At 45.8% G+C, this 72089-nt stretch overlaps 1 protein-coding gene across 1 annotated transcript; it reads right to left on the bottom strand.

The window, feature by feature from the left end:
* Nucleotides 1-13397: 13397 nt before the first annotated feature.
* Nucleotides 13398-71861, bottom strand: DCPS (decapping enzyme, scavenger). The gene is made up of 6 exons (XM_054005836.1): nucleotides 71670-71861; nucleotides 60338-60506; nucleotides 34025-34170; nucleotides 24620-24733; nucleotides 18656-18766; nucleotides 13398-13830 (listed from the first exon to the last, which is right to left on the bottom strand). Exons 1-6 carry the CDS (start codon nucleotides 71859-71861, stop codon nucleotides 13564-13566), a joined length of 999 nt encoding a protein of 332 aa, XP_053861811.1. The 3' UTR covers nucleotides 13398-13563.
* Between the last annotated feature and the right edge of the window lie 228 nt (nucleotides 71862-72089).

Here is a 72089-nt window from a genome sequence, read left to right as displayed (position 1 = left end):
GGGCGCTTAGGCCTTGCAAACCTCATCACATGCCATTTGCATCCCGCACGTGTGCAAAACCAAATCGCCTTCAATAAATGAGGGTTAATTTTATAAAATTTGATTCTATTCTATTCAATACAGTTTCGTACACTGCATGTGCCACCATAATATCTGATCACCTTCCATTTATGCTTTCAGCAATGTGACTACACATCTGTCGTGTGTCCTTTCCCCTCTCCCGGGAGCAGTTTGTGCAGGGGAGGGTTTTGTTTTGATTCACACACTGTCGCAGTTCTCGGCTGCTGCCAGGCGCCTCCAACTGGGCTGGCACTGCAAAGTCCTAAGGGCACCCCCGTCTGCCAGAGTGATACCAAATTTGCTGAACAGTCCTTTTGTGTTGATAGGTATGGGGCGCTTGGCTCCCACTCCCCGAGTCCCTTGTGTATGTTCTCAGATTCCCTAGCCCTGAAAGGCTGGAGGTCAGGAGCACAGGATGCAACAAGACGGATGCAATAGGGTCACAGGAGCAACAAGAGGGAAAACAGTGGGGGAATCTGCTCAACATCGTAGTTGTCTATACACAAATGCAAAGAGTATGGGGGATGAACAGGAAGACTGGAAGTCTTAGTCCATAAAACTAAATTATGACTTAATTGCTATCACAGAGACTTGGTGGGGTAGATCTCATGACTGGAGTATTGGTACAGAGGGTTATAGCCTGTTCAGGAAGGACAGGCAGGGGAAAAAACGGGAGGAGGTGTTGCTTTATACATCAAGAATACATACACTTGTTCTGAGGTCCAGAAGGAAGTGAGAGGCAGACCAGCTGAAATTCTCTGGGTAAAGATAAAAAGGGGGGGAAACAGGTGGGACATGAAGTAACCAGCTTAATCTGCAGCAGGGGTGATTTAGGTTAGATACTGGGAAAATCATTCTAACTCTAGCAGTAATTAAGTACTGGAAAAGGATACGGATAGTTAAGTACTGGAATAGTTTACCAAGAGAGGTTCTGGAATGTCCATCAATGGAGGTTTTTAAGAGGTTAGACAAATACATGTCAGGGATGGTCTAGGTTAACTTGGTCCTGCCTCAGCACAGGGCGGGTGGACTTGATGACCTCTTGAGGTTCCCTCCAGACCCTCATTTCTATGATTCTATGACTCATGCCCAGCTATATCACATTGCTGAAGAGGAGACGAAGGCATGAATAACTGAGATCAGGTCATTGCCAGTATGGGATGGAGTGTCTTAGCTGGCCAGAGATGGTAGAAAGCATTGCACATGGATGGTGCTATGTGAGAGCTTAGCTTCATCAAGAAATCCAGGAGCATGCCTGAACTATGGACTGAATTAACCAGTGGTGCGTGTGTACCTTCAACCAACACACCATGGCTGAAAACTCTTTAAACTGCTGTCCTTTGCCCACCAGCATCATCTCTGTCTTGCTTGGGTTCAGCATCAACCAGCTGTTTGTCGTCCATGAACTGATCTCATCCAAGCACTGGACCATCTTGGTGGTAGTGCTGTGGTTGCATGTGGTGAAGGATAGGTAGAGCCATGTGTCACCTTCATATTGTTGATACCTGAGTCTGTGTCATCTGGTAGATGTTGAATAGGACCAGAGACAGAATTGCTTCTTGTGGCACTCCACAAGAGAGGGAGCTAGTGGTGGAGGTGAAGAACTAGGGGCCAGCAAATGAAATTAATAGGCAGCAGGTTTAAAACAAATAAAAGGACATTCTTCTTCACACAGCACACAGTCAACCTGTGGAACTCCTTGCCTGAGGAGGTTGTGATTACTAGGACTATAACAGGGTTTAAAAGAGAACTAGATAAATTCATGGAGGTTAAGTCCATTAATGGCTTTTCGCCAGGATGGGTAAGGAATGGTGTCCCTAGCCTCTGTTTTTCAGAAGGTGGAGATGGATGGCAGGAGAGAGAGCACTTGATCATTACCTGTTAGGTTCACTCCCTCTGGGCCACCTGGCATTGGCCACTGTCGGTAGACAGGATACTGGGCTGGATAGATCTTTGGTCTGACCAAGTATGGCCGTTCTTATGTTCTTAGGTGCAGTTTTCCATCACTACTAAGTGGGTGCATTCCTCCAGGAAGGACTCAAACCATTTTAGCATGCTAGCCTGAAACCCGGCCACCTCTCTCAGATGAGACAGCAAATTCTTATGGTTGACAGTGCTGCAGAGAGTCCAGTAGGTTCTGTTGTGAAAGGCAGATGGTTCTTTTTTCTACCCCTTCAAAAACAGATGAGTGGATTTTGCTTAGTCACCTTCAAAATATTTTCCTTGGAGGTGAGTCTGGGCACAGGAATTCTCAGCAGAAAAGGAGAATTTCTGTAAAAACAGGGAGTTATAAAGTCTGCCTGAAAGCAACCTTAACTAAGCAGTCATGTTTGATAGCAGAAGCAATTATAATTACCTATAGTAATTCTAATAGATGGTGCATTTTAAAAATTCATTGTCATGACAGACTGTGATCCATTATTTAGAAAACCTGTATAAAGATTACCTTTACATTGAAAATACATATTTTTAAACATATTTCCTGTGCTAGTTGAATGCCAGTAGCATTCTTGATAAAGTCAGTAATTTCTAACTAATCCACACTGCTCTAATATTTAATTTACAAAGCACACAAAGGGAAGATTTGCCAGTTAGATTAATTCAGCACGATCACAGAGAAGTAATTTAAAGAGGGAGAAAACATCTGAAAAATGAATTCATAAGCAGCACCATCTCACTGCCTTTAAAGCTATTTGTCCCAGCCGTACAAGAGGAGTTCACCATAATAAAACTGCTTAAAAATTAAATTGTTCAATCTGACTCCGATGAATACAGTGCTATTTTTTCCCCCCCTCCACAACTGATTTTTAATTCCTTCTGAATGGCCGCCCTGATGGAGGGTAGCTAGGGCCAACCGATGGAAATTGCATTTTGTTTCAATTGTGTGTGAACTTTGAAATATAGAAAACATGCAGTCAGGCTGATGTACACGCTGCAGGAATGAATGGTCTTGGGTTTTAGTGGGGTTTTACCATCTCTGCCACATAAAGCACCGTGGGTAAAAAAGCAAAACAAAGAGCCAGTGTTCCTAACTTAATTCTGTCCCCTTCAGCAGTGCAGCTTCCCCTCAGTTCCAATTGGATGCAGGACTCTTCACTTCCTATCCCAAACTTTTATTCAGTGCTGCTGTGCACTGTTAAACAGAGGCTGTGCATGACATGACTGCAAAGGCCTTTGGAAACCTTCAGCATGCTACATAAATTTAAGGGGTTATTAGGTGAAAATCAGAGACGTGGAATGAGTAGCTCTTACTTTCTCCGGTTTCCATTGGTGTTTCCACGGTGTAGTTGTCCCACAGTGCAGTAAAACAGATTAGCAGCCTAGGGCATTCCTTTCTTTCCAGCTGGCCCCCAGGAAACCCCTTGGGGCTATCAGCAGGTAAAATGGATGCTGCGTCAAATTGAAATTTCAGGAGGCATTTCAGAAAGGCAGAATGAAATTTCCTAACTAGGAACTTGGCCAGAACACCGCTAGCGCCCTGACTCTTGTGAAAAATGCCAAGGACCTTTAATGATCACAATCAGTCAGACACCTCCATCTGCACTGCACCTCTTACCCCCATGCCAAAATAGTATTATTATTGATTTGTATTGGGGTGGCACCTAGAGGCACTAGACCCATTGTGCTCGGTGCTGTACAAACATAGCATTAGGCTGCAACGTGCTAATGGCTGCCAGCAGGTGAGTCCTGGATCCAAGACAATCACAGTCCTCATTAAAGCCAGGGGGTGCCAAACGCTCTCTTTTAGGCTGAGTGGAAGGAGCAGTTAAGCCCTGTTATGTTGTGAAAAGAGCTGGAGGCTCTGGGGATACAGCCCAAGGAGCTAGGCCCCATGGCAAGTCAGAACTAAGCCACGTGGACCGAGGGGTTTCTCTGGTTGCCAAGGCAGAGACAAGGCTGTACGTGTTGGAGGCAGGAAGCCACGAGATGGAGTTGTAAGTGTGATCCCGAGAGGAAACAGAGAGACAAAGCTTCTTGGGCACAGAGCTTCTTGGAGGAGCAGATTTGCAGATTTCTGAGCAAGGAAACTGCTTGCTGCTCTTTGTTTCTACTGTGTTCACAGGACTTTGTGCCTATTCTTTGTAAATAAATAATGTTACACCAGATTGAGGCCTCACTTGGATCTTCGACTTTTCTTCCTATCAGAAACAACCCTTCAAGGCCCCGAATTCTAGCCACCTGCTCAGGCCGAAGGGGCAACGCTATAACAAAAACCTCTTATGAGGTCTAACAGGACTCCAGGCTGGGGTGACTCGGCTGAAGGAAAAAGAAGTGCGGGGATCGGGAGCAAAGAAATAACGGTGTGGATATTTGTTAAAGGGCGTGAGAGCCATCTGCTGTATCTTGGAGTCTCTCAGAATGCTGCCATCTCCGGAGATGCTGTGTCTGCTAAAGTTCTGCATCCATCTGCGCATTGGGAGGTGCCGCTGGAGAAAAATAAGTTTGTGGCTATTTCAGCATCATATAGATGCTATATTTCTTATACAGAGACACACTATACAGTCTATCAATGGGGCATACCAAAGACCTGCTACGGTATTTAATAAACATAGTTTGTTCCTGCCAATAGCTGCCTGTTTTGCATGGCCGACACCCACCGAGCGTGGCTTGATCTCGCTCTTTCTCGGCAATGCGAGTCCGTTGGTAACACAGGCAACAATTGCAGGGTTTCACAGACTGCAAGGCCAGAAGGAATCACAGGGATCATCTAGTCAGACCTGAGAACTTCCCCAAAAAGGGAAACCAGAGAATTCCCGGAAAGACAATTTTAACAAGCTCGATTTTTTACACACAATACATTTTGAACTTTGACAAATGAAGGCATCAAATACATTTGAAAATGCAATTGAAATGACTGCTGAGAGATCATCTCCGGGTTGGTCTTTTTTTCACAGTATGTTTTATAAAAATGCTTATAGATGAATAGGCTTGTCAGAATTTTTATTTTTTAAAAAATTTTGATGGATAATATCAACATTTATTTTCAATTTTTATCTATTTAAATTTTCACAGTTGTGGGAAATGATGGGAGGCTCAGACAAAAATTATTTAATGACAGGAGACTTGAGAGTCAAAAAGTTAAAGCTTTATAAGCATTAAGACACAAATTGTCAACATCACATGTCAAAATAGACAAATATCCTAAATCAAACTCTAATAGGCAAAATAAGAAAAATGCTGCTTGAGAACTTATCTGTACATTTCAATGATCATTGATGGAAATAGTTTTTTGTTGGTTTGTGCATGTGAGATAAAAATCAACATTTATCGACATTTACTGATAAAAATCTAATCCTGCCAAGCCTATAGATGGAGCTTGTTCCACATATTTTGTGGGGTTTCTTATCAAACTGCTCTACAAAATCTCTTTACTATAGAGTTGAGACTCATTCAAAAGCTGGACTTGAGGGAAATGACTTTTGGGAACAATAAAAGCCAAGCTATAAAATTCCTAAATTGTTGCACAAGCAAAGAGTAGTAAGATATCCACAAAGTGAAAGCACCACATACCCCTTAATTATACACGTGTTTGAGCTCTTCTAAAACAAGTAGAAGAGGTACCATTAACTGCACTTGAATTGCCAGCAGCGGTAATATCAGCAGACCCAAACAATATTATACAAAGTCATCAGAGTTCTCCCTTACAACTTTATGATGAGAAGATCTGCTCTATTTCTTTAAAAGGGGTTGGTTGAGTTAAAATGTGTCCAAAGTTTTGGATACCCTCCTAAAGCTATCAAGCATGTGATGTCCAAAAAGCTGTCACAACCCTATTGCAGGAAATACACATTAATTAAGGCTCATTGCTATCAGATTTTCCCCGGGAGCTGATGCTATTAGTTTTGTTGGAATACTTGTCCACAGGCCACTTTGGTCACGTTCAGATTACATGGCTGGGAGGCTAGAGTATCAACTACTTCTCCCCTGGGTGATATCACTCCACTCACCAGCCAATGGCAGTTCCTCTCTGGTACAAGGGCTATCACTGATCAGTCCCTATTCCCTTAAGGCATCTAGATTAGCCAGCTTGCTCCAGATCACCATCCCTAAGAAGCCATGTCAGAAGGAAGCAGGCTGTTCCCTGCTTTGTGCTCCAAGAAGAGTCAGAAGTGTTATACCTCCACGGCCTGGCCTATATATTTAAGCTAGTTTGATTGCTTAGAGAAGCACACCTACATAAGAACGGCCATACTGGGTCATACCAAAGGTCCATCTAGCCCAATATCCTGTCTTCTAACCGTGACCAATGCCAGGTGCCCCAGAGGGAATGAATAGAACAGGTAATCATCAACTGATCCATTCCTTGTTGCCTATTCCCAGCTTCTGGCAAACAGGCTAGGGACACCATCCCTACCCATCCTGACTAATAGCTCATAAAACCGACTCCATCCCATTTCCCCATCAGCTGCAAGCTGGAGTGAGATCCAGGCTCCGCCTAAAATACCCCGTCTCCATTAGCTTCTGTGCAGACAATGGCCCTGCTGGTAGGGGTCGGTCATTGCAGGAGAGAAGGCTATGCCAGGTTGTTTTTCTTGTTGTTGCAAGAAAGGTGCCTTTTTAGCCTTAAACACAGGAACATCTTTCCATAGCAGCAAGATACCTTTTGAACAGTGTAGTCGAGGCTGCTGAAAGCTCCTTCTAAGTCAAACAATTCCTTGATCCTGACTAGGGACCGAATGGCTAGGCAGCAGTTCTGCAGAAAAGGACCTAGGGGTTACAATGGATGAGAAGCTGGATATGAATCAAAAGTGTGCCCTTGTTGCCAAGAAGGCTGATGGCATTTTGGGCTGTATAAGTAGGGGCATTGCCCGCAGATCGAGGGATGTGATCATTCCACTCTATTCGACATTGGTGAGGCCTCATCTGGAGTACTGTGTCCAGTTTTGGGCCCCACACTACAAGAAGGATGTGGAAAAATTGGAGAGAGTCCAGCGGAGGACAACAAAAATGATTAGGGGTCTGGATCACATGACTTATGAGGAGAGGCTGAGGGAACTGGGATTGTTTAGTCTGCAGAAGAGAAGAATGAGGGGGGATTTGATAGTTGCTTTCAACTACATTAAAGGGGGTTCCAAAGAGGATGGATCTAGACTGTTCTCAGTGGTACCAGATGACAGAACAAGGAGTTATGTCTCAAGTTGCAGTGGGGGAGGTTTAGGTTGTATTTTACAAAAAACTTTTTCACTAGGAGGGTGGTGGAGCACTGGAATGGGTTACCTAGGGAGGTGGTGGAATCTCCTTCCTTAGAGGTTTTTAAGGTCAGGCTTGACAAAGCCCTGGCTGGGATGATTTAGTTGGGGATTGGTCCTGCTTTGAGCAGGGGGTTGGACTAGATGACCTCCTGAGGTCCCTTCCAACCCTGATATTCTATGATTTGGAAAGGGGTACACAGCCTAAAAAGTTTGAAAACCCTGCTTTAGAGTGAAGACACTTTACTGCTAGAGACCAAAGTCCCCGTTGTTGGTATTGTGACGGCGCACCCACAAGGCTACTCCGCCAATGTCAAGAGACTTTCAAACCAGCCCAAAAACCTCCATATTTTTTACTTTGATCAAAGCTCAACTTCTGTTTGAATTATTTAACAAACCTCATTGTCAGGGCTCCCATCGGAGTCAATTCTTGAGGCAGAGTTGCTCTCTGGGAACTAGGCACTGGTGTTGGGCTAAGATTCCTGAAGAAGGGATTGCCCTTTGACCATGCTGTTTGACCACCTCTGTTTCCAGACTAGTGTACGGAAGTAAAAAGAGACAATTAGAACATAGCCAGATTCTGCATCATTGATTTTTCCTCCACTGGGAAGCTGACCTGCAAGGCCACAGACTGCTGCTACCTCTTCACAAAGGAGAGACACTGGTGTCAGAACAGGCCAGCGGTGTTGGGAATAGGGGCAAAAGTATTTACTTCCCCTTATGAAGCAACTTGTGGTCTATGGATGAAAAGTGCTACACTAGAGCAAAGCATTGAGACCATTTCCAAGACCAACTGCTACAATAGTTTTCTGTCTCTTAATCCTTTGATCTGTATGTATTCTGCTCAGGCTGGAGATCAGGGGTTCTCAAACTGGGGACCCCTCAGGGGGTCGTGAGGTTATTACATGGGGGGTCGTGAGCTGTCAGCCCCCACCCCAAACCCGACTTTGCCTCCAGCATTCATAATGGTGTTAAATATGTAAAGAAGTGTTTGTAATTTAAAAGGGGGTCGCACCCAGAGGCTTGCTATGTAAAAGGGGTCACCAGTACAAAAGTTTGAGAACCACTGCTGTAGATGACTGATGAATCTGAAAACACCCATAGCAGATCATGCAACATTCTATTTATTTAGATGCATCACGTGCACTGCATTTCTGTTGTGAAATAAGTGGATCTTATGAGAAGGTCATATTTAGTCTCTCTGTCTATTTCATTCGAATGTGGCGAGAAGGTACTGTAGTCTGAATAATCATAAATCAGATGACAGAGTGGAATAAAGTCCTGGGGCAGCCGTGACTATTCTGTCCCTGTGACAGTGTGTTGTTGTACTGTTCTTGTGCCACTCCCTTTGCAGAACTGTTGTTACAGCTTAGAGGAATTGTCAGAAAAATGAATTCCATGTATTTATTACAGTAGAAGGAAACAGTGATGGAATCAAACAGAAAAGGCCACTTGGCTCCATCTATGGTTTTTCCAAGGAGACTCATTCTCCGATCAGTTGCACAAAATAAATAACCAGCCTTTCTGGAAAGAAAGCTGAATGACTCTGTCAGTTACATCAAAGGTCACCAACAGACAAGCCAAAGACCCTTTTAGCATCTTCAGCTCACGAGCTTTCAAGTTGTTTGCAGCACATCCAGGTCAGTTCAGCCAGAAAAACAAAGGAAAGACAGGCAGGTAAGCCTTTGACCCTAAAGGATCTCAAGGCCTTTACACATACACAGAAATCATTTTGCCCAACAATAAAATGCAGCCACTGCTGGGTGGGAACACTGCAGCTATTTCACAGCACACAGCAAGGACAGGAAGAGAATTAAAATACTGCATCCAACAGGAACCGCAGGAGGGAATTTTCAGGATGCAGGAAGCAATGAACAGAATTGGAATGGTCAGAACCAAGTTTGGAGTCACAGGTGGAAGAAAAGTTTAACAAGATTGTGTGAATGGCTTTGCACTCTCTGGTTTATACCCGTTCAAAATCTGAATAGATCAGACCTGTAACTACTTTTAGTGAAAAGTTGTTCTGCAGTTATACTGGCACAAAGATACCTTATACTGGTATAGCTTGTTTTCCTTCCTGTATGGAAATAAATTATAGCAGAATAAGCACCTTTAGACTGGTATCTCTGCATCCAAACAGGTGGCAAGGGTTGTGCCAGTAAACTATTCCAGTACAGTTAAGCTGCACAATGTGGCCTTAATAAATCAGGAAGTGAGACACTGTCATTCAAAGCACTGCTGGTTCAGGGAGCTAGAGGGTGAGTAGACATTGGGGGTTGAATGGCAGGGGATCCATAACAAGCTAGAAAGCGTTTCACTTCTGGATCACCAGTTCTGGTCCATACAGGTTTTTTATCTCACCCTCTTCACTCTAGTATCTGGGCATCTGCCAGAAGTGCATCGAGCCATGTGGCCAACATCTGACACATGGAGTTCATTCTCTCTCAGTTCAGGACTAGCTCAGTTCCTTTCAGCTGCGGGGTGACTCATTGCTCTCAGTCCAGCAGAGGAGCAAAGGTTTCAATGGACCATGGGAAGCCAATTCCTCTCCCCTTTAGAGGGAGTCCCTTTGGGTCAGAGTTAAGTTATAATGGTGGGGAGTGGCAGTGAAAGAGGATGAGACAGAGCTACTTGAGTTGTACTTGTTCTGGAAAGAGAGGGAGGATTTCAGTGATGAGTGCTGTCAAGACACTGCTTTTCAAAGCACTAAAATCACACACAGCATATAAGGAGAGTCACAGTTCAGGGCACCCACTCGAAGCTCCAGGCTCCTCAGCCTCTGTTGGGTAGAGACCTACATCTCTCTCCCTCCTGTCTGGGGTATTTCCAGGCTGCCCAGTTCCCTGCCTACACTGTGAATTCCCTAGTAAGGGTATGGCTACACTTGCAGTTGTACAGCGCTGTGAGTTAAACCCGCCTTCGTACAGCGCAGTAGGGAAAGCTCTGCAGTCTGTCCACACTGACAGCTGCCAGTGCACTGGCGTGGCCACATTTGCAGCGGCATTGGGAGCGGTGCACTATGGGTAGCTACCCAGCATTCAAGTGGCTGCAACATGCTTTTCAAATGGGGGTGGGGTGGAGTGTGACAGGGAGCGTGGGGGGAGAGAGAGTGGGTTTTTGGGGTGCTGAGAGTGTGTCAGCATGCTGTCTTGTAAATTCAGACCCCCCTCCCTCCCACTCACTGAAAGCAAACAGCAGCTGTTTCTTTTTTTCTCATAGACCAGATAAGCAGCCACTCGCCGAAACGGACCCCAATCCCCCTCCCTTCCCCCTGTCACCTGTCTCTTAAAGCAAACATTAGCTGTCGGCACTCCAAACGGAGCCCCCGCCTGCCTCTCACTCATTCAAAGCAAACAGTAGCTGTGTTTGTGTTTTTGATAAGCAGCCCCCGAAACGGAGCTTTGAAAGGGCACTTTCTCCTCTGGAGTTAACAACAAAACAAGAGAGGACCCTTCAGTAAAAAGAATTATGGGCAGTTTCCGGAGGTCAATCCATGCGTAATAACGTTACTCCCTGTTTACACTGGAGCAGCAGCGTCTCAGCCAATGCGCAACAGCTGTTATTCCTCTCAGGGAGGTGGAGTACCAGCAGCGCTGTAGCCGCGGAGACACAGCGCTGTACGTGCCTTGCCAGTGTGGACGGGGAGTGAGGTACAGCGCTCTGGGAGGCTTTATTGCACTGTAATTGGCAAGTGTAGCCAAGGAGCCATTGGCCATCATCTTTGAAAACTCATGGCGACCGGGGGAGGTCCCGAATGACTGGAAAAAGGCTAATGTAGTGCCCATCTTTAAAAAAGGGAAGGAGGAGGATCCAGGGAACTACAGGCCAGTCAGCCTCACCTCAGTCCCTGGAAAAATCATGGGGCAGGTCCTCAAGGAATCAATTATGAAACACTTAGAGGAGAAGAAAATGATCAGGAACAGTCAGCATGGATTCACCAAGGGGAAGTTGTGCCTGACTAACCTAATTGCCTTCTATGATGAGATAACTGGCTCTGTGGATGAGGGGAAAGCAGTGGATGTGTTATTCCTTGACTTTTGCAAAGCTTTTGATACGGTCTCCCACAGTATTCTTGCTGCCAAGTTAAAGAAGTATGGGCTGGATGAATGGACTGTAAGGTGGATAGAAAGCTGGCTAGATCGTCGGGCTCAACGGGTAGTGATCAATGGCTCCATGTCTAGGTGGCAGCTGGTTTCAAGCGGAGTGTCCCAAGGGTTGGTCCTGGGGCTGGTTTTGTTTAATATCTTTATTAATGATCTGGAGGATGGTGTGGACTGCACTCTCAGTAAGTTTGCAGATGACACTAAAGTGGGAGGCGTGGTAGATACGCTGGAGGGTAGGGATAGGATACAGAGGGACCTAGACAAATTAGAGGATTGGGCCAAAAGAAACCTGATGAGGTTCAACAAGGACAAGTGCAGAGTCCTGCACTTAGGACGGAAGAAGAAGCATCCCCACAGCTCTGTCATTCCTTTCAACAGGTGGGGCCTTGGGGAACAGGTGATCAGCAGACCATGGGTTGCTCCTCAGGGCGTAGCTTCAAAAGGCTGGGTCCGGAGGTGAGAAGCTGCCTTCTCCTCCTCACAAGTATTTCCTAGGAAACCTACTGAACCAGAAGGGCACTCTTACCTGGCACATTGTTTAAAAGAGTTTGCTGAAGCTCATAACACTTCGCAGGGTTGACATGAGCCATGTCTCCCTCCTAGAGACGTTACATACAATCCCACTACAATACGTGAACATTTGCATTTTTAATACAAGAACTCCTGGGATCCTTATTTCAATAAGGTTTGTCCTGGATATTGCAGGAAATTACCATAGCAGTCATAAGGGGATTTGAGTTGGCAATTCCACCCTCCCATAGTTCTGTTGCTTGATAGAAGTTGCCCTGTCCTCCCCACAGACTATTGGGTTTGCTACCTTCAGATTTTCACTCTGGACATTGCAGAAGACTTACAAGCAAGTACTCTGCCATTCACCAGCTGCAAAAATTTGCGGGCGATTTCATTAAAAAAGGGTTGTGAAGAAAACCTTCCGTACATGAACCGCCCTATTTCTCTGTTAGCTACAACTCTGAAACCGACCGTTGACAATTTAAATGGCAGCACTGTTAACTACTGCATTGCTGTTTATTTTAGCAGAAATTAGCAATTCACGTGTTTGTTCCATGATCCCAAACTGCTCCCCGTGTGCCAAGCCCTCCTCCTCCCCACGCAACTTCCAATATGTAATTGTGTGTTATGAGTACATTGTGTGTTATTCAGTGCACTGAAAATGCAGGGACAGTGAAAATATCTCAACACTACAGATTATCCATTTTCAGATTTAATTCAGTAAAAATCCTCGTTTTTTTCATTTATTTAAAGCTGATGAGGAATTGCTGCAAAATGCAGGGGTGTTTATATCACAGAATGGGATAAACCTTTACGGGAGGTGGGTTTAGCCCCACCTGTGACTTATCCTCCTAAGTCATAGGCGCTGACTCCTTGGGTGCTCCAGGGCTGAAGCACCCACGGAAAAAATTAGTGGATGCTTAGCACCCACTGGCAGCCAGCTCCCCCACTCTCCCCAGCGTCTCCTCTGCCGGCAGCCCCGTCAATCAACTCCTCTCCCGCCTCCCAGCGCCTTCCGCCCACCGTGATCAGCTGCTCCACGGCATGCAGGAGGTTCTGGGAGGAGGGGGAGGAGCAGGGATGGAACAAGTTTGGGAGAGGGGGCAGAACTGGATGGAGGCTTGGGGGAAGGAGTGGAGTGGGGGCGGGGCGTGGGGCGGAGCGGGGATTGGGCACCCCCAGGGCAAGGAGGAAGCTGGTGACCATGTCCTAAGTGATAGGTCTGAGACCAGGGATCAGGTGATAGCCTACAGGTTACATGGTCCTTAGATTAAAGATCAACAAAGCACCTCTGTTGGAGAGAGCCCTGCAGGTCAGGGGAAAGGACCTGGAAAGGGGCCAGGAAAACAGGATCTGGTTTACAGAAATAAACCATCTCCGAAGAAAGGGACTGAAATTCTGCTGCGTTGGGAGCTTTATTTGATCCACTGCCCTGTGAGTCAGCCCACCAGCTTCTAGTTTGTCATAGAAGTTAGGTGCACCTTTCCACAGAGCACAGAGGATGTGATTCCATGGGACACTTGGATGAACAGTCTCTGCTCAAACAACATTTTATTGATAGAAATGCAGGAAACGGTTACTACGGTGAGGGGAACGCAATCCCAATTCTTACAAAATTGAGTTAAAAAAAAGTCAAAGACAATAAAAATAATCCATACATAAAAAGGTAGAAAACCAGCCCACTTTCAGTCCCTGAGATCTCAAGCTTTGCCTGCTTCCTGGAATTTCTTCAGCAAGGCTTCGTCTGCCCGGAGGGCAAAGGTCAGCGTATGCTTCTGGTAGTACTGGGGGTCGAGCTCCAGATTGTCAATAACGTCCGACAGGAGGTGAGCTCTCTCCACTGAGCAGCCTGGTGCATCGTAGCTCAGAGCAGTGAAATGCACATGCAGGTGAAAGTAGGATGGCTGGTAATGCAGGTAAATCCGCAGCTGAGAGCCAGCCACTCCAAAGCGCTTTAATATGGCTTCCTGGGGAAGAAAGGGTAGAGAATTTAATCTCCCAAATAATACACTGAAAAGTTTTAGCATCATATCCAAGGGCAGGGGATTGGATAGAAGCACACTGGTACATCCGATGACCTAGCCCAGTCTCTTGTGACGGTGAATTAACATCAAGGGACATCAATACTACTTCTCTCATCCAAAGATCTCAAAACATTCAGGAGAAACTTTCCAAATTGTACAAAGGAATTGCTGAAATACAGCAACCTATGAGGTGGAATATAAAAGCTGAGTTCATAGCGATGCTGTGGATTGTTTAGAACAGAAAGCGCAGAATACCAGCTGAAACGGCAAGGGGATGGGGATAAGATTTAGGTAGCAGAATGCAATTACTCGACTGGAATTTAGCCAGGACAACAGGATTAATACTCCTGCTTTACAGAAAGTGCCATGGGACCTGTAATGACCATGAGGGATCAAGCCCTCAGTTCTAGGTCTTGTCCGAGAGTGACAGAAGACGAGGTTTTGGTTACACACTAAGGAACTTGTTCTCCGACGTTTTTACATATTTTCCCCTTCTCAGATTCCTGCAGAAGGAAATTGACGGACAGGGTCATGCAATACTAGATACTTGGCCGACAGTCCGTCCAGCTGTAAACCCACCGCTCAGAGTCTCTGTGAGAATTCTAACCCAGTGGAGACAGAGGCCAGCTGCACACTAAAGCTTTATTAGAGAGGAGGGACAGGGTGGGAACAGACTCCCAAAGCATTGCTTAGCCAAGCCCTACCCAAAAGCCTGTTACCAGCCGAGCTCACTGGCCATCAGGTACATGCCTGCAGAAGAATTTAAATGGGTGGAGAAGTACTTTCGGTTCAGACATACCATGCAGTGAAAACATTCAGGAAAGAGCTGTAAAAACAGACCGAGATGAGAGCTTACTGCATGTGCTTTACCAGAAAGGATTTATGAGAGCAGATGCCAAGGTTGTAACGATGTCTGAGCATCTGAGCTGTTATCTAACGTTTAAAGCACAAGCTGGGAGGCAGAAGGCGAGCAAGTGGGAGGGGGGAGAGGGGGAGGTGGAAAGGGTGGAGATGGTGTCCGCTGTGGGGGAAAGCATCCCAGTACCACATATAGAGGAGCAGGGGGAAAGGGAGGGTAGGTCACAGTTTCCCCAACTAATCCGAAGGTCACTGTGGGAGCAGAGGTGGGAGTAGTTTTAGCCACCACCCCACACACATAGTTGAGCCTAGTGGCACATGTCCCCTCATACATGTTATTCTCCAAGGCAGATGCCTGCTCCAGCAGTGATCCCAAATCACCAGGCCCGTATGCGCGGGACACAGCCTCACGGATAGGAAAGCAAAGTGCGCCAGCTCAGCACCTACCCAGCACAGGGAGAGGGGTAACTGTAGGCCAGATTCTGATCTCAACTCTGCCAATATAAAGCCACTCTACTGAAGTCCCTTGAGTCTGTCCCCACCAGGTCACCAGTGAGACAGACCCAGAGCTAGCCCCGTACAAGCCCATTTGATGAAATGGGGGTTTGCGGAGCAGAAGGCTGCCTCCTTCCCATTAACTACCTCCATAATGAGGCCTGTTGGTTGTGGGGGCTGGATAACACACCCAGCATGTTTCCCCTTAAGAGTGCATTCTCTCAGCTGTTATTGTTCCCCATTCCAGCCTCATCGCTCCAGTTTGCTGGGTGAGTTACAGGATCCTGTTACCAGTCGGTGTAATTAAAGCTATAAACAGCGACAGTGAACTTGTCAGGGACCTTCCAGCATGCTGCGCTCGTGTGCTGGTTGGGAACACTAAGATGCCTCACCCAATCTTTTAATTAATCTCTGCTTTCCCCAGTGCAATTACTTCCTGAATTTCCAGTGCAATGAAGGGGAAAAAACTCAAGTCCCTTTTACTGAACATGCTGTATCATGGGCCTAGAAAGATCACCAGGAGCAGAAAAATGGGCATGAGTTTAGAAGCAATTTATTAATGCAGGGGACAAACCTCCTGCTCGACTCAGGAGAGCAACTGCCCCCCAACTCCAATGGGCAGTTTCTGAAGGGGTCACGGTAATAATGCTTAGCACCTCTACAAGCCAAGCCCTGCCCAAAAGCCTGTTACCAGCCGAGCTCACTGGCCATCAGGTACATGCCTGCAGAAGAATTTAAATGGGTGGAGAACTACTTTCGGTTCAGACATACCATGCAGTGAAAACATTCAGGAAAGAGCTGTAAAAACAGACCGAGATACAGCACTTTGTATTCAGAGATTCCAAGCCCAGAAGGGACCCGTGGGATCATCTAGTCTGATCTCCTGTATGACACAAACTTGATTAAAAAAAAAACACCCCGTGATAGAAGAATCTACCACAACCCTTGGTGAGTAGTTCCAGTGGTTAGTTACCCTCACTTAAGACTCTGTGTTTTAATTCTAGTCTGAATCTGTCTGGCTTCAACTTCCACTGGATCTTGTTAGACCTTTGTCTGATAGATTGAAGAGCCCATCATCAAATTTCTGTCCCCCATGTAGGTACTTACAGACTGTGATCATGTCACTCCTTAACTTTTCCGTTGGTAAGCTAAATAGACTCGAAGGCATGTTTCCCAATTCTACTAAGCACTTCACATATTACCTAGCACATTTGTCAGACCCTGGCAAAGTAGGTATTATCCCCCTGTTGCAGATGGGGAAACTGAGGCACGGAGAGGGAAAGCCCATGATCACACAAGTGGCAAAAAGAAATAGAACCGCATTGTCCTGACTCCCAGTCCCCGGCTCTAACCACTACCACCCTATCTTCCTCTCTAGAGCCAGGAGTTTCCTATCTTGCAGCTATCCTGATTTCAGCACCCTGCAGAGCAGCCGTGCACTTTCTCCGATGGGCCCAGAGCTCCCTTCTAAGTGCTAGTGGCTCAAGCCAGGGCAGTTGTAGTTACAGCGTTGGAAAGGAATGGAAGAGGAGCCTCACACAGCACATGCTAAAAACAGTCTCAGTAAAGGATTGACTTGGATCTGGCTAAAAAATCCCAATTCCAAGTCAGACTGTGTGTTCAGACTTTAGCGCTCCAAGCCCAGGTGCCAAGAGGAAAAGGGTGTTTTCTTTTAAAAGAAGCGTCAGATTCTGCTCCAAAGAATGGGTAATGTAACAGCCAGGGTTACATCCACCGTCTCTCCATGGCTGTTCCACAGAGTCAGCTAATGCAGTGACTTGGAAGCCAAGAGACAATAATCAGGTGGGAGGCTGAATTCAGTAAAGATGGACGCTGCTGCTCTAGGCCTTGAGACAGACTCTACCAAGAGCTTGAGCCCAGTCCAGCTTAGGATGAGCTGCTGTCATCAAAACTCAACATCCCAGCATAAGAAATGCACTAGTCTGCCATGGAGAATCCTTGTCCTGGCTGCAATACTGAAGCTGGAGGAACCTTTCGCGCTTCTTGGGTCATGTTCACAGAACTGGGAGCTGCAGATTGGGTTTGTCCCACGAGGAGGACACTGGCAAAGCTACGGAAGAGCACATTAGCCTTTGGAGCTCTGTGTTCTGACCTCAGGAGAGAAAGCAGGCTGGCAAGACAATTGCGACTCCCTGCTTATGTCCAATGGGAGCAGGGAGAGTGAAGGGAGAAAACCAGAAAATGCTTCCCATGGCCCGAAAGAGACATGTTGGTTTCTTACGCACAGAGCTCTTATTACTGCCTGAAGCAGTTCAAGCAGGTCCGCTGTAATGCCTATCGCCTCTAGTGAATAAATCTTGCATCACACTTAGGCCACGTCTACACTACCCGCCAGATCGGCGGGTAGTAATCGACCTATCGGGGATCGATTTATCGTGTCTCATTTAGACACGATAAAATCAATCCCCGAATCGACGCCCGTACTCCACCTCGGCAGGAGGAGTAAGCAGAGTTGACGGGGGAGCCGCGGCGGTCGACTTGCCGCCATGAGGACGGCCAGGTAAGTCAAACTAAGATACTTCAACTTCAGCTACGTAAATAGCGTAGCTGAAGTTGCGTATCTTAGATCGAGCCCCGCCCCCCAGTGTAGACCAGCCCTTAGATTTTATCTTTTTCCTTTGCTAGTTTCTCCCTCTAGCACAGAAGCACCACCAGGCGCGTCATATACAGCGACACAACAGGCCTTAAGGGTGGTGTCCGGCAGGGCAGCCACATTTATGCATAAATTAGTATTTACCTAACAATTTTCATCCCCAAGAGCTTCACAAATGGCACTCAGTATCACTGGAATTGCAGCCACTTCTGGGGTGGGAAGGAACATGCCAGGTATGCAATAAAGGCAGAGCTCTTTCAAACTGGATCCTTACACTTCTAAGCCATTTCCTCCACTTTGTGTTTCCATTTGGGTAGCAGCTGCTGTGGGGACCCCGCTTCCAACATCTGGTCTAACAGAAAGAGTCACTTTTCATTTTGTCAGTGACATCTGACAGCAGAAAATTAATCATAGCAACTTACTGTCCCCAGCAGAATGGGTGCGGCTGGAGTACGAAACTGTAAATGCAGGCCCGGGGTGTGTAAGCTGGTGGGTATGAAACACTCCGGACAAAACCCCATGCGGACAAATTGTGTACTCCACTTGCAGCATATCCAGACACTTTCTAGTCTGCTCCCTGAGCAAACAGCTGTCATGACAGCCCAGGTCGACCCCCTAAAACCTCACTAGTGGGAAGCCAGCATCAGCAGGGTGAAATTGGTTGCTATTCCCTGCTGATGGAAAACCGAGGCAGTTCCGAAACTGATCTTCCACGAGTAAAACAGAGACCCTGATGGGTGCTTATATGCTAAGGTGACGGGGGTCATAAGAAGCTGGATAGATAAGTGACATAACACCCACCTTCCCTTCTTGCAAGATGTTCCTCAGCAAAGGCAGGTGCTCAGCGGTGAGGTCTCGCAGTGACTTTATCCCCCGACGGTGGCAGATGGCTATCAAGTACAGGTCATCTAGCTGCAGAGACAGGACATTGTTACCACCAAAATATAACATAAAAAGCAGCAGGAGATTCTAGGTCTTAAAGCGTCACAGAAAGTATAACTACACTAGTGCAGGTATGAGAGGAGTCTTGCCCCATATCGATATGGACTGTTGTCATCTATCACACTGCCACCTAGATTTGGCTGAATAGTATTTGTGAAATAGGCTACTAGATATCTTCCCCCTATATACTCGGATATGCTTCAAACCAAATGCACTGCTTCAGGTAGAATAAACAAATTTATTAACTATGAAAGACAGATCTGAAAGAGAGCAACGTGTCCCCGTGAACAAATGATATGAAGGAGATTTTTCTAAGAATTCAAAAGGGCAAAAGCGTAACTTTAGATTTCAAAAAGGAAACGTCTCATGTGTTTCTGTTTGAATATTACAAACTGGGCCAGTTTCCAATCACTCTGATTCTTTAAATAACTCATCTCTCAAGAATTAATGAGTCAATTCACAATACCAGTATAGTGAGGCTACATCTCATCTACAAGATGATCAGCCAGGCTTTCAGCATTGCCCAAGGTACTTGGTGAAACAAACATTTGATCACCTTTATGGACATAAGTCATTATAAATGGAAAGAAACAAAAATCTTTTTGGCTAGGTATTACATACAGGGTAACGCACATACACAGATGTTCTCTCAAGATTCTTACTGAGTTTCAAGGGCTGTACTGGCCATGAAATCAGTTGTAAAGTTCTGATTTGTCAGAACATATATGCATACTATTTATTAATGATTATTTGTATTCCAGTAGCATCAAGAGACCGCAGCTGAAATTGGGGGCCCATATAGAGCCACACCTAAAACCCCACCTATATTATGCATGTTTTCTGGGATGGGATGACAACGCTTTACAGAACACAGCTTTTGTAGCACATGCCATCAGCTTCCCCATGCTTCCAAAGTGTCATCCTTCATGTACGTAAACATTCCCTTTCTGTAGGGTCCTACAGTTTGTGCTCCTTGAACTGAGTTAGCTACTCTTTAAGGTACCTTCAACATGTGTGTATAGAACAAATAATTTAGATGTCTAAGATCCTCTCTGCTTTTTTGCTGTTAAAATAATTCCACCTGGCTATTCTGAAAGAGCAGTTTATTTGAGAATATGGCTCTCAAGATGCCTGCGCAGACACCCAAAGCACGACACTTCCAATTACATCTTTTCGTTTCCAAGGCACGAAGTGATTTTCATTACTCGACACTTATTTATCATTCTCAGGCTGACCTAGTTAGCTCAGTGGGTTCACTTTATAGCTCCTAGACAAGACAGCATATTATTGAGGCTTATTAAAATCACCCTGGGCTCTCTATTGGACCTGGACTACAGAAGCAAAGCAAATCTCTCTCTTCTCCTTAGAACAACATCTGTATGTTGCTGCTTGAAATAAATAAGCCTGTTGCTAAAAAGCCTCTGGATGATGTAATGTACAACATTTCAGGCAACGCCTCAGGGCTCCTGTGGGTTTGAGAAGAAGTGAATGGTTAGAGAGATCTAAAACGGGCTTTTAGCAGCATGTTTAACTAAAACGCATTCCAAAACAACAGCTACTGTATTTCCTAGGTATCAATTTGCTCCCATTATTTATGGCCTGGTGAGCCTGGAGAAGATCCTTCTAATCCAAACCTCAGCAGCTGAAATGGATGATTAGAGGCACTCCCTGCACTAGTTCAAACACTTGGAAAACTCAGCTTGTCCACGTGGGAATTCCCATTTCCCTGACATCACTGGGCTGGAACAGAACTTCACCCACAATTGCAATTTGAACGTTACAATTACACAGGGAGGTCTGTAGCTCTGTCCACTTGCCGCCGTTGGGGAGTGGTCAGAGCAAAGAGAATCATGTAGACGTGTAATAAATCAGTGGCCACATGGAGTTTGTAACCATCCTTTACAGAGCATGCTGTGGTCCAGATTCCCAGCTAACATCAACCCGTGTGGTCTCACTGAAGTCAATGCAGCGGCACCATTAAGAATCTGGCCCTATGACCGCTTAGGCTTTATAGATGTCAGCTGAACTCTGAACCCGTGTAAAGCCCAAACACCGTAACCGTGGAACCTGCCCATTATCTGTAATTATACTAAGGCTTATAAACTCTGTGGGTCCCCAGCCGCTAGAGAAAGACACGATTACACACAACTGGGCAGGTCAAATTCTCCCCAGCAGAGCAATAGACAGCAATATGTACACTGCACAAACTGTACATATTGTTTGTGCGGTGTACAAACAGCTCCAGTCTTCTCTTTACACACAGAGAATGCAATGTTTGGAAGACTCTAGCCTTGCAGATGCTGATGCTGAAATCACAGTTCTAGATATCCAGCAAGAGCATCACCTCCATTGCCTTATTTAGGTGGGGTGGGGGGGTGGGGGTGGGGATAAAAAATAAAAAAAAGAGTGTGCAGATTTCACATTTTGACAGCGAGGAACGTTAGCAGCTTCTATTGAGGTCACCGACATTCAGAACAATTTCAAAGAGGAAACAAACAAACAAACAAAGAAGAATTCCTGCTGCAACCCACCAGCCTGAAATAATTAAAAGGTCCATCCGTGCATCAGCCTCAATTAAAGTGCTACGTTAGCGGAACAGAACCCTACTGAGCCGGCTTCTAAGTCCTAGCTCGAGAGATGCTTTGACAGCCCTACTGGGAGCCATGTGGAGCTGACGTAATTTAATTTAGTGGCTTCAGGCTCTGGGATGGAGCCTGCCACGTGTGCCGATTGGATGAATCAAAATCAGACAGGTCAGAACAGATGAGTGCTTTGAAGAATCACTGCTGAAATGGTTGTTATGCCAGATAGCAAGTTTAATGTGATATACTCCTTGTAGGACTCGAGATGCATGGACTCCAACTCGTTTGGTGTTTTTCAGACTGTAATTTATTTACACCGGGGGTCTGTCTTCTCCTAGATATTCTCTCCTGACTGCACATCCCTGAACGTCCCACAAGTCAGCTGATCTGAAGTACATCATTCTGCTCTTTCTGGGGGCAAGAATATGAACTGCGTATGCAACCTGCTGACTGCACGAGAGCATGCAGTGCACTGAAGTTTGTAACAAAGGCTCTATGACGAGTGTTCTGACTCTATTCTTTTCCTCCCACTTCTTAGGGGATGTCCCTATTGAAGCCGCATTTTCTCAAAATAAAATAATTTATTATTTGTCTAATGCCAACCGTGTCCTAAGAATTTGAGGGCAATTTGCAATTCTAGAGCAACTTCCATCCAAGGATACCCAGGTGTCTTGCAGGCGTTAATGAAACTAAACTTCACAATACCCCATGCAAGGCAGGCAACTGTTATCCCCATTTTAAATGACAGAGAGGGGCCAGAAACCCAAGCACTTTAGGAGTTCATCCCCAAAATGTGCATTAGGAGGAGGCTGTCCAACAGGGCAGAAAGCAAGTGAGAACACAAGTGCTCTAGTCAGGGGAAAGCAGGTGGAAGATGGTCCTGGGGAAACCCAGGGAGCGGACAATAGAGGAGTCCACTTTGAAGGCCCAGGGAGGTAGTGCAGAAGGAAGGAGGACAGGACAAAAACAGCTTGCCTAAGGCACCAATACCCATGGGATGAACCTGCCTTCAAATGGCCCAGTGCTTGTTCAAAGCCATTCACAGCCAGGGACCAATCCCTGGTTCGTACGGGGCCAAAGACAAAGTGTTCATCACACTTCCTGTACAGGCTCTCCGCTGGGGGGAGTGGCTATGAATCCCGGGGGATCTAGATACTGGAGATGGAATCTAAACAGCTTCCTTGATCTTTTTATTGTTTCAGTGAATCATTAATGAGGCAGCTCTTACATATATTCTACGGGTTTTTAAATCTCAGCAGCTGCTCTGTTACCGACAATTTCCACACGTGCAGATCACTGAGCAGAAAGGGTCCGACGTACTGCACTAGCCTCAAGCTTTCTAGCACCCGAAAAGAACAGAGGCCAGAAGACAGAATTTGCGTTTAAGAAACCAGACAGATTATCCCATAGTTTTAAAGACAGTGAAGACCCGTGGGAAAGAACGGTATTTTAACATGCCAGTATTTGGGGATGAAATGGAAGGGCTCACGTTGCTTGGCCTTCTGCTTGGTTTTTTTTAAATGAAGGAGTAGGAAACAAGGAAAAACAATACAATCTAGGTATCACCTGGCCTAAATATCTGAACTGGTTCCAATGATGCTGACAAACTAATCTCTTTAGAGCCGAGGTTCTCAACCTTTTTCTTTCTGAAGCTCCCCCGACATGCTATAAAAACTCCACGGCCCACCTGTGCCTCAATAACTGGTTTTCTGCATATAAAAGCCAGAGTTGGCGTTAGGGGGTAGCAAGCGGGGCAACTGCCCGGGGCCCCATGCAACAGGGCCCCCGCACAAAGCTACATTGCTCAGGCTTCAGCTTCAGTCCCGGGTGGCGGGGCTCAGGGCCTGGGCTTCAGCCCCATGCGGTGGGGCTTCGGCTTTCTGCCCTGGGCCCCAGCGAGTCTAATGCCAGCCCTGCTTGGAGGCCCTCTATGGGGCCCTGGACCCCTGGTTGAGAACCACTGCTCTAGAGGAGTTGGTATCGGCACTTCTAATCCTGGCTGGAGTCACATGTTTCAGTTCTAGAGAACTAGAATTCACGCTTTTCGGAATTCCTACATGAAAATATTTTCACCAGGGGCAGGGGGGATGGTTAATTTTAAGCAGCACTTTTCATCCTGAGATCTCAAAGCACTTGTCAAAGATGGATAAGTATAACTATTCCCATTTTACAGATGGGGAAGACCAAGACACAGAGATTAAGTGTTTTGCCCAATGTTGCACAGCAAGTCAGGGAAGAAGCCAGAAATAGGATCTCCTGACTCCCAGTCTGGTGCACTATTTGCTGGACCACACTTGAATATAAGAGTATAACGTTATTTTGCAGCATTAACTCAGAGTGCTCATGAGTTATTTTCAGTCCTGGCCCATATATTTTATAAAGTGGAACAACAGAAAGCCTTTCCCAGCTTAGCCTAGATAAATGTTCTGAGGATCAGAAACCCAAGGCAAAATCCTGGTTCCACTGAAATGAATGGGAGTTTTGCCAATGATTTCAATGGAGCCAGGACTGCAACCTTGGAGTCTTGTTATTTTGAGCTTTAGGGTTTAAACTCCATTTATTTGGTCCCAGGCCTTGCAGTTTCTAGATCACAAAAGTACCGCATTGAACATATTTGGTATAAGAACCAATACATTTAGGATTATAGGCTGGACTGAGGTCTGTGAACTTCGAGATGTGCAGAAGGAGGAGTATTCATTCCATAAGGGGTTAAGTAGTTGCTTATGAGGTGACTGTGTGATACAAGCTATGATAGTAACCTTGATGCAAGTGCAAATAGTTAACACTCTAGAAAGAAGGAAAGTTAATTGCATCAATTAAAAGGGACACTGTCAGGTTGATTTATGTCTAATATTTAGGTTTACAAAAATGAGGTTTTACAAAATCTAAAAGTCAACAGAAATTTGTGAGGATAAACAAATAACTTTGGCTTTAAACATGGCCCGGCAATGTCTGCGTAGGTGCACAAGAACCAGAAAGTGAAGTTGACTAGTAAGTCACTAAACAAAAGTGAAACTGACAAGTCTGTTCTCATTGTCAAGCAGAGTGAAGTGTTACATTAATGATACATAATGAACTAACAAACACCACCATTAATCATAACAGTACATTTAATTTTTAAAACCTGCAGTTTTAATAATCTCAAGTGTGGTTAAAAATACAGCTAAGGAGACTTCTTGTGTGTTACTTTGAAACAGGCATTGTCCCTTTAAAGAGCTAGAGGATCAAATGAGAAGCTAACCTGTTTCTGATTCCATTTAAAATCTGGAATGAGAACGAAACCATTGGAAGAATCAGGGTTTTCGTGGATTATTCGATCAGCCTCAGCCGTCTTCTCCAGGATATTATACACCCACTGGAAGAAAGAAATACACAGTTTATAAAGACAGCAAACAAACAAATGCTGCACCCTTCACCTCAAGATCTTAGATTAATTCCGATTCACTGCAAATGGAAGCTGCACTTGGATTTTAAAAAGGACCAAATAATTTTATGGCCAATAACATTTGTAGTTAATTATCCATGAAATAATCAAATATGCTCCATGGCATCAGCTGATCACTAGAGAAGTCAGGAGGGAATTTTTCACATATGTACAGCATTGCACAATTGACTTGATGAGTTATGGGGGATTTTTGCTTTCCTCTGAAGCATTGAGGGAGATTTAGCTTAGATATTAGGAAAAACAAACATTCTAACTGTAAGGTTAGTTAGAACAGGTTACCTAGGGAGGTCATGGAATTGCCCAACTGGAGGTTTTTAAGGACAGATTAGACAAAAACCTGCCAGGAATGGTCTAGGTTACTTGGTCCTGCCTCAGCACAAGGGAATGGATTAGATGACCTGTTGAAGTCACTTCCAGCCCTACGTTTCTATGATTCTACACCTCTACCCCGATATAACGCTGTCGTCGGGAGCCAAAAAATCTTACCGCATTATAGGTGAAACTGCGTTATATCAAACTTGCTTTGATCCGCTGGAGTGCGCAGCCCCGCCCACCTGGAGCACTGCTTTACCGCGTTATATCCGAATTCGTATTATATCAGGTCGCGTTATATCGGGGTAGAGGTGTATTAAGTATTGGCCACTGCTGGAGATGTGATACTAGACTGAGATGGTTTAATCCAGTTTAGCAAATGCTACATTCCTGCATAAGAGAGAACTATCCCTGACAGGATCATTGATGCTATGAAACAGACATTGCTGAAGCACAGCTGTTTAACCTGGTTGGGAAGAGTTTATCTACGGTATTAAATGAGACTAAGGGTATGTCTACACAGCAACTAGATACCCGTGGCTGGCCATTCTAGCCAACTTGGGCTCGAGGGGCTTGGCCTGTAGGGCTGTTTCATTGCAATGTAGACTTCTGGGCTCGGGCAAGAGCCCAGGCTCTAGGAACCTGCAGCAATGAAACAGCCCCTCAGGCCTGAGTCAGCCGTCCCAGGCCAGCTGTGGATTTGGCTTTGTTGTGCAGACGTACTCTAAGGTATTTGGAACAGGCACTCTTCTCTTACTATGAGTTTGTACAGCATGTAACACAATGGGGCTCTGATCCTGATTGGAGGCTACCACAATAATAATTCAAAAGACTGCCAGTCGCCACAGAATAGGTGGTGTGTTCTATTATGGTTTGCTCCTGCCTGTATGGCAGGACGAACCTATTTTATAACCGGGTTAAAAAAAAAAAAAAGTGCATTCGCCCTGGCTTTAAACAAATTTTGATCCATCGACCCAGGCTATACCAAATGGTTGTAACACAGCGGGTCTTCCCACCATGCTTTAACACGGTTAGTTTTGCAGGGTAGACAGGTTCTGTTAGTGCTAATATCCACGGTCAACGTTTGATGTCATGGTCATTCCCATTAATTTCTCTTTAAGGAGGTTTGCAATATGGTACGTGTACGCACGCGTGCTCTGTTTTGCTTAATGACTCCGTGGTGGTTTTGCTTGTACATGACACCTTCAGTAAATAATCTGTAATAAGAACAGTGCTTTAAAAAGGGAGCTGGGATCTCATCACAGCAAGACTCAGCTCAGAGGCAGAGCTAGTGAAGCAGGGATCTTGACTTTATTAAGGCTTTTGATACTGTCTCGCATGACCTCATAAACAAACTAGGGAAATACAGACTAGATGGAGCTACTAGAAGGTGGGTGCACAACTGGTTGGAAAATCATTCCCAAAGAGCAATTATCAATGGTTCACAGTCCAGCTGGGAGGGTGTATTGAATGGGGTCCCGCAGGGATCGGTCCTTGGTCCGGTTCTGGTCAATATCTTCATCAGTGATTTGGATAATGGCGTAGAGAGTACACTTATAAAGTTTGCAGATGATACCAAGCTGGGAGGGGTTGAAAGTGCTTTGGAGGATAGGATTAAAATTCAAAACAATCTGGACATACTGTAGAAATGTTCTGAAGTAAATAAGATGAAATCAACAAGGACAAAGAGGTTTTTAAGGCCCAGCTTGACAAAGCCCTGCCTGGGATGATTTAGTTGGGGTTGGTCCTGCTTTGAGCAGGGGGTTGGACTAGATGACCTCCTGAGGTCTCTTCCAACCCTAATCTTCTATGATTCTATGAATCGCAAAGTACTCACTAAGGAAGGAACAATCATTTGCACACACACAAAATGGGAAATGACTGCCTAGGAAGATTCCAGTCTCTGCACCCGATGAAGTGGGCTGTAGCCCACGAAAGCTTATGCTCAAATAAATTTGTTAGTCTCTAAGGTGCCACAAGTACTCCTGTTCTTTTTGCCTAGGAAGGAGTACTGCGGAAAGGGATCTGGGGGTTATAATGGATCACAAGCTAAATATGAGTCAACAGTGTAACACTTGCAAAAAAAGCAAACATCATTCTGGCATGTATTAGCAGGAGCGTTGTAAGCAAGACATGAGAAGTAATTCTTTCATTCTTCTCCGCACTGATAAGGTCTCAACTGGAGTACTGTGCACAGTTCTGGGTGCCAGATTTCAGGAAAGATGTGGACAAATTGGAAAAAGTCCAGAGGACAGCAACAAAAATGATTAAAGATCTAGAAAACATGAGCAACAAAAATGATTAAAGATCTAGAAAACATGACCTATGAGGAAATATTGAAAAAACTGGGTTTGTTTAGTCTGGAGCAGAGAAGACTGAGAGGGGACATGATAACAATTTTCAAGTACATAAAAGGTTGTTACAAGGAGGAGGGCAAAAACCTGTTCTTGTTAACCTCTGAGGACAGGACAAGAAGCAATGGGCTTAAATTGCAGCAAGGGAGGTTTAGGTTGGACATTAGGAAAAACTTCCTAACTGTCAGGGTAGCTAAGCACTGGAACAAATGACCTAGGAAGGTTGTGGAATCTCCATCATTGGAGTTTTTTAAGAACAGGTTAGACAAACACCTGTCAGGGATGGTCTAATTATTACATAGTCCTGCCTTGAGTGCAGGGGATTGGACTAGATGACCTTTTGAGGTCCCTTCCAGTCCTATGATTCTATGATCCACCAAGGGCTGAGGTTCCCTGCAGTCCCAGGAAATTGATAATGGGACACATGGTGGTATTTGCTGAGCCCCATCCTTCCTCCCATTTCCCAGTCAACACGCCATGGGGCTAATTCCACGGTTAATAAAATGTGAACTGCATTCAAAAACATTACCTCCTCCCAACTACAGCTGAGCAGCCACCTTACTGAGAAGAGGGAGCTAAAAAAAAATCTTAGATCCTAGCAGAGAAGATACCACCATGCCCTTCTATTGCGTTTTATATAAGGACCATAGATCTCATCACCAGCATCTCAACCTCTACCAGTGAGGCATTATCCCCATTTTATAGAGGAGGAAACGGAGGCACACAGAAGTGATGGGACCTCCCAAGACTGAAAGCAAGTCAGAGCTGAGAATAGCACTGTTGTAATAATTGGGGCCTGACAGGCCTACCCCAATTGTGAGTCCAGCTGTGGAAAAATGGCTACAAGTTTATAAAATCACCGTTCCAGTCACCGATAACAATTGGTGCTGGGGAAAAGTACAAAAGAGAAACTCCGTTAGTCCAAACAAAAAGGTTTGCTGACATAACTCAACGACTGCATGAAGATCACCCTGGTACACAGAAGGAGTGTGGGACCAGAAATCAATGGACCAAAATTTGTTGTGTATGGAAATTAGGCCTAAGTGGTGGACAAAATAATGAGGGGATGGGCTATTCCGCCCACCATTCCTTTTTCAGGGCCTTAAAAAATCCTAGAGGCTGCCCAGAAACGGGTGAACCAAACGAAGTGAGTTTTAGCATCATGGCTGCCGCCCCCAATAACTCCTGGGGCCCCAGGATCCACCGTGACACTTCTGGACCTTCATCATCCTGATCTTGAAAAGTGTCTTACCCGACTGGGCCACAGACAGCGACACAAGGATCATCGCCACCTCCAATGGCTCCAGCTAAATCCCAAACACGACCTGGCATGAGAGACTTGGGATTCTGCTGTCGCCCGCTCTTTCATGTGTCATTTTCCTTCTCCGTTTTATTTCTTCTCTTTCCAATCGCTCTCCTTTTTTGCCTCCTGTTTAATAAGAGTCTGGCTTAGCCAGCCAATACTGCATATTTTGCAACACACTGACCCTGTGACGGAAAGGCAAGTAAAAACAATGCCTACACAGCCTGAGGCTGCTACAAGTTTGCCAGATCTTGGAGTGGTTGAGAAGACCCATGTGCTGTACCTGTGTTTCTCCAGCAGTGAGACTGCAAGTGAGAGCATCAAGAGACAGAAGCTGCATTTTCTCCCCCTTAGTGTGCGTGTCTGTCTTGTTTCATCTTAATTTTTTTACACCCTTCTTATATTGTCTGCTCTGCTGGTTTCAACAAGAGGAAGAAGAGGATGAGAGACTGCAGTATCGAAAGTGGACGGCTAGGGTATATCATAAAACTACATTGGGAGACCTCTCCCAGTTTCCCTGAGATAGACCATCAGAGGTGCCTTGGTTACGCTGCTTTCCCAGGAGGATGGCACAATTCACGAGCGCAGACTGGAATATATACAGTTCAGACAGTCACAACAGAGAGGGTCCATTCTAGTCTAGTGCCAACAGCAGACAAGTCCGGACGCTTACAGTTGTCAGAGCAAAAACATGGAGAAAAATGTTTGCTTTAGAAAGTTACAATATTCTACACAAACATCCTCTTGTTTTCTCCCATCTAATAAAGGCCTATTGCATACGATTGGTGCTGCAGTTTGATGATGCTGGCATGAGAGCTGAAAACTGTAGCAAACAAAAGGATATGAGACAGGAGAGTAATTGAGAGCACATTGCAGCCTGCAAAGGGGCCTCTCTCACTAGATGCAAAGAAGCCCAACCATGTTCAGCTGTAAATGATTAGAAAACAAACATCACAACAGCTACCCTGTTCTTAACCGCTTCGGTGCTGCGTAGGGTAGTAGAGAAATGTGGACAACACCCCTGGCTGCCCTGGGTACCAGGTACAACACTGATAGAGCCCCAACATCCCAATGAGAGATCAGCACTTTAGAGCAGTGGGTCCTAAACTTTAACAACCTGTGAACCCCGTTCACTAAAATGTCAAGTCTCGTGAACCCCCTTCTAAAAATGAATATTTCCAGAGATTTTCTCCTTTATCTGAGTATAATTTATAAAAGCAGTGATCTTGGAAATATAACATTTGTTTTTAGGTCATGCTTATTACACACTATTTATTAATAATTAATAAATATTATTACAGTATTTTTATTACATTATGAAAACAGCAACACTCTTCCAAGATCTCACTTTCGTAGCTTGTATCACTCTGAATAAGCCTGTTATAAGACAAGGCTCCTATGTTTCACCAAGGAGTATCCGATGTGAAACAGCACAGAAGGTATTTAAAAAGCCAACTCAAAGAGTTCCTCCTACACAAGCATTCAGGTCTTGAGCAGTCCAGGGAAACAACGCACGTTACAACAAAGCTTAAACTTGTTCTTCATAATAATTTTAGAAACAAAACAAGCTGCCTATTTAATTTAAAAAAAAAAAAGGAAAAAATATCTACCTCCCTTTCCATTTCTTATAAGGAGTCCTGAAGTTTAAATCTTCTCAGTGTGATCGATATGCTTGCTTTGATCTGCTTAGCTCTTGGAAGTCCAGGGGCCCCGGGCAGCTGGCCCTTTGCTGCACAGGGCCCCCAAGGACAGCTCTGCCCACCATAAGGGAATTTTTTCCCCGAGAACCCCCTGTAACATTTTGCAAACCCCCAGGGGTTCACGAACCCGTTTGGGAACCACGGCTTTAGAAATAACCTCTCTCTAACGTATTGCCTCAGTGGACCCTCACCTGTGGTCCTACAGCAAGGCATGCAACTCCCTCTTCGAGAATCAGCCCAGGCAACTTCACAAAGGAAAACACAAGCAGGCTGCAGCAAAGAGGGTTAGGTACCGTTTCGATTGGGGGCTGGTTTTGATTTTATACCAGCTGCTGTTCAGATTAGACAGAAGTTAATTACTATCATCACTTTTAATGCACTTTTCAAAGCCCTACGCAAATATTACCTAATTAGAGTCAACGTTGCATTTCCGGAATAATTACTCCTACTTCTGTGCAATCAGCATAAGTTGGTCCCAGCAGACTAGTCGAACTGTTTTCCTCGACCCTGTGAAGCTCAGAAGTGTGATGGCAAGTGGAGTTGTTCAGTCAGAAGGCAAGTAAGAAAGGAGAACAAACCCCTTGCTCCAAAGTGACACACACACACAAAAAAAAGAAATCTAAAGAGACAGAAACCATCCAAAGTGGTGGGTTTGTGGATACTCAAGAGAGTATTTCTCTGCCTCTGGTGACCATCATCCTAGCACAGAACTGAATTTTTCCACACAAAATATTCTAATAGTAAGTTAGAAACTCGGAGGTTAAGAGCTTGTTTCGAAATAGTAACATAAAGGATTAACAATGTGTTGTGATGAAGTAAATCAAGGAGAAGGATTACAATGCCTCACATTTCTGAAACTCTTTTCTTTCCGAAAGATCCCCCAAAACTTTAACTGAACCGCGAAAAGGCAGCCACCTCTCGAACAGAGGGCGGCAACAACCCACCAGGCAGCAAACTACCTCACTGGAGGGATGATGAGAGATTTTGGACAGGCCATCACAGCAAACCCTGTCTCCTGAAAAGGGTCAGGGGGATTTCACTGTCCAGCCACAGCACAGATGTTTAGGGACTCATCTGAAAGAGCCGGACACAGTAAACTTCAAGCACTCAATGATTATTCTTATTGCACTGGGAGCACAGATCAGGACCCGACAGTGCTAGGCGCTGTACAAACACAGAACAAGAAGATAGGCTGTAAGCTCTTTAGGTCAGGGACAAGGGACAACAGCTGGATACAGACACATAGAAGGGAGTACAAGGAAACAGTGAGGCAATATCAGTCAGTATGATGGGAAGTGGTTTCAGAACACCAGCAGCCTAACCGTTGTCAAGTTTTTTGTAGGCATCACAGGCAAGGAGAGTTTTAAGGAAAGGGCCTTAGAGAGAAGACAAGTCGTTTGTGTTTGGTATGCTGGCGAAAGAGGAAGCCGTGGAGATTTGCAAAGAGAGGGGCGATGTTTACACCAGTATTATCCAGGCAGAATGGGCAAGATTTACACATAGCCCTCTCTAGAGCCTCACATCCAGGTTAAGATGAAGATGAGGCCTAGGTTCTGGTCTTGAGCGACAGGGAGCAAGATGGTGGTGTCCGTGGTGACTATGAAAGGAGGTGGGGAGAGGGCTTAGAGGGAAAGATTAAGAGCTCAGGGCTTATCAACACTTACAGTGCTGTAGCGCTTAGTGAAGATGCTACTTACACTGATGGTAGAGTTTCTCCCATTGGTGCAGGGACCCCACCTCCCCAAGAGGTGGTAGCTGTGTCAACGGGAGAAGCCCTCCTGTCAACATAGTGCTGTCTACGCAGGGAGTTAGGTCAGTAATAACTGCGCTCAGGGGTGTGGATTTTCCACATTCCTGAGCAACACAGTTATACCGACATAAGTTTGTAGCGTAGATCCGGGCTTGGATTTAGCTACGTTGAGCTTAAGCTGACGGCTGAACATCCATAAGAACGTGTCAGAGATACAGGGCATGGTTTGAGTTTAGACACAGGGAGAGAAACCCAGCACAGAGAAGCAGATGTGAGAGTCATCGACAGAGACAACAGTTGAATTGAAGTTTGCGGATGAGATTACCCAGAGATCAGGTGCAGAGGCAGAAGAGAAGAGACCAAGGACAGAGCCCTGGGAAACCTCCCCCGAACCTGAAAGCTGGAGGGGGATGAGGAGGATCCTGTAAAGGACACACTGAAGGGGGGAGTAGAGAAGGAGGAGAACTAGGAGAGGACAGAGTCAAGAAAGCCAAAGGAGAACAAAATATCAAGAAGAAAAGCATGTCAATGGTATCATAAACAGCTGGTAAGTCAAGGAGGAGGAGGACAGAATATTGGCTCTGAGCTTTGGCCCAGAAGATGGCATTAGCAAGTTTGATTAGAGGGGTGAAGAGGGAAAGAGCTGGATTGCAGAGGGCCTAGATTGGAATTGGAGGAGAGGAACTCCAGACAGGGAATTACAGACAGCGTGTTCAATGAGCTTGGAGATGAACAGTAGAAGGGAGATGGAAATAGCTGAAGAGGCAAGAGAGGCTAGGGGTGTGGTTCGGTTTTTTGAAAGATGGGAGAAAAATGTGTATATTTGCACTGTGAAGGGAAAGAACCAGAGGGGAGTGGGAGGTTAAAGTGGAGGTTGGGGGTGAGAGTGGAGTTTAGGGAGATCAGGAGATGGGATGGGATCAATGAGGCGGGTGGAGAAGTTGGAGGAGAACAGATGAGAAACTTTTGTATCAATGATGGGAGGTGAAGGAGGAGGGAGTAGTAAGAGGGAAAATGGGGAAGGTGGCCAGAAGGGAGGAGAGATCACAATTTATCTACCCTTGAGCTGAGCCTGCCAGGATCTGATCCTGCGAGTAGAGGAGCTCATGATCTGATATTTTCAGGAGCTTGCCCGTGCATATCAGCGCAAGCTGACAAAGGCAGCAGATTGCCAGAGTGCTGCTTCTGCTCCTAAGACTCCCACAAACTCAAGTTTTCATGTAGATATTTGGCTCAAAGACAACTTTTTATTTCTGGTTTGTTTATCTGAAGAGCACGATGGGACATCTGCTGTAACATCATTAAGTTTGTCTCACACTTTGCAATTTTAAACATCATCAACGATATGTGCTCCCATATGCACAGCTAGCAAGATGGTGAGAAAGAGACATCAGAAGTTATTAAGAGAGAGAATACAGAAATTTCAAATTCAAGGTAACTACCAAGCGAGGGAAAAATTCTCTGGATTAGAAGCCAAGGGCAACCAAATCTGGGCTGAACATATGATGTCTGACAAACTGACAAGCAGCCAACCAGTACTGCAAGGTCTTGGGTGTATCAACCTTTTCCCCCTCCTTAATTTCGGAGTTACTCCAAATCTACACCAATCCCATCCAGACTGGAATCTGGTCTTATTTATTCAAACTCAGCAGCCAGTGCCACACAAACTAGAAATTAGGGGATTATGCCATTGCCCAAAAGGCTCACCCTCACAGACAGTCTTAGAAAAACAGCTGGATGCCCCAGATAATACTGGGCCACAGAGGCAAGAACCTACCGTACCTGGATGCTGAAGCTCTGGGATTGTATAAAGGGCAGCGTAATGTTCTTGTAATCCTCCCCAGTCTCGCGGATGAGATACACCTCTTGGCGCAGATATTTCTGAAGGTGTTTCTCAGTGGCTGGGTACACCACTGTGGTTTTTATCTCTGGAAATAAACATGTTTACAATGTTACAATCCGGAGAGACTAAAACTAAATTACGTCCTGTCACTGACGAATTGTTTCTTATTTTTAATCAACATCATGGTAATAGATGTAAGAAATTACTTCCAAGGTAGTGGGAGATTTGCATAAACAACACTGGAGCACTATGCCCTCGAGCTCATTCTGCTCATTTGCATCAAGAAAGGTTCACAGAACCCGGATGCTGAAGATAATCAGTTGATAAAACAGAGAGTCCATATTTCCAGTGAAGGCTGGAAGGGAACACACAGGTGAAAGTATTTTTACACACAACTGCAAAAGAAGCAGCAGCCTGGATTTAGGCAACCACTTCCAAGGGAGCAGCTCTCAAATGGTCACCAATCAGATGAATAAAATTAAAACAACAGCGCTGCACAGAAAATAGTCGTGTATCCGGAAGTGGCGGTCAGTCCAGAATCCCTCATTTTTCCTTTTGGACAAATTGAGCTCAGGTTTTTGCTGGTGGAAATCCACCTAGGGAGCTCTGGAGGTGCAAAGGCCACCTGGGAGGGAAGTGTGCAGCAACAGAGAGTAGTCACCATCTCCACTCCATTAGGGCACAACGAAAGGAGGCGTGACCTGAACAGCTGCAGCATGGCCCCATTCTGCACATCACCGTACCAGCTTCAAACAGCAGGGCACCTATAAAATCTTACACACCACTGATCCCCTAAAGCTGCCCACCCTCAACCACATGGGAAGGGATGTGGAATAAATGCCTGGAACTCCCTCTCCTCCCAGAGGGAAGGCAGATGTAAATTACCCTTCCCTTTTGTGAACCTGGCCCTTCCAGAGCCAGCACCTGCAGGCTACACTTGAATGGAATTGGAGGGGAACTCGTGATCTGTTTCGACACTGGGCTACAGCACTACAGAGTCAGAAATATTGATGCTACACCAGTGGATCCCAAACTTTTTAGCCTAAGACACTGGCTGTAGGAGCAGTGTCTCTGGCTCCCTCTCTAGCTTAATGAGGGGTCTCTTTGCCCTATGCTGCCCGCTTGCCAATCAGTAGTCCTTGCTCAAACTTGGCAATGCCTTCACATTCTCCCCAAAGCTGAGGGTTTGCAACTGGCTGGAAAAGGTAGTGAAACTATACGTCACTGAACAGATTTTAAATCAGAGAAAAGAAACCCAGGCTGTGGTCTCCTGAGCTCGGATTTATTTATCACTACTTCTGTAACTCAAAAACTATTCCATATTTACACAATAAAAAGTACAAATGCCCTGAGCGCCTTCGCAAACTGATCACGGACGACTGGGGAAGTGAGCTGGGGAAAGCCAGAGCAATTCTGAATGAGCTTCCTCCACCTTCAGGTGCACGAACAGTTCAAGCCCAAACGCCAGTTGAATTTTAGTAAGGGTTGGCTTGAGTGCATACTCAGAGCTACGCTGGCCTGGCTCTGCTCAGGCGTGCCCATCACAGGGTACAGAATCCAAGGGGGAACTTCAACGGATTGTAGAGCTGCTCTTCAGCTAGAATCGGGCCCAGATCAGCAGTCATCTGAAATTGTCTCTCCCCTCATGTCTGTCCAGTGGCCTATGAGCAATGAGCTTGGCGGGTGGGTGGGGGGTCTTAGTGTCCACATCCCAAAGTCACCACATCTGGCCTCTCCAATGGCAGCCTCCTCAGAGAGCCAAAGGCCTGGGTGGGCCATAGAGACCAAACTACTTGCCAAACCTACAGGTGGGCCCACCCCACCAGGGACGAGACACATTAGCAGCATGAAAGGCAGCCTGGGCCAGATTTTTAAAGGTATTTAGGTGCCTCAAGACACAGATAGGCACCTAGTGGGATTTTCAAAAGCATCTAGGAGCCTAACTCCCACAACAAAGGCTGAAAAAAATCGCACTGAGCGCCTAGCTCCCCATTGTGGTGCTTTTGAAAATCCCACCAGATGCCTATATATCTTTAAAAACCTTGCCTTGACTTCCTGTGCTGCCTCCTGTCCCACAGAAAGAAGGTTCAGTCTCCAGAGCTGGCATTCGGACACCTTACACCAAGATTACAATGGCTACTTTAAATAACGTTACCAAGCTGTGTCATTACCACCAAGCAACCACCACTAGCACGTAAGAAAACAGGGATAGAACCCAACAGCACTAGATACGCCTGACTTGCATTTGCACCTGGATATCTACCCCACACCGAGCAGATCTTTGTCTGATGTCTGAAGCAGTCTGGGTCCCTGGAGTCAGAATCTTTCTATAACTTTTCATGTCTTTTGTTCTCTGGCTTGTGGATGTTTTGTTTTATTTAATAAACCACATGAATGGGTCTATCTGCTCTTATCAGTCCATAACTCCCATTTGAATTGTTGGTCCCAAGGCCAAAACAATTCTGGAAATTCAGCAGTCCACTCCCCATCTCATCCAGGCTGAGCAGGGAGCAGAGCAACTAGAGTCTAGACACTAAAGAGTTAACCACCCCCCTTCCTAAGAGGGTGTCTGAAGAGCAAGTCAGAGTGGTGGTGCCTCTACCTCTTACACCAGCTAGACAGAGCCGGGGGCTGGACAAAAGAAACCTTCAGATTTAACAGTCACCTGCTAGCCAAGTTTCCAGGGATAACATCTTGGCAGGAGAGAGGAGAGCAGAGAACACTGGGCTTCCAATTCAGTCACTGCCTCTGGGCCCCAGGGGGCTTCCTCTCCCCCGCCCCTATCTTTGGTGTCTGTCTCTGGCTAGTTACTATCTGGCCCCGGAAACGCTGTCTTGCTAAGGTGCACTGGAAGCATTCCTGAAGCAAAGCGAATTCCCCTGGCTGAATCTTTAAGGTTGAGGCTGTTTTAAATCTGAAAGCTGTGTCTGTAATCCCCACTGGAAACAGAGCTAGACAACAGGGTGAGGTTCTATGCAACTGATCTCAGGAGAGGCAGAAGGGGATACCTTTCTAAAGCACACGGATTTCTCTCCAATACCCTTATCCTTGCCTATTTTCATTGCAGCCCAGGTGCTCATTGTTATTTGTTCTGTGGAGCTTTATCTCATTGTTTTTTTAATTAATTTGATTTTCTCATACCCCCTACAAAGCCTGGAACAATCTCCCTGATCCCCCGAACTATGCAGCTCACTCTCCTTCAGATCCCTCCCTTGTGACTCACAGCTTTTGGCCAGACTCCCAGGGCCAACCCCCATCCTTGGCCATGGCTCCCAACATTGGCTCCAAACTTTCCTATATTCGATACAGATGAAAGAGCTGACGAGATGCATGTACGACAATCTGATTATCTCCTGACCGCTCGCCATCAGAACTCCCACTTTGTACCACCCTGTTACATCCGAGTTAGACTGACAGCCTGTCATTTGAGTTGTTTAAAGCACCACATGAACTTACACTATACAAATAATCATACTTGGCTCTTCTGAAGCCACTCCCATCCTAGGGCCTCAGTCTTAAGTCAGAGATGGCTTTGAGTTCGGTGTGGATCTCTACACACAGCACCTGGACCATCCCCTCCTCCGTAGCAGTCGGCTTCCTGTTGACCAACCAGCTCCACACTCCCAGGAAGATGCAAGGGCAGAGCCTAAGTTAGTGCTGCTACTACCAGCATTAGCTTTGGTACAGATACGCACTTGGATACTCCGTACCAGAGACAGGGGATGCGTCATGGAGTACGGCTCCCTTGCTCATTCTCTCCCTGCAGAGCTCTGGCAGAGGGTCTCCTGCCAGATCCCCAGGCGAATGAATGCAAGATGCAAAGCCAGTGCCTCACCGTTTACATGCTCCCGACCAGAGATGCATCCAATCTGGTTTCCTCCCAAGCACGGAAGCATAGAGGGCAATCAGGCCCAGAGGATGAGACCTCCTGTATGATCGTGAAGAGACAACTTGTCATGGAGAGGGATGGTGTGCAAAGAAAACCAGAAAAGCTCTCAATACAACTGAAGGGAAGGCTCAGAGAAAGGAAGCTTCAGTGATTCAATTACTTGTTCCTAGATCCAGCTGACATGTGGACAGTGTTTAGAAAGAGTTTATAGCTAACAATGGAAAAACAATTTGTTTAATTTTGAGATTAAAGTTCTTGGCATGTACTTTCCACGGCAGGATAGGGGATATAGCCTTCTACCCCTGCAGCCTGACAGCTCTGACCTCAGCAATGAATCCAACCACAGCATTACAACAACAAAGAAATTTTAAAAGCCCTGCTTTTAAGCTCTTTAGTTGGGGATTCAGCGTGCAGCACAGAACCTACTGTAACTTTAAGTGTGTGATCAATCCTCTTGCTGTGAAACTTGCATTGTTATGGAAAGCAGCTCTAAAGTTTAATGTGGGAGATGGAAAAACAAAACCTTGAACAACCATCTGGTTTAAAACCATCCATTTTAAATGAAAGAGGTGTGTGTGTGGGGGGGGGCCTAGCAAGCAATCAAGGACATTTCAAATGAAAATCTTTTATCCAGCCTAAAGGGTCCTCTCTCCCACATTTACTTTTTCAGCATGGATCACCTCCACAAATACTGCACAGTACCTGTCAATTCAGATTTAGGCTAGTTGTCACGGAGTATTGGGGGACTCAGGGCCCTGCATCCCCGGCTTCCTGCGATTCACTATGACTCTCAGCCAGCCAGTAAAGCAGAAGGTTTATTTGGATGACAGGAATACAGTCCAAGACAGGTCTTGCAGGCACAGACAACAGGGCCCCCCTCAGTTAGGTCCATCTGGGGGTCCCAGGCATCCCAGCCCCCCTTGGGAGGTCAGAGCCATCTCTGCCTCCCAGCTATCTCACCACCCAGCTTCCAAAACTCTGCCTTCAGCGACCCCTCCCACAACCTTTGTTCAGTTTCCCGGGCCAAGGTGTCACCTGGCCTCCAACCCCTTCCTGGGTTCTCATGTTACACGCTCAGGTATTCGCCTTCGGGCAGACTCCCATCCCGCAATGCAGACTATCCCAGCCACACTCCCCTGTCAGCACTCACAGACCACAGTAAGAACAGTCCCAGTTCGTCACAGGCTTCAAGATGTACGCTGAGCATTTTATACATCTGGAAGGCAATATGGTTTAGTGACACGGGTACAGAACGGGGATTAGGGAGACCCTGAGTTTTAATTACGGCTCTAACATTGCTTTGCTAACCACTGACTGCATAATGGTGGGTAAGGCTTCGGGACACAAAATGATTCTGTTTCCCCATATGTAAAATGGGGTTAAATACCATAGCTGCCATGCTCATGGAGTCTAAGAGATTTATCCATCGTGAAGCATTTGGAGAGCCTCAGTTAGAAAGCTCAATGTATACATGGTGACTGTGCTTTGTGTAAATATATATATATGTCTAAGGCCTGGATAACATAAATATCTATTTGTCCTTAAAGCCAGGATTTAACATTTTTTAGGTCAGAGCTGCACAAGCTGGGAGACAGGGTCTTTGCACTTCTCTGGATGAGGTAAGAGCAAAAGACAAGACCATGACTTTGCCTAATCCCCCTCAAAACGAGGCAGGTTAAAATAAAACACACACATTAGCAGCACCACAGCAATGCAGACAAAAACATTCTGAAAAATTCAGAGTTGCCAGGAGAGACTTCTGCATCTCAATTTCTTGCCTTCAAAAAAAGGGTACAGATTCAAGCCGTGGCAGACTTGGTTCCTGGAGACTACTATTTCTCATGTAGTCTGGAAAGTAAGTGCTCCAGCATTTTTTGCCGAGTTCCTCCTTAAGCCTGGGCTTTCCAGTGCTGAGGGCTGCACACCATTTGTGGCTCATTCCCCAACATTTAATCAAAAACTCGCCAACAAGAAATAGGCACCGTTAAATCTACAGTTTCTGAGTTGTTGCTTTCAGTGGAGATTGCAGCTTAATGTACTTTATACATTTCTAGAACCCGGCGCAGAGGAAAGGAAAAATAAACCCTTAAGGTACAACAGTGGTCGAGAATTAAAGATTACACTGGTCTACAATTTTTGAGAAGTCGTCTGCTTCAGAGATAAAATGTGCTATTTATTATGTATTCTGATGTGCTGAATTCAAATATGACAATTAAAACAACTGATTGGCTACTGTTTCTAAGATATTTAAGTTTTTACATTTTATGTCTATGTATATTGTGTAGATAGTAGAGTTTTAATCATAAATTGTAAACCTAGGTCTTTTCATGTGTTTAGCGTTGCTTTACATGATAATATTTCACCTGCCCTGTTTATGTAACACTTTAAAAATCAGCAAAAAGGTTATATAAATAAAATTTATTATGAAACAAAAGGCAAAAAACTATTCTGTACATAGTTTAGTCCTATTCAGTGTCTACTCGGTGCTTCTTGGCTTGTCTCTTGTATTCATTAAATGGAGCATCTCTTGTCACTGTCCAGCACTAGTCTGCAAGCATTGATGGGCTCCATTTGCCCTGATAGCGTTTCTCCATTGTTGCAATGTCCTGCTAAAATCGCTCGCCGTGTTTGTCGCTCACTGCTCCGCAGTTCGGTGGAAAAAAATCTAGATGAGAGTGCAAAAAATGTATCTTTAGTGACATGTTGCAACCAAGGCTTTTGTATGCCTTGAGGAGGTTTTCCACCAACAACCTGTAGTTGTCTGCCTTGTTGTTTCTGAGAAAAATTTATTGCCACTAACTGGAAGGCTTTCCATGCCGTCTTTTCCTTGCCACACAGTGCATGGTCAAATGCATCATCTCGAAGTAAAACAGCTTTAAGACTCGTCTTCGATGAATCAGTGAACAGTCTCCACTCATCTGGATCGTGAATGATGTTGAGGGCTGCCATCACACCATCGATGTTGTTGCAGGCTACAAGATCACCTTCCATGAAGAAGAATGGGACAAGATCCTTTTGACGGTCACGGAACATGGAAACCCTAACATCACCTGCCAGGAGATTCCACTGCTGTAGTCTGGAGCCCAACAGCTCTGCCTTACTCTTGGGTAGTTCCAAATCCCTGACAAGGTCATTCAGTTCACCTTGTGTTATGAGGTGTGGTTCAGAGGAGGAGGATGGAAGAAAATGTGGGTCCTGTGACATTGATGGTTCAGGACCAGAAGTTTCATCTTCTTCCTCGTCTGACTCAAGTGCGAATGATTCTGGTGCATCAGGAACCGGCAGTCCTTCTCCGTGGGGTACTGGGCGTATAGCTGATGGAATGTTTGGATAACGCACAGTCCACTTTTTCTTCTTTGACACACCTTTCCCAACTGGAGGCACCATGCAGAAGTAACAATTGCTGGTATGATATGTTGGCTCTCTCCAAATCATTGGCACTGCAAAAGGCATAGATTTCCTTTTCCTGTTCAACCACTGGCGAAGATTTGTTGCACAAGTGTTGCAGCATATGTGTGGGGCCCACCTCTTGTCCTGATCTCCAGTTTTGCAGCCAAAATAAAGGTGATAGGCTTTCTTAACCATAATGGTTATACTGCCACTTTTGTGATGCAAAAGTCACTTCACCACAAACATAGCAGAAGTTATCTGCACTGTTCACACAAGTACGAGGCATCTCTGCTCACTTTGGCTACACAGAAATGTGTCCCTTTGCAAAATCAAACACTGACAAATAAGAGAGCACGACACTGTATGATTTCTAGAGCTGATATAGGGCAATTTGTTCAGCAGAGTGATGTAAGCTTCGTTATGATTGCATCATCCATGACTTCTAGGAATAACATGATGCAATTCATATCATGTATGACGCAATACCAGCTTCAGATTGCATCGTTCATTGTTTTGCCTAAAAAACAAGTACTGTCCAAACCCAGTCATAGATTTATTCATAGATCCATTAAAAGATGTATTTTAGTCATTTCTGGTTTAAATTGAGATCCCTTCCCTTTATAAGTCACTTATCCTCCGTCATTCCCAAGTCAAGGGTCGTATATACTGACCCAATAGCATATCTTGAAAACTAGAGCCAATCAACAATTTTAAGCAACATTTTCGTTCTCAGTGACCCAGAATTGGTAAAGTTTGACTACATTTATTTCAGAAGCATTTTGGCTGTAGAGCAGTGTTATGAAAGAAAGCGGAAGGCAGACTGTGGTTCACTAATGATCATTTTACTTCTAAAGGTCTCATCTATCCCGGAACATCCTGAGACCACTAATTAATGTACATGACTAAAGCAAGAGAAGCTGTTTTAATACAGACCAAGTTCAGACCCTGACTTCAGTTAGGTGCCTGGCACTTCAGATTTGCTATGCGAGAGATCAGCTTGATTCACATTGAACAGCTTTACCTAGCCACAGCCACGGTCCTCTGTACAGACATCAGTGAGGCAACGCTAACCACTAAACTGCTAAGTCTTTCCAATCGTTGGTGACCAGCTACACTGGTTCTTCCTTTAAAAATGATACAGTTCCTGAGAAACTAGATCCATACTGAAATGGCATTTATGACTGAAACCTAAAAGAGCTGATGAGTTAAATGAGTCACTCTAGCCTCTGCTCAGCCTGTGGTTCTGAGCTCTCATCAGGGCCTGGGGGATTGTCTGAACTAGAGGTTTTTTAAATTGAATTAACTAACTTGCTTATACATGCTAGTGTGAAGACTCCACAAATGTTTGTGATTTATCCTGGAACAACTCATAAATGACAGTTAAATGGAGTTAAAAACCTCTGGTGTAGACAAAACTTGAGGGCATGGCTACACTTGCAGATGTAGAGCGCTTTGAGTTAAACCGGCCTTTGTAGAGCGCAGTGGGGAAAGCGCTGCAATCTGTCCACACCGACAACTGCAAGCGCACTGGCGTGGCCACATTAGCAGCTCTTGCAACGGCCACAGAGAGCAGTGCATTGTGGTAGCTATCCCAGCACGCATGTGGCTGCAACGTGCTTTTCAAATGTGGGGGGGAAAGGGGGCAGTGTGACAGGGAATGTGTTGTGTGTATGTGGTGGGAGAGAGAGTGGGTTTTGGGAGGGCTGAGAGCATGTCAGCATGCTGTCTTGTAAGTTCAGACAGCAGCAGACCCTCCCCCCACCTCTCTCTCTCACACACAGCATTCCACAGTAATGGTTGCTTTGTCTCGGAGCTGATAAGCAGCCCGCTGTCAGAAATGGAGCTTTCAAGGGCATATCCGCATTCCTGAAGCGATTCCAAAACAATGACAAGAGTGGCCACTTGACTTAAGGGGATTATGGGACGTTTCCGGAGGCTGATTAGAACGCAGCAATGCAACACCTGGCTCACACTGATGCCCGAGCGTTTCAGCCAATGTGCCCCAAGCGTTAATCTTCTCGCTGAGGTGGAGTACCAGGAGCACTCCGGCCCTGGAGTCAGAGCGCTTTACGTGCCTTGCCAGTGTGGATGGGTAGTGAGCTAGGGTGCCCGGGGCTGCTTTAATGCGCTCTAACTCGCAAGTGTAGCCAAGCCCTGAGAGAAGCAAAACAGAGCCATACACGAGAGCCACTGCAGGTACTCTGATTGCACAAAATGGCTACCTGGGCAGCTCATCCTGGAAATGGGTGATCAGGTCCCATGGAATCATTCTGGTGCATCCACACACTGGGTGCCTTGTAGCTGTGCTTATTCCAGTGCATGCTGGGACTCTGCAAGCATCTATTTTTATGAAATCTTTTTCAACTGATACAACTGCACTGATTGAGGCGTCCCATCTACGCTGGCTAGAAGCCACTGTAGCATGCACTGATTCAGCTGGACCAGAGCTGATGTCTTCACGACCGGGGTTGCAACAAACCTGTATAATCAATGATGGCAACCCCCCTGGAACAGCTGTCATGTGTGGATGCAAGATGCTGCAAAGCTCCAGATGTTCAGCTGTTTGTTGCAACGTCCAACATAGGACAGGGCTTGGCTACACTAAGATGCTGAGACACAATGAAGGTGGAATATAAAGTACAAGGAGAACTTGCACTTCGATGGAAGTCCATATCTTGCCTGGCTTTAACTCAAACCCAGAGTGTCATGTCAGGATAGTTTTTTGTCTTAGCTTTTTACCTTGCTTAATTAAAGTAGTAAGTGACCCTACTCAGACAGTTAGCAGCTCCTTCTGAAGAAGGACCCATTATGACCAAAAAAAGCTAACACAGATATTGCCGCATTCCAGTTTCAGATGTGTTTAGTATTCTAGCTCTTTAGCAACATCCCCTCTATCCCCCCCCCGCACACAATACTGCAGTCTCCCGTACACTCTCTCCAAGACACTTTAGAAATTCATATCTAGCTAAGTGCTAGAAATTTCAATCCAATGCAAATTTAAAAGGAGCGCACTATGGAGAGTCCCAACTGAGCCAGCTGGAGCAGAGAAGCCTTGTCCACTCTTCTCGCATCCTACCCAAGCACACAGACAGCAGTATTAATGAGGTAAGCTCTCTAACAAATTGAAATGTATTCAGGGTTTGAATTAGGGCAAGATGCCTGCAGGGCTTGACACTTTGCTTTGGATGGGATCAAGTGACAATCCGCAAGTTTTCCCTTAACAAAGAGAAATGGAAGCAGCGGTTGTTTGGCTCCTAATTGACAATATTGCCTATTCTTTTAAGTAAATTAACACTGTTCCTGAAAAGTACCATGCCCAGCTAGGATGCCACAGAAATAGCAATGGAAAATTTTAATGACAAGTCTGCAATCTTCTCCAGGACCCTTATCTCTCTGCTTCTTTTCTGTCCTACACTTGCTCTCATTTAACCTTCAGGTATTCCCTTCAATAACCAGCAAAAAGCAGTAATGGAGACAGTCAACAACATGTTCCTTGGATAGCTCAGTGGTTTGAGCATTGGCCTGCTAAACCCAGGGTTGTGAGCTCAATCCTTGAGGGGGCCACTTAGGGATCTAGGGCAAAATCAGTACTTGGTCCTGCTAGTGAAGGCAGGGGGCTGGACTCGATAACCTTTCAGGTCCCTTCCAGCTCTATGAGAGAGATATATCTCCATATATGACACAAAATCCCCATCTCTGTTATGCTCAGGACAGTTCTCTCTGACTTATGAACACATTTGTATAGTTCTCTCAGCTAAGTATCCAGCTTTAACCTACTCTGCATCGAGCCCTTTCATGGACTTTAAGGTCAGAAGGGACCATTATGATCTCCTAGTCTGATCTCCTGCATAATGCAGGCCACAGAATCTCACCCACCCACTCTTGTAACAAACCCCTGACCTATGTCTGAGCTATTTAAGTCCTCAACTTGTGGTTTAAAGACTTCAAGGTGCAGAGAATCCTCCAGCAAGTGACCCATGCCCCATGCTGCAGAGGAAGGGAAAAAAAACCCAGAGGCACTGCCAATCTGCCCTGGAGGAAAATTCCTTCCCGACCCCAAATATGGCGATCAGCTAAACCCTGAGCATGTGGGCAAGACTCACCAGCCAGACACCCAGGAAAGAATTCTCTGTAGTAACTCAGATCCCACCCCATCTAACATCCCATCACAAGCCATTGGGCATATTTACCGCTAATAGTCAAAGATCAATTAATTGCCAAAATTAGGCTATCCAATTATACCATCCCCTCCATAAACTTATCAAGCTTAGTCTTGAAGCCAGTTATGTCTTTTGCCTCCACTGCTCCCCTTGGAAGGCTATTCCAGAACTTCTCTCCTCTGATGGTTAGAAACCTTCTTCTAATTTGAAGTCTAAACTTCCTGATGGCCAGTTTATATCCTGTAATGAAAACGTTGCCCTAATTATCCACTAGATAATCCACAATTATCCAAAGAAAAATGCCTCCATAATTTAGACCCTATCAGGCAAATGTTTGGTTGCTATTTAGCCTTCTCAAAAGGCCAACACGTTAACTCTAATGGACAGCCACACGGAGCAAGCTGCACAGCTAAGGAGACTCCACCAAAGTCTCTCAGCCTCTGCTCCTCAGTTGTCCACACACCTAGGGACTACCATGACTTAGCCACTGCTGTAATGCCTGGGAAGGATTTGGGGGTGGGAGAAGAAATCTTTCAAGTGGCTGGTTCCCCAACCATGGAGGACTTGAAAGAGTATTGTCAACATCTAGAAATACCCCTGGAACAAGGAGCATAGGTTTGTAAGATCTTTCCTGAGTCCAACCTCCCCTTTCTGGGTTGTTCTTCCTCATCTGTTCTCATAGATTCATAGATTATAGGACTGGAAGGGACCTCGAGAGGTCATCGAGTCCAGTCCCCTGCCCGCATGGCAGGACCAAATACTGCCTAGACCATCCCTGATAGACATTTATCTAACCTACTCTTAAATATCTCCAGAGACGGAGATTCCACAACCTCCCTAGGCAATTTGTTCCAGTGTTTAACCACCCTGACAGTTAGGAACTTTTTCCTAATGTCCAACCTAGACCTCCCTTGCTGCAGTTTAAACCCATTGTTTCTGGTTCTATCCTTAGAGGCTAAGGTGAACAAGTTCTCTCCCTCCTCCTTATGACACCCTTTTATATACCTGAAAACTGCTATCATGTCCCCTCTCAGTCTTCTCTTTTCCAAACTAAACAAACCCAGTTCTTTCAGCCTTCCTTCATAGGTCATGTTCTCAAGACCTTTAATCATTCTTGTTGCTCTTCTTTGGACCCTTTCCAATTTCTCCACATCTTTTTTAAAATGCGGCGCCCAGAACTGGACACAATACTCCAGCTGAGGCCTAACCAGAGCAGAGTAGAGCGGAAGAATGACTTCTCGTGTCTTGCTCACAACACACCTGTTAATGCATCCCAGAATCATGTTTGCTTTTTTTGCAACAGCATCACACTGTTGACTCATATTTAGCTTGTGGTCCACTATAACCCCTAGATCCCTTTCTGCCGTACTCCTTCCTAGACAGTCTTTTCCCATTCTGTATGTGTGAAATTGATTTTTCCTTCCTAAGTGGAGCACTTTGCATTTGTCTTTGTTAAACTTCATCCTGTTTAACTCAGACCATTTCTCCAATTTGTCCAGATCATTTTGAATTATGACCCTGTCCTCCAAAGTAGTTGCAATCCCTCCCAGTTTGGTATCATCCGCAAACTTAATAAGCGTACTTTCTATGCCAATATCTAAGTCGTTGATGAAGATATTGAACAGAGCCGGTCCCAAAACAGACCCCTGCGGTACCCCACTCGTTACGCCTTTCCAGCAGGATTGGGAACCATTAATAACTCTCTGAGTACGGTTATCCAGCCAGTTATGCACCCACCTTATAGTAGCCCCATCTAATTTGTATTTGCCTAGTTTATCGATAAGAATATCATGCGAGACCGTATCAAATGCCTTACTAAAGTCTAGGTATACCACATCCACCGCTTCACCCTTATCCACAAGGCTCGTTATCCTATCAAAGAAAGCTATCAGATTGGTTTGACATGATTTGTTCTTCACAAATCCATGCTGGCTATTCCCTATCACCTTACCACCTTCCAAGTGTTGGCAGATGATTTCCTTAATTACTTGCTCCATTATCTTCCCTGGCACAGAAGTTAAACTAACTGGTCTGTAGTTACCGGGGTTGTTTTTATTTCCCTTTTTATAGATGGGCACTATATTTGCCCTTTTCCAGTCTTCTGGAATCTCTCCCGTCTCCCATGACTTTCCAAAGATAATAGCTAGAGGCTCAGATACCTCCTCTATTAGCTCCTTGAGTATTCCAGGATGCATTTCATCAGGCCCGGGTGACTTGCAGGCATCTAACTTTTCTAAGTTGAAAGAGTATTGTCAACATCTAGAAATACCCCTGGAACAAGGAGCATAGGTTTGTAAGATCTTTCCTGAGTCCAACCTCCCCTTTCTGGGTTGTTCTTCCTCATCTGTTCTCTCCCTTATTCTTCCTTTGTTTCCAGGTTCTATCCTCCCCCATCCTGCATTGCTGCTGAAAACTTTACTAATCATTTCAGCACGTAGTGTGGTCCGGACAGGGGCTGACTGACAAAAGGAGAGAGACTTGAAAGTGCTAGAGCACCTCGAAGGTAAAGAGATTTCCATGGGGGTGCAGCTCATTTGAAAGCATTTTCTGCTTCTGCAGCCTGAAACAGGGTACCACCGGTATTTATAGGAAGTAGTATCACTTCCTGTATGACTGAATCATTTTCTCCCTAGCTTCTAGACTCTCTTCTGCAACCTCTCTGCCCCATGTGCTCAGCAGCAGAGTGAGGTCACTAGAATTTGAATCACTGGTGTACTTCTGTGAGGGAGCTCAGGAGACTACAGTAGTAAGTTTCACCCTCCATGTGTTGCAGAAGCACTCAACTCTCCTACACACAATGACAGATACCATGAACTTGCTAATCATTAAAATGCATAGCTATGCATAGCTAACTAGAACATCCTCCAAAACAGGGTTCATAAGACCTTGAACTACAAACTGTGCTTCCAGGTGCCATTCACGTAAACACTGTAGATTTTCCAGAAAATGCAACATCTTTCAGTGGCTAGACTAGATCAGACCATTTCTTGTTGGCCCTTGGAAACACTGCTTACTAAGCACAGTTGGAATAGTCATGCTGTCCCACAAAATATGAATGACAGGCTCTGGATAGTAACTTAAAAGAAACCAGATGTCAACTAAACAAACAGACCAGCACAAATAAAAAGTTAAGAAAGATGTAGCTTAATTGATCTGGCTTTTACTCATGGAGCCTTTGGCATGAGAAACTCTTACTTCTGCTGCGAAAGCAAACTCTGCTCTCTGATTATTCCGCAAAGTTAGCTAGGGAAGTATGGGTTGTGTGTTGTCAGCATTTCAAACTTTCCAACTTACAGTAAGTTGCCTATTGAATGAGAAAGAGAAAATTGTTGAACAGGCATTAATGTGTGGCAGGGAACTTGTTTAAACCAGCAGTACACAGAGAGTACTGGTTTTAGGGAAATCAATTCGACCCAGTTTTCGAAGCACACTAAAAGAATATTTAATGTTTGTCTCCACAGATCTATGTAGATGGATCACAAAGGTTTAGTGCTAAATGATTTCTCTCAAGACCAATGATTGGTTTAAAACACTCATGGAAACTGCTTTTGATTTTTAGAAGTTAAAAACCATTTCTCTTCTGATTATTAAGCCACTCATGGATGTAGGAAACTGGTTAACGTTCTCCAACAGCAAGTCCCCACTGCCCCCTACAGCCAGTGTCTCGAACAAAGTCTGACTCCAACAAAATAGCGTTCATTGGGTGACTCAAAAGCTAACTGTAACCAAAGTATTTTCAAATGAATTTCCCACTTTACATATCGGTGTCTCTTTCCTGATGGACAATGATACACAGGTGGCCTGCGAAGAAAGTAAAAAGAGGACACAATCCCATTTTCTTCTTTGTGCTGAAAAAAAGGAGGCCTGGAAAGGGTTTTTTTCTGCTTCTTTTTTGCATAAGAAATTCAAGTCTTGCCAACTCCAGTTTTCCCAGAAAACTCGCTGGATGATGGCAGAACTAACAGGATGAGGATCCCACAAATAGCAAGGAAGTGAAACACGACTGAGACAGGAATGGATTTATTCTGAGTGTAGAGCACACAGTTTTTTGTTTTTTTTTTTGTCTTGTAAACACAGTTTTACTCAAACACGCTGGAAACACGGGAGAAGAGATGTCATTTCCCCTCTAGTTCTTTTCAACCTCACTAGATGAACTGGTCAGTCTACATGGACTCAAGAGCCAGCAATATACAGATAATACACAGCTTTACTAATCCTTCACCAAAGACCTCCACACCACTGCCCCCAAGACGGCCTAATTAATGGATGGAATCAGCTCTCGAACGAAGAACAGCTGGCAGAAGCGGAACCCAGGCAAGACAGAGATGACTGTGGTGGGCATAGGAAAGTACTGTGAAGAGCTTGCACCCACAGTGCAATCTCTGTTGGTTGAAGATACATACCCACAATTGGTCAATTCGGTCTGTATTCTAGCAGTACTCTTGTATCCCTTGCTGATGCTGAGCTCTCACGTAGCAGCAACCATGAGTAATGATTTCTACCACCTCTGCTTGGCCAGGAAACTCCATCCTATCCTGGTGGATGAAGACCTGTCCTCAGTTATTCAGGCCTTTGTCACCTCTCAGTTTGATTACAGCAGTGCCGTGTACCTGATCATGAAGCCTTCACCGCTTAGGAAACTCCAACTAGTTGGGAATGTTTCAGTGCATCTCTTCAGCAACGCAGGCTCCCTCAGACATATCAAACCCATCCTCCGCTCTCTACACTGATTTCCCATAGAATTACAAATCAAGTTCAAGGTCTTGGTCCTTATTTTCAAAGCGCTCCAGGGCCTGGGCCCCAGGTATCTAAAAAAACAACCAAAGCTCTGGGACAAAGACTATGGTTAACAACTCTGCTCTTCTGGCACAACTGAAACCTGCAACAATAAGAGTAAAGCTCGTCTGTGGGGGAGGCAGAACCTTCTCCAAGGGCAGTCCAAGACCATGGAAAAGCAAGGATCATCACAAACCTCGCCACTTTTCACCTCAAATGCAAGGCATTTTGACCTGCCTTCTCTTACATAAACACACTTCTCCCTCTGGGGAAAGGGTGACAAAACAAACATGTGAGAGACGCGTAGTCACATTGCTCAATGCACTACTGGATGGCACTTAAATACTACTGTGATGAGCGTGATAAAAAACCACAACAGTGAATGACTAAGAAAGCTCCCAATCCATTTCTCCAGGTTCTCCAAGGAGACCTCTAGCAAAATAGAGAAAACAAGTCAGGAGTTTCTGGTAAAAACAAAAATGTTAAACACACCTTTCAGTCCTTCCTTGTCCATCAAAAAAGAAAAAAGTGTCACTTCAGTCTCTATGGATAGTGGTGAAACAAAGGCTAGAGTGGAGGACAGGACATAGTCGCTTAAATACTATGATGTCAGGCACTGTTATAAGAATCAAGAGAGATTGATAGGAAGGATGATCATCTTTGGGGCAGAGACCATCTTTTTGTTCTGTGTCTGTATAGTGCCTAGGTCCATGACTGGTGTGGTTAGATGCTACAGTAATACAAACAGCAGCAATAATCCTGACTCAAGCAGGGCTCTTCCTTCTAGTTTGGAAAATGAAGCCCTGTACATTGTTTCCTTCTGTACGCCAAATCGAGCGCTTTTGCCCCCTCTGTTCTACTATACAATCTGGCCATTGCTGGGGTGAGAGCCTTCTTCTCCACAGCCCCTGTTGTCAGGAGCAGCCTTCCCATATCTCTCCTCCTCAGTTCCAATCTCATTTTGAAATATATATATGAATATACGTATGTTTACCTTTGCTCAGAGCATGTAGTTTCTTCCCCCACATTTCTCCCATGAATATATTGGAACACAGTTTGCATGAGAAGTACTGTGCAAAATTAAGCTGTATTGCATTGCTGACTGGACCCCTGAAGGGGGTGGGTTTAAATGTGGTCAGGACACCACCTGCTGATGGGACGAGAGATGTTTAGTGTGGTCAAAACAGACAAATGATAAATAATGACAAGAATGGAAATCCAAAGACTTCGGGCCTGGAGAGAAGGACAATAAGCTACAAAGAACATCCCTCCCCTGCCGTCTGCATCTTTCCTCCACTTCAGTTCACACTAGTCACTTTCTTCACTGCCCATTCACACTCTGAGCTTCCATCCCTCCCTGACTTACCAGAACTGGCTCAGATACACATCCCAGAGCAGTAGAACCCCTGTCTTCTTCTGTTGAAGGGACAGCTCATTTCTCCAACTTCTTCTGGCATCTGGCTTCTAACGGCCACAAATAATGAATTAGATATTGGGTAAGTGCTGTAGCCACTCTGTTATGGCAGCAGCATCCAGAGACATCAAGCCTATCTACCCACTCTCACAATGATAAAAAGGACAGTCCATAACCAGATGGCATATTGTTATCCTTGAGCTCCATAGGGCAGGGCAGAATCCCCAGTAGTAAAGATGTAGGTTAATCCACTGTGACCACAACAAATCCTGTTGTAATGAAGAAGGATCTTTCAGTTCATATGGCTGTTCTGAGGGACATATGAGAGCTGATCCAGAGAGACTAGGGGATACAGATCTGAGTTGTCTGCCAAGAAATGCGCCATCAATCCAAAATAGAGTTCTGCACCACTTGCTGCACTGTTCCTTAGAAAGGTTCTGTATGATGTGCCGTCTGACAGGCTCAACAATTTCAGAGAAGAGGCATTTTGACTTTAGCTGGTGTTTTAGGTGTGGCTTTGAGATGAAGTTGCGAAATAAGCTGTCTTGATGGCTGACCGTGCACAATAATGTGCCCAGGGCCCTGTTTTTATGCCTAATCACTGAAGGAGCAATGCCAACAAGGACCAGAAGGTTAGAAACTCGGGTTGTCCAGGTCGCACCAATGATGAGCCAAATGGCAGAGTTGATTGCTGAGCCCACCTTGCCTAGCCCCAAACTACCACACTGTATTCAGCAGGTGCAATAATTAGGGCATTGGTAGATTTCCATAAGATTGCAGGGCTAACACCCCATGAGTTGCCACAAAACCCACAGAGGAGTGCAACTCTCAACTGGATTTTACCACCTGTCTTCTTGATGTGTCGTCAAAAGGACAGAGCCTGGTCAAGCTTTATCCCCAAATAAGTAGGATACAGTTCAAAAATGATCATCTGGTTGCTCAGAAGGACCCGCAGCTGCCAATGAGATGAGGTGATGAGATCGAAACAAAATGGCACAGTCTTTAGTACATTTAGTTTAAGTCATCACTTTGAAAAGTACTTGGCCAAGGGGTCAAGTTCAGATGACAGGCAGGACTCCGGCTCCTCAAAGCTTCTTCTGGCGACTTCCAGGCAGATGTCATCAGAATGCATTAACTGAGTTGCCAAGATGGGCAACAGATCAGCTGCATGTATATTAAAGAGCATTGGCGCCAGTACAGGTCCTTGGGGAAGTCCATTGTTCACATGACATGGTCGATTCAAACCATCTCCACACTTGAAATTGAAAGAGAAACTCTGAGCTGGGTCAACTAAAGTGATTGGTCTACAAATGCAGCTACCAAGACCACACAGCAATTTGCTAGACACCAAGAAGGACCACCCACACTACCAGCACCAACTGTGCAGCAGAGAGACTAGAATCAAGTGATTAGACGCCATTGATTTCTGAAGCCTGGAGCAGCATATAACAAATTTGGGAAGGCAAAGAGAAACCTGCAGAGCCTAGTCAAGGAGAAGTCTATGTTGCAGTTTCTGATGCTCTTCAGGGAGCAAGGCGGCTGATACATCACAGGCCTCATTTCCTTATAGGTAGAATTTCCTTTAAAAAAAAAAAAAAATCATTTTTACTCTGTGAAAGTGGGACATAAACTGCCAAAAAGGGCTGGAGGGTTGGAAGATTTCTCCTTGCCGAGTTCATTATTTACCCTACTTACATTTTCCGCTGTGAAATTTTAATGAGATGTCGGTGTAGGAAGCTGACGAGATTAAGGTCCCATAAGTCATCCATATTCTAGTAAAGAGAGGCTTACTAGACTCTGAATCTTCACATAGCCACTGCACAGTGACAGCTTCCGATCCGAATGGTAAGGACTGTTGCTGACAAATGGCAGGGAATTAGTACCTCGACTGATCTTGCTGATCGGATCCTGGCAGTGCAATAGGCAGTCGTTTGGGTCCCTGCTGCAATGTGGCACAATAATTTATTGCATGCACATACTGCGCTCCTGTTGCCTCTGCATCCCCTCCAAGGACCATTAACCCTCCTACTGATGCCCTCTAGCAGGACTTTTTAAACATTATAAAGCACAAAAATAGATGTTACTCCTGGGGGAATTCTGCGTCACTGTGCATGCGCAGAATTCATGTCCCCTGCAGATTTCTTTGCAGAAAAATGACTTCTGATAGGGAAGCAAAGGGAGGCCACAAGAGCAGTCACGAGCTCCTCCCCAGCAGCTCAGGCAGGTTGGTTCCGTTGCCCAGAGCAGCCGGTACACACGTAAATCACCACAGGGAGTGGCTGTGCAGGCATGTGGGTGAGAGAGAGAGACAGAGAGAGAGACTGTCCCTCTTGCTTGCTATTATGACACACTTGGCACGGAGGGGCAGGACTCTGGGATATTTCTGAGGAGGTAGATGTGGGGCAGGATCTGTGCCCAGGCAGAACAGAAAGTAGCAGCCTGCCTGCTTAGTGAATTGTTCCCATTGTCTTTGTGAATTCCCCCAGGAATATAAAACGGGTGTAAAAAGGCTCCTTTACATTGCCAGAGTGGTGCAAAGGACAGTATGGCCCTATAAATGCTTATGGTGCTTTAGTGATTAGAACTAGTCTAAATTTTTGGACTGAAAAAATTTCCTATCAAAATGTGCTCCATGAACTGTTTCTTACTTTTGTGGAGATGGACAATAGCCAATATAAATTGTGAGTTTGATTCCCCAGCCCTCATTTGCTCTTCAGTTGCCTATGATGTAACACTGAGCATATGGCTTGTTGAATAATAACTAGAAATAAAGGGTCAAACCTAGCTACATTACTATTAGACAAAGGGGCTTTGGGGATTTCCTCCAATGCTCCCCACTCCCATTCTCCATCCATTGTATTGTAGTTTAAATAAGTTACCAAAATAATTGAAACCAGTGTGATTATATTGCTTTATTTTGACAAATGAAATATGCAGAATTTCAAAATATTGTGTACAGAATTTTTAATTTTTTGGCACAGAATTCCCCCAGGAGTAAAAGATGTGACTCTTCAGTAGGGTGACCAGAAGGCAAGTGTGAAAAATTGGGATGGGGTCAGGGGCAATAGGCACAGATATAAACCAAAGCCCTGAATATCAGGACTGCCCTATAAAAATTGGGACACTTGGTCACCCTATTCTTCTTTCCAGAGGGAGGTGGAGCTGCAGAGAGGACCATGGGAGATAACGCAGGACTCAAAAGTTGTCACTCCGCAGGTGTGAGACAACATGCACCTGGACAAACCTCTATGTTCCAGTTGTCACGCCAACCATTCTTTAAGCCACAGCTAATGCAAGTCCCTGTTAAAATCTTTCAGCATGATCAATCCTAGCCCCTAGCCCCACATTCTCAGCGGGCCCATTTTTACACTAGTTACACCACGTAGTCTACAAACCACATTAAGCCAAGTTCTTTTCACTCTCCTTCACTGGGTAAAGCAAATTGGAGGCCTGGGTATGCATGTATGTGAGAGAATGCAAATACAGACGAGAAAACCAAACAAGCCCTTTCAGGAACAGAAAAAGGCATTTGATGCATCAACAACACAAAGTGTTTCTATAGCACCTTCCATATGAGGCTCTCAAAGTAGTTTATACAGAGTTTATAGGCACTCCCAATCCTCCTGGGAGGTAAGTTACTATCCCCACTTTGCAGATGAAGAAGTGAGGAAGAGGGAGGTGCCGTGACTTGCACAGCAAGTGTGTGGCAGAGCTGGGAACAGAACCCAAGTGTCTTCCAAATCCCTGTGCAATTTCTCCATCCTCACTTCACTTGCTTCTGTCCTATCTTCCCGGGAGAAAAATTCATGCTCACTTCAGGTATATCAAGGAAGTGGGGAGAAAAGCAAAAAAAAAAACCCACACACAACACTTTGCTAGCCATTCAGGATAGGCAGCAAATGCCAGTGCAACCTTGTGGATTAACCCAGCCTTAACTGGAGAAAGCTGGGAGGTTATTCTCTTACCTTACAAGTCTGGTCCAGCAACAGCAAGATGCTACCAGTGAGGTGTGACACAGGCAACAGTGTATAACAAAGCTACAACACATGGAAATATAATAAAAACCTATGTAAAAATTTAACTAGCACTTTTTGGCCCTTTGATGGTTTGATTATGGATATCAGTTTACATTTTGTAAAGGCAGGGGACAACCCTATAAAGGAAAGTTTACTAGAGTAATAAAGTGAGTATTTCAGAGACACTTTTGAGGAAGGCTGGCCAAGACTTGATAGGGTGCAAGGGAAAAATGATCCTTCAATTTGTGACACTTAAATGCTGCCAAAGAGGTAGGATGTTTGAAGTGTAAAATAGATACTGAGCCCGCAGGTTTCAGCAGCATCATCCCTTCACCCAGCTGGCACATCACTTTTCAGACATTACTAGGGTGACCAGATGTCCCGATTTTATAGGGAAAGTCCCGATTTTTGGGTCTTTTTCTTATATAGGCTCCTATTACCCCCCACCACCTGTCCTGATTTTTTACACTTGCTGTCCGGTCACCCTAGACATTACAGGGACAAACAATATGATCCAACACCCATTAAAATCAATGGGGAGATTCATCGACTTCAAAGGGAGTTAAAGCAGGCCCAAAAGCCAGACTTAAGTGCAGCTCAAGGGTTCAGTAATTTTCTATAAAGCTTTTAGTGGCCCCAGGCCTTATTATCTAGGAAGCCCATCTTTCCCCTTATATTCTACTGTGGCATTTAAGACAGTCTGGAGGGTTTCTAGGCTAAGAGTCTCCGGGGGCAGCCTTAGGCAGGGGTGAAAGTAAAATAGAGCTCTTACCAGTACAGGGCTGCTCTGGCCCCCCCGGAAGGGGCGGGACCTCGGGTGGAAGGGGCGGGGCTGGGGGGGGGTCAGTGTCCCAACCAGTCCATCTGAGCTCCCTGGCCTGCGCTGCCCAGGGCTCCAGCGGTGATTTAAAGGACTCAGAGCCCCAGGCCCTTTTAAATCGTGGCTCCGGGGCAGCTACTTCTTTTGCCCTGCCCTCCCCCACCCCTGTCGGCGGCGGCCAGGCGGGTAAAAGGGGCAGCGACATTCACTGCCCCTTTTGCACCCTCCCATCAGCGTCCCTGCCGGGTCGTTGCTGCTGGTAGGGACCCAGCAGGGCCACCGATGGGGGGTGCAAAAGGGGCAGCGACGTTAAAGTCAGCAGTATGGGCTGGTACTGGTGGCTACCTTTTTCAGGTACGTCTGGCTACCTTTTACCGGTACGCCATACCGGCCCATACCGTCTTACTTTCACCCCTGGCCTTAGGTTTCTCTCACCATTGCCTTTGGAACTCCCTCGTGCTTTCTAATTCATAGGCTGGATCTAGTGGCCTTCGGGCTAGGATGCACTGATTTGGCTTAGCTTTGGTTTAATTTTTCTCCACTTTGCCATTTGATGTCATTAATGTATTTTAATGCTGTAAATAAACTCCTACCTTCTATGGCCACTGGCGCTCTACTGGACACTAAATACAGGTCCCGAATGGCCACAGCATGTAGTTTTGATAGGGGAGCAAACTTTTCCCTTTGCACTGATTGCAGCCCGTATGAAACAGAAACGTTTCCTTTCGTTAGGTCTTGTCAGCATGCTAGAGCAACCTGGCCTGGGAGAGGTTAAACCAAATGGCCAAGTTTCCCTCTGTCTCACATGTGCATGCTGTAAATTATTCACATCAGAAAAAGCTGGTTCAGGAAACTGTCCACATCATTTCAAGCTTCAAATATCAATTTATCATTTATATGGCACCGCCCACCCCAAAGCCCTTTATCAATAGGAATCATTTTACAGTGTAATCAGAGAAACGCAGCCAATTCTGGGGTAAAACATAGCAGCTGTTACAAAGCATATTACAGCTCTACATAATTTAGGTCAGGAGATGAAGAATCCCATTGCCAACTGCAAGATCAGGGGAAATTCAGGGAGGCAGAACGGAATTATCTGGGTTGGGAATCTAGTCAGGACACTGCAACAAAAAGGGCCTTCTATGGGATCTTTAGTAGCCAGAAATCAGCAGGGTTTGGGGTTTTACATTGCAGCTGAAGAATGATGCCACTGCTACCACAAGGCCCCAAATCATGTGGGGCATTTGTTTTTTATGATTCAGAGGGAAGAACACTTATTACTGAGTCACCAACACTGCTTCCTGCAGTGCCTAGGGGATCTCTCACTCAAGTATTTCCATTTTACTTTTTATAGTGTCAAAGCACTTTACAAACTTGAACTACTTTCCCTCCCCTTGTGCTTTTACCGACCCTTCCATCCAAGGACCTCAGATGGGTTATATACACGAACTATTCCTCACAACATGCCCATAGGAAGATATTATCCCCATTTCACAGATGGGCAGACTGAGGTAGGACAGTGAAGTGAGTTGCCTACAGCTACAAAGGAGACAGTGGCAGAGCAGAGATTACAACTTAGGAGTTCATGGCATCAAAACTACACACCCAAGGCAAATCGTCAACTGTTCACATGCTAGGCCTCGGTCCAGCACCACACCTGAACTATAGCAGGTGTTGGTCCTGCTGTAAGAGGTGAGCATCCATGTAATTACTTTTTTATCACAGGTGTCTAGTCTATGTAATACATGGCATTTTAGAAGGCTCGATCCATTGTGACCGAGACATGGCTTCCTTGCACCAGTAGAACTCGCTCCCTGCAATGGTTCCTCCAAAGCTGGAATTTGGTGCTGTTCAGGTGACAATGCAAGGCCTGCTCTTTTTCACAGGCCTCTATTTTATTTTCAGTAATGGGTTGTCACCGAGATTGGACAACCAGGCATGTGAGGGGCAAGAATTTTATTAATACGTCTGAGGGTTAACTAGAGCCATTTGAGGTTGGGTTTTGTTTTTTTTTTCCTTCAAATATATTCTTAGACCACTAAATACAAGGTCCTGGGCCTGATATAAATCTAGAAGAATAATACTGCTGCCATCACACCGATGATAAAGTTATACGCTGCTGTAGCAAGATGGTAAAAGAGAAATCAAATCCCAGTGCCTAAGGTTTCCCATTACTCAGTATTATTACTATGGAGAGAGATTCTGGCATTCTAATGCAACGATGCCACCTTGTGGAAATCACGGCATCTCATCACCCACTGAAACAGACAACTCAAAAGCACTGCCAAACAATACCAAGCTACAAAGCAAGCTTCCTTTGAATTATTGAATGGTAACCGTGCAAAGGATCTGATGCAGACAGCAGCCTCTGTAATGCTCTCTTTATGTTGGACAACAGGAACAATCACCTTATCATACTTTCTTGCAATGAACTAATGCATTTTCCTACTATTAGGATGTGACATCATGGGAAGGTAAAAGTTTCCTATTTATAGCTACCTGCTGTATGGTACAAGTTTTACACAGTTAATGGATTGAAACTGGACAGCATGTTTGATCCTAGTCAGTGTCAGAGAAAGAATTTGTGGTTCTAAAATCAGTGTCTTTGAGACCAGCTCAGAGATGTTTCTCCCAAACCTGGTGCCAAACACCCTTTGGAAAAAAGCCTTCCCACAGTAACAAAGGAGAGAGAACAAGAGGGGAGGGAGCAGGAAACTCCAACTCCAAGCCACTGAACCTGGGCATGATGAAGAGCTGGGTTCCTTATAAACAAGCTCAATGCAAATCTCAATTCTGTAACTGATGCTTAGATACTACCTTGAAAGGGGCATTTGAAACGCCAAAAACAGATTGGTGACTTACTGATTAGGCTAGTGCAAATTCCTCCACAAATCCCCTTATTGCACTAAACTGTCCCTCCTTCCCTAGGAAAAACAGAGGCTTCATAGCCATCGGGAGATGGTGAAATTCCTGACCTAGGTCATTTGACTATTCACCAGTTATGCATGAAAGAGTGAAATCACTACAAAGCAGACAAAAAGGGAGATAAACCCAGGTGCCCATGTGCACCAGACATTCAAGGTCACACGCATCTATAGTCCCACTGCTGGCATGTTACTTGCCTGTCCTACAAGAAAACGTTAGCCCAACAAAAAGAAAATGTGAGATGTTGTCCGAGAATGAGAGGAGGCTGTCACAGGAAAGGTTAACAACTCCACAAAGGTTATTTGTGACGTCCTAATGCAGGACAAGGAACCCAAGGTTGTGTACAAGTGAAAGAGAGAATGTGGGAATGGATAAGCATCCATGTTCTTTGGTTTGTGCCATCTCTCCCTCTCTTTTCCATCCCCTCCAGGTTTGCTGCTATCTATTAAATTGTGGTGGGGATTCGACTGTATCAAAAGAACCAGCATAAAGATTATTTTCTGGGTATGGATGCAAGGAATTCTCCAAACGTAGTAATAGCTTGCATTATATACAGTCTCCCATCAATGGCCTCATCTTCAGAAATGGATAAGTATCATTAGCCCTATTGACAGAGGGAGAGATGGCACATTCAGAGTCAGAGCTTTATCAGCTAAGCCACATGGTTAACTACAGGGTGAGGTATCCTAGCACTCTGGTTCTCTTCCCCTCACCACAGCACAGCAGTAACACTGGACCCACACTCCTCCCAAAACACACAAATATGTTGACTAAGACAAGGGAAGCCCCCACTGCACCCTAGGCACCATGGTTCTTTAGGTTACCAGGTGTCAGAGAGTTTCCACACATTTTATCTGCTTACCACTCAGCTGCGGCGGTGGGTACAGGTGGTAGGTGCTGTAGATATCATTGGACATCTGGAGCTTCAACCTCGTGTGTTTCTTCAGCAGGTCGGAGATGCTTTCCTCCTGGAAGGGAGTTTTCTCCAGGATCACTACAGCATCCTTTGCATCACCAGAGGCTTCATTCACCTAGAGTTAGAGGTCAAGATCAGCCGGCATACATCAAATTTATCCTAACTCGGCACTTATATACCCCCCATCACTGCAGTAGCCACACAGCTTCCTAGCATTGGCCACTTCCCATCAACAGGATGGAGAGCTCACCTGCTAACAACCAGCAGCATACTTGCCTCTGGCCATTTAACCTGCAGATACTGTTCTTCACTCTGAAGAGGATGTGAGAGCTATGTAAGGGAGAGAAGTGGAGGCTGTGACAGACTGGCAATACCCTGTAATATGCTGATTGAACTTTACTGGATGAAGTTAAACCTTACCGATTTAAACTTAATACCTTTGGGGTACATTGTATTGGAAATGCAAATGTTTATGTACTAGTGAGAGATTGAATGGCACTTCTTTAGCAGGAAGATAACATTAATGCTATCTCTGAAAGGCACAGGGAAGTCAAAGATCTTTTTGGTACTACATGTGTGATGTGAATTTCCGTAGGAAATGCCTTGAGGTGAGGGGAATGCAAATTCTCCCTCTCCCAAGCCACCCTTTGGAGATACGGTCTGTATACTAATTATCTGCTTCTGGAAACTCCACGTCAAAGACCCCTGATCTGTACAAAAGGGTGGACTGAACTTGTCATGGGTGTGCTGAAGCGGTGAGATGAACTGTAACCCCAAGGACTCACCTAGCGTGTGGGGGTAGAGAGGAGAACTTATCCCACCATAACCCAAGTAAGAATTGGGATGAACTCTGGTAAGCTTATTAGCATGTGTGTAGGTTCTTTTATTGTTCTTTTAACTGGTTTCTCTAACACTTTTAACCTTAAGAATAGTCTAGGCCCGCTTAGAAAACTCTGTGTGGTAACCTGTAACTGTAGCAATCACTCTGTTATCGGTCTCTGAAGAGAAAGCAAGCAGATGTGCTTGGACTGCCTGCCTCTGCTGCGCATAACACAGAGAAGGCAGGGAACTGTGCCGCCTGGGAATACCTCGGTCTGAAGGGAGAGAGACATGGGTCTCCACCCAAGACAGGCAACAGCTGGGGACTGGAAGCCTGAGAGAGGGTGCCATGGCTGGACCACTGAAAGGAAGTGCAGTAGCAGTCGCCCTGAACTGTGACAGAGTCATCAGATGCATCAGCAGCTAACACACAAAACAGATGCACAAATACTCACCTACTGAATGCTCAAGGGAGCAGGCGTTTTTCAAAGAATGTTTGCCCTGGGCAACTAAGGGAATACGCCATCCAGCTTCCTTTTAAGTCTTCCATTTGTTATGTGAATTTGGGGCTGAGTAAGGAAGTTCTGTCACAGGTGGTGGGTGGTACGGCTGTCTCAGCCTGTTAGCAGATGTTGGAACCCCACAGAGAGATGCTGACTGTTTTCTACTGACTCGTGATATCCTTGATTCCATTCCATATATAAAGGAGGTGGAACTGGGTTGCTGGGTAGAAGGATATAGGGTCTGGGACAGAGACCCCTTTGAAGAAACAGCCAAACCAGAAAGGGGGGGGGGGGGGAAAGGCCTGGGATGAAACTTGTATTGTATTATCAGTTACTTTGTTAATAAAGCCACATCCCAAGAAGGCGGTGAGTTTGACCTTACAGACTTCGTCTGGAGCAGAGTGGGAATACCACCTGCTTTATGTACCATTTCATGGGATCCCCAGAAAACTCAGGCCTTTACCACATCCCATCCAAGAATTTAAGATGGGTGTGAGCTGTGTAGTTCAGGTGATGGGATGCGATGGTTAGACCCAGCTCTTGCCACACTTCTGCTTTGTTCCTGGTTATGCAGTAATTAGGTACAGGCCCAAATTCCTGTATCATCACTTTGAGAGATGGCACAGATTTATTCAGAGGTGTTGTGTCAGGTGAGGTAAGTTGCAGAACAGCGAGCAAGTCTAAGCTGGGGTAATTTACATGCCAAGGGACGAGAAGAGAGGGATGTAATAAGGAGGGCAAACCAATAGGAGGATGCAAGAAGCATTAAGCTAACGTCCTTCACTTTCCCAGACTTAAGACACCTTAACTCACACCCTCAATATGTAAATTATTCTAACTCACACACCCTTACACCCACTTACAATGTCTAATTTGACCCATGACCTACTGCCTGAATTTGGCCCATGGAACCTAATAAACTCTAGTCCTCTCTTCTAAAGGATTTATTCATCCAACATTAACATGCTGCTTTGAAATTATGAGACACTTTGCAATTTCCTGACACTTCTTCATCTGCCTCAGTTCTCTCAAAGGTGGATTTACTGCAGACGATAAGGACTAACCCAATAGTATACCAAGCTTATATACTGAGCTGTGAGCTACAGTCAGACCTTTTCTGGCGGCTGTATGGCTGTAAAAGTTGAATTAAAAGAGTACTTACAAATTTCCCATTTTATGGCCCCTGAGTGGCAAGTCCATCCGTCTTATTTACAGCGTTTGAGTTACCAGCTAGTTTGCAATTCAATTTCATTTTAAACATGAAAAACTGATCTTCAGGCCAAAAGCAATAGATATGCTAATAAGAAAAATAATCTAAGGCTTTAGATAGGTTTCCGATGCTTTGTTACCGAGACCAATTGCAATCGCCCCACTCCAATATTTGCCTGCTTCACAGCACAGTAAACTGGATTTGGACAGCACCAGACTTAAAAGCAATTGTTGAGCCACTCTAACATGCTTAAACTTATCGTGAAAAGAAGTCTCTCAATGGAAAGACATTTTAATAAGGCTAGTTTAATGGGGCTATTTTTTTAAAACATATTCACTTCCCTCCCTCCACTCAGTTTTGAAGTCTGTCACTAGTCAAAGGCAGAGACTATTCAGGGTGTTAAAAAGCGAAAGCTTGTTTGAAGGTTTGGGGCCAGGTCTTCTGGATTTTGCCAGATGGAATCTCAGGCATGTCCCTAGCTGGCTTCATACCACTGGGAGTATGTGGATCTGAATGATCAAGTAGCACATGGCTCGCTTATATAGATCTGAGCAGCCTGGGGCTTTGCACTTCTCAGTCCCAGGTGTGAATCCAGCCTGGGTTGGAAGGGAAGGCTGTTTAGTGACAAAGCTGGAGGTCGGTTGTGTGTGGGGGAATCAACATCTCATAGGCAAATTCCCCACCACACAAGCCAACTCAACTGGGGTTGTAGGGTTCAGAGACTGGGGTTCAAATGGCTCATGAAGACTGAACTCCTCTTGTGATCCCATGGGAGATTCCCTTCAGGTAAGGGGCGGGGGAGACAAACTGGGCCAGCTGGGACAGTAACTATGGAAGCTAATACTGCTCTTGCCTGTACTGAACATATTGTGGGTGGATGGACTTCACAGCTGTCAATCCAGCATCGTTTACTAGTACTGAATTCACTCATCAATCCAGCATCGTTTACTAGTACTGAATTCACTTAGGAAAAAAAGAGACCTGAGGAACTAACCAAATGCAACCCAAGCAACAGTCAATTTCCACTAACAAAAGTGAATGGGAGAGTGCAGACCTAACTGGGCAAGTAATGCTATAGATTTCAGGACTGGGGGACACAATTAGATTCAAGCAGTGACTTGCAAGTGTCAGGATAGTGGGAATTCCTGAGCAGAAGGACACAGAGGAAAGGAAGAGTTTCCCATAGTGGTTCAGAGAGGGGCTGGTAATTTGTGTCTCCCTTTCTATGTCCAACATTGCTTAGAGAGGATCATGTAACACTCCATAGTAGTTGGAAGTGGGCAACACCTAGCCACAAAGAGCACGATCCTGCTGACTGTCTGCTGAAGAAAACCATTTCACCTGGCTTGCAACCATATTCTAGTAGGTTTCATTGAGCTTTTCAGGGTGTTATGAAGATTTGGGGCCAGGTCTTCTGGATTTTGCCAGATGGAATCTTACAGCCACCTCGTAAGGAACAAACCTGTTGTACGTATTATTGTCCTCCTTGGGTAAACCTCACAAAGGCACGTAAATTACCTGTGAAAACAAGAGGTGGCTGCTTTTGAAAGCATTACCCCTTATTTACATAGTACCCACCATCTAGTGAGTTAACATAATTGTCGTAAGAAGCAACAGAGGGTCCTGTGGCACCTTTGAGACTAACAGAAGTACTGGGAGCATAAGCTTTCGTGGGTAAGAACCTCACTTCTTCAGATGCAAGTAATGGAAATCTCCAGAGGCAGGTATATATCAGTGTGGAGATAACGAGGTTAGTTCAATCAGGGAGGGTGAGGTGCTCTGCTAGCAGTTGAGGTGTGAACACCAAGGGAGGAGAAACTGTTTCTGTAGTTGGATAGCCATTCACAGTCTTTGTTTAATCCTGATCTGATGGTGTCAAATTTGCAAATGAACTGGAGCTCAGCAGTTTCTCTTTGGAGTCTGGTCCTGAAGTTTTTTTGCTGCAAGATGGCAACCTTTACATCTGCTATTGTGTGGCCAGGGAGGTTGAAGTGTTCTCCTACAGGTTTTTGTATATTGCCATTCCTGATATCTGACTTGTGTCCATTTATCCTCTTGCGTAGTGACTGTCCAGTTTGGCCAATGTACATAGCAGAGGGGCATTGCTGGCATATGATGGCATATATAACATTGGTGGACGTGCAGGTGAATGAGCCGGTGATGTTGTAGCTGATCTGGTTAGGTCCAGTGATGGTGTTGCTGGTGTAGATATGTGGGCAGAGTTGGCATCGAGGTTTGTTGCATGGGTTGGTTCCTGAGTTAGAGTTGTTATGGTGCGGTGCGTGGTTGCTGGTGAGAATATGCTTAAGGTTGGCAGGTTGTCTGTGGGCGAGGACTGGCCTGCCTCCCAAGGTCTGTGAAAGTGAGGGATCATTGTCCAGGATGGGTTGTAGATCACTGATGATGCGTTGGAGAGGTTTAAGCTGAGGACTGTAGGTGATGGCCAGTGGAGTTCTGTTGGTTTCTCTTCTGGGCCTGTCTTGTAGCAGGAGGCTTCTGGGTACACGTCTGGCTCTGTTGATTTGTTTCTTTATTTCCCTGTGTGGGTATCGTAGTTTTGAGAATGCTTGGTGAAGATCTTGTAGGTGTTGGTCTCTGTCTGAGGGGTTGGAGCAGATGCGATTGTACCTCAGTGCTTGGCTGTAGACGATGGATCGTGTGGTGTGACCGGGGTGGAAGCTGGAGGCATGAAGGTAGGTGTAGCGGTCGGTGGGTTTTCGGTATAGGGTGGTGTTAATGTGGCCATCGCTTATTTGTACGGTGGTGTCCAGGAAGTGGACCTCCCGTGTAGATTGGTCCAGGCTGAGGTTGATGGTGGGGTGGAAGCTGTTGAAAGCATGGTGGAATTCTTCCAGGGCCTCCTTCCCATGGGTCCAGATGATGAAGATGTCATCAATATAGCGTAGGTAGAGAAGGGGCATGAGTGGACGGGAGCTGAGGAAGCGTTGTTCCAGGTCATCCATAAAAATGTTGGCATATTGTGGGGCCATGTGGGTGCCCATAGCGGTGCCACTGGTCTGGAGGTATATATTGTCACCAAATTTGAAATAATTGTGCGTGAGGATAAAGTCACAGAGCTCAGCAATAAGTTGTGCTGTGTCATCATCAGGGATACTGTTCCTGACAGCTTGTATTCCATCTGTATGTGGGATGTTTGTGTAGAGAGCCTCTACATCCATGGTGGCTAGGATGGTGTTTTCTGGGAGGTCACCAATGCATTGTAGTTTCCTCAGGAAATCTGTGGTGTCACGGAGATAGCTGGGAGTGCTGGTGGCGTAGGGTCTGAGTAGGAAGTCCACATATCCAGACAGTCCTTCAGTGAGAGTGCCAATGCCCGAGATGAGCATTTTCTCACTGCTGTACTCAAGGATCTCGCTCTATATTCTAGACATCTGTCAGCGGGTGGCATTCCTCCAAAACAAAAGCCATACATGCTGCACAGGTACAACACACACACACACACACGAATGGATTGAACAACAAACCTAACGACATAAAAGCCTCAGCCCAAGTTTGCTTCCAGGCTTGGAAGTTCCAAAGGGTCCTTTAGAACTTCTCGTCCCTACATCCCACTGCCCAAAGGGCCTTTTCCACCTCCCTTAAAGCCAGGGTGGAATTAACAAGCTACACCTGGCCCGGGGAGTCAGCAGGAATTAGTCAGCATTTCCTTGCAGGCTTCAAACACCTACTAATAGGGTGGGGCAACGGAAGAGCTCTGCCACCCTGTTACAGCATCCTGGGCGTTTATTTAACACCTCCTGCCTTGCACATGCATAAGAGAAGCGAAAACTGTTTCCGCTTCTTCTTGATCAATTCCGATTCTTTGCCTGTCTCTAATTTCACATTCAGAGCACTGTAGAGTTGCCCCAAATTAACAATTTGTAAATAATAATAAAACTCCCCTTTGGGGGCAGTTTTCCTTACCCTGCACTTGTGCCGAAGACTAGGAGTTTGAAAGGGCTTTGGGGGAGAATGAAAACAAGAATGAGAAGGATTGACATGACCTTCCCGCTGCCCTAGCACGATCTCCTTTGAATCTAGCACAATGCAGCAGCAGGAAGGATGGCCTCAGAGGACTCACAAATGGGAGATTGCTTTTTGGCTGGCACTTTTGAAAACTTGTTTTTCTTCAGGGTTCAGTTACTCTGTAAAGAAATTACAAAAGAGGCAGCCAAGGGACTGTGGTAGGGGATCTGTATTCCGCTCTTTCGTATTGTTCAGTACTGGAATTAGTTACGTTGGAGTCTGCTCATGCTGAAAATCATAAGCATCATCTCAGCAGAACCTAGGTTTCAGACAGACTTCACACAGAAACATTTACTATATGCAGAGGAGAGAGAGAGACCATTTTACAAAATACTTAAACTCCAGACCAAAGACAGCTCTAGGTCAAATCAACCGTGATGTGAAGGGTGGTATCAATGGAAGAAACAGCATATCTAGCACCAACTTGACATTCAGTAGGTCTGGAAAAGAAGGGTAGCATACATTCTGAAGGGATGAAAAGCAGAAACAATACTAGGATGGAATACGAAAAAGCAACCCCTCTCTTACCCACTAACTGTCCCCAGCACTCCTGGGGCTAGTTTCATTCCTGGTGGTAAGCAGGTGTACAGCTCCATGTGACTTCAATGAGAACTGCACCTGCTCACGGCAGGGCTGAATTTGAATCAGTATGAGTACAATGGATTTCCATACCTAGAACCCAAATCTGACCTCTCGTACCAGTGCCAGGCAGGAGTAACTCCACTGAAGACAATGGGGTCACAAAGATATAAAAGATATTCAGATTCTGTAGTGACCAGGCTTAAAAAAAAGTCAGTCTAAAGCCCAATTCATTTCCTCCATACTGCCCTCCCCCAATTTGACTGGACAAACAGTGTGCTTCCTTCTATGATGATGACTCTCTCAGTACCATGTGATTTGAGGAAAGGTGGATGATCTAGTGGTTAGATCACAGGATTGGGACTCAAAACTCCTGGGGTGCCATGGCCACCTCACTTAACCCCCCGCACTGCAGTCTGATCATCTGGAAAATGAACAGACCTGCTTCCCCGAGGTGTTATAAAGCTTCCTTAAAGCTTGCAAAACACTTTGTGATTCTTGGGCGAAACGGCCATTTATAATTATTACTGCTGAGGCAAGGAGTCCCCAGTCCAACTAATCCACTCACACAGCTAGTGAGAATGTTACAACCAGAATGATTGCCATTTCCTCTTTCTGCCCAAGTCAGCCCAAATTCCTTTCCAAGCTCAAACCAGGCACACACAGCAGTAATAAATCTTCACAAGAAAACCAGGTTGGTGGATCTTGCTTCTGCTCATGTGTGTTTCAAGCAAGGAGCTGCGGAAATCATGAGATGATGCAGTCCTGCCCTCTCCGGCTCTCCTCAGGCTTCAGAGGCGAATCAGCGCCCATGCTGACTATCTTGCTCATTAAAACACAGAACCAGAGGTGCTTTCCTCATATGGTTTGAAGCTCACGCCACTTTTATTTTTATTTATTTATTTTTTAAAGTTATTTGCTCCATGCTTCTTACATTCCAGGGATTTACTGGGCATGACAGAAGGATTTGATTTACTTGGATAATTTTAATAATGGAAATTGGATTGAGATCTCCTTTAAAAAAAAAAAAAAAAAGAGAGAGAGAGACACCCTCACCCAGAGCACAGAAGGAATGCAATTCCAGCACGTCACTACCAAGCAGAGAACTGAGAAGAGGGCTGGAAAATATATTAACAAGCACTGCAGGCATCAGCTATGGCAAATTGTAACCCAGTGAAAAATCTACAGCATCACAACATAAAAGTGCAAAAGACCCATTAGTTCATCCAGTCCATCTGATCTGGGGACAAAGGCAAGATTGTACCCTGCAAAATATTTTTAAGTCTTTTCTCCAGCCTAGTTTTTAAGAGCCTAGGCAATGTGGCTCCTACCATTTCCCTTCGGCGATTATGTACAGTGGAGTCGCATCATGCGCGCATTTAACTTACACAAATTCAACTATACGCGCGCAATGAGTGTATGTCCCGGGGTGAGCGTGAGATGGGAGACGTGAATCTGCTGTTCCCTCAGTCGGTCTCAGTTCCTGCATGCCTCTCATAGTGTGAGCATCTCACCACGCTGAGTGTGATTCTAGTGTTTAAAGGTACGTATTTTTCGTACAACCTGGCCCCTAAACGCAAGCCAACTACTTCATCTGGTGCTCAACCGAAGAAACAGTGATCTGTTCCAACGCTGGAGGAAAATTTGGCTGTGTTGGACTTACTGAGAGACAGTATGTCGGTCTCCAACATGGCACGTAAATATGGCCACAACGAATCTAGCATCCGTGCCATCAAGATTCGAGAGAGAGAAATTCGTCAAGCCGTGGCATCAAGTGCTCCAGTAACTGCTAAGGTGACAACCCAGGTGCGTGATAAGACTTTAGCGAAGACTGAAAAGGCATTAAACTTATGGCTGGAAGACATGAACAGTAAACGTGTGCCTATCGATGGCAACATGGTGCGAGAAAAGGCTCTTAGCCTCTACGCGTTGTTCAAACCTCCCGCCGAAGAGGGACAGCCTTCTGATGAGAAGGAATTCAAAGCCAGCCAAGGCTGGCTTAACAGTTTTAGGAATTGCTTCAACCTCAAAAACGTGCAGACTACTGGTGAAGGGGGAGGGAGGGAGGCGGGTGCCATTGTATATGCATTACTCATCTTATCCCTTGGGAAACAGAGTGGGAGAAAACCAAGCTATGTCCCCTACAAACACCCATAATACTTTTAAAGTGACACTACAATTCATTTTATATTCACTGATTTACGGTTTATTACTATGTCAACAGCACACAAACCATACACTGATTCCTTTCTCCAGAGGGAGCAGAAGACATCAAAACCCACCCAACACTAATGAAGCAAGGAGAAAAGAACATGATTTCTCTTCCTCAGCTGAAGTAACTATGTCAGTACAAAAGAGGGTTAGAGACAAAGATAAAAACAGCTTAAAAATGAACTGCAAAGTGGAAAGAGTCATTTGTGCCTTTTATGAAGTCTAAAGTATGCTCTTGCTTCTAAGAATTAGCATTTCTCCCCTCCATCCATCATTGCGGGGGTCTCAACTAAGATTACAGCACTTGTGATGTCACTGTTCAGAGGCTGCAACACTCTCACCTAAGGCCATGTCTACACTACAGCGACTACACCAGCAGTGCTGAAGCTGTACCGCCATAGTGCAGACGCTTCCTACGCCGAAGAAAGTGATTTTTCCTTCAATTTAGTTACTCCACCTCTTTGAGAGGCGGTAGCGAGCTTGACAGAAGAATTCTTCTATCAACCTAGCTGTGTCTAAACTGGGGGTAGGTCAACATAACTATGGCATTCTGGGCATGAAATTTGTCACATTCCTGAGAGACGTAGTTAAGTTGATCTATCTTTTAAGTGTACACCAGGCCTTAGTCTTCCGGCAAGCAAAGGGAAGCAAGATCCTGATATTTCACATGTACCAAACAAGGAGGGAAATGGATTTTTTTAAAGAAACTCAGGGCAGTTTTTAACCACCAAGTGCCAGGGCTGGGCGAAGAAGCCAAGTCTCCCAGCTGTCCGGGTATAACTAGCAGGTGCTAGTGCTTCCATGGGGAAAACAGGCTTCCAAGAAGGTTGGGGATGGGAAGGGTGGTTGGAAGAGCCCAAGTGACCCCACGAACAGGCAAGAGAAAGGAGGGAGTCTACAAGAGCCAGAGACTTGGGGTCCTTTCCCCAGGACATGGCAAGGCAAGCACTGGGGGGGCCCTGCCATGGGAGGTGCCCCGCCCCATCTGTCCCTCCCCTGCACAGAGGGTAAAAAGAAGGAACAGGGACTTTATCAGGAAAGATTGTGGGGCAGGACAATCACCCCATGGACATGACCTCCAGCAACCTCCTTGGCTCAGAGCAATGCCCCCCCTTCACCAATTCCCCCTCCCCAGGTCAGAGCGATGGCACCCGCCCCCCTTCACCTATCCCCCCCTCCCCGTCAGAGCAATGGCACCTGCCCCTCTTCACCAACCCCTCATCCCCCGGGTCAGAGCGATGGCACCCGCCCCCCTTCACCAATCTCCCCCCCCCTCACCTGGTCAGAGCAATGGCACCTGCCCCCCCATCACCAATCTCCGCCCCCCCCCAGTCAGAGCGATGGCACCCGCCCCCCTTCACCTATCCCCCCCTCCCCGTCAGAGCAATGGCACCTGCCCCTCTTCACCAACCCCTCATCCCCCGGGTCAGAGCGATGGCACCCGCCCCCCTTCACCAATTCCCCCTCCCCAGGTCAGAGCGATGGCACCCGCCCCCCTTCACCAATCCCCCCCCCCGGGTCAGAGCGATGGCACCCGCCCCCCTTCACCTATTCCCCCCCCCCCGGGTCAGAGCGATGGCACCCGCCCCCCTTCACCAATCCCCCCCCCCGGGTCAGAGCGATGGCACCCGCCCCCCTTCACCAATCCCCCCCCCCGGGTCAGAGCGATGGCACCCGCCCCCCTTCACCAATCCCCCCCCCCCGGGTCAGAGCGATGGCACCCGCCCCCCCCTTCACCTATCCCCCCCCCCGGTCAGAGCGATGGCACCCGCCCCCCTTCACCAATACCCCCCAGGTGAGAGTGGTACCGCCCCCGATCAGAGTAGTACCGCCCCCTCCGTCACCAACCCCCTCCCCCCCGATCAGAGTGGTACCGCCCCCATTCCCTCTCTCCCCGAGGCCAGAGTGGTACAGCCCATTCCCCCCTTACCTGCCCGTGCAGGAAAATGGCCTTGTCTCGCGCAGACTCCCTGAGCACCCTGCGTACGCAGAGCTCGGCCAAGGGGAATGAGCCGCCGCCGCCGCCGCCTCCCGGGGGCTCGGCCGACTCCTCCGCTCCCTCACGCTTCCTCTTCGCGCCGGTGGCCTCCGCCATCACTGTAACTGCTGAGGGAGTGCGCATGCGCCGCGACTAGAGTGGGTAGAGGCGGGAGGACTCAGCCCCCTAGACACCCCCCCGCAGAGAGCTCCCCCTGCTGGGCTGGGGCTGCTACTGGAAGGAACCACTGGGAAAATGGGGCGGGGGGGGGGGATTTGGATGGACGCTTCCATTCACTGGAAGACGTAACAATCAAGACAGCGTGGAGGGGCAGGTGGCTGCACAGGGCACCCACCCGTGCGTGGCCTGCAG

This window comes from Malaclemys terrapin, chromosome 15, assembly GCF_027887155.1.
Source record: "Malaclemys terrapin pileata isolate rMalTer1 chromosome 15, rMalTer1.hap1, whole genome shotgun sequence".
Lineage (NCBI taxonomy): Eukaryota > Metazoa > Chordata > Testudines > Emydidae > Malaclemys > Malaclemys terrapin.
Note: the sequence above shows the minus strand (reverse complement) of the source record. Positions and strands in the feature narration are given on the sequence as shown.

Coding starts and splice junctions, on each gene's coding strand:
- DCPS (XM_054005836.1), bottom strand. CDS start 71,861: ATGCGCACTCCCTCAGCAGTTACAGTGATGGCGGAGGCCACCGGCGCG. Junction 34,171..60,337: donor CCCACCGCCGCAGCTGAGTG/GTAAGCAGATAA, acceptor GTTTATTTCCAG/AGATAAAAACCACAGTGGTG. Junction 13,831..18,655: donor ACATCTTGCAAGAAGGGAAG/GTGGGTGTTATG, acceptor TTTCTTCCCCAG/GAAGCCATATTAAAGCGCTT.